Below are 72,089 nucleotides of genomic sequence, written 5' to 3'. Positions count from 1 at the left end.
ACTAAAGGCTCCATACCTTGTCACACTGGTGGGGAAGCTATGTGTAGGCAAGTGCCACCTGCTGGACAGCATAGGAAAAGTACAGAATCTATAGGCCTCACAGGAGGGCCTCATTCTCAAAGAAACTCCATACCTTCCTCCTGAGACCTGGGCATCTCTGGACTAGGAAAACCTGATAAGGGTTAAACATATCTGAGGAGACCCTCATACAAAAGGCAACATAGAGGCAGGGCAAGAAACAGAAAAACAAGAGGTGAAAACTGATCAACTATATGGAACCTAACTTAGAGGCCTAAAATAAGCTGAACTAAATACCAAAGGTTAGAGAACAAAGCCATCCAACAAGAAAACCCTTGGTAAAAGAGTGAAAATGAGCTCTAGAATAAACTACTCATGAAAGTCAGATGTCTAGACAGCTCAAGATAATGAGACATACTAGGAAACATGAAAATATTGTCCAGCCAAAGGCAAACTAATAGTTTGACCAAGATCCAGGAGTTGTGGCAACTAATGTTAAATCAATTCAATGAACTGATGGAAAAACTAATTAATGATGCTCAAACAAATCTCCTAAATCAATTAAAAAATCAAGTCAATGAACTGAGGGAAGATACAGCAAAAGAGATGAAGGATGAAAAGGAAGACACTAGATGACTATAAAGTAAAAGATATAAACATGAAAAAACAAATGGCAGAACTTATGGGAATGAAGGGCAAAATGGAGGAGATGAAAAAGAGACTGGAGGGATACAACAGTAGATTTGAATAGGCAGAAGAAGAGATCAGTGAATTGGAAGATATTTGAATTCATACAGACAAAGAACAGATGGTGAAAAAATGGAAAAATATGAACAGAGTCTTGGCTGAGTGACAACATGAAGTACACAAATATCCATGTTATGGACGTCCCAGAGGGAGAAAAGAAGGAAAAAGGGGCAGAAAGGATAACAGAAGAAATAATCACCAAAAATTTCCCCTTTTGAAAGAGAAAATTACAGATTCAAGAAGTATAGTGCAACCCAAACAGAATAGACCCCAATAGAACTACTCCAAGACACTTATTTATCAGATTAGCCAATGTCAAAGACAGGCAATTCTGAAAGCAGCAAGAGAAAAGCAATCCATCACATACAAGGGAAGATGGATATGACTATGTAAAGATTTCTTCACAGAAACCATGGAGGTGAGAAAACAGTGGTATGATATATTGAAGATACTGAAAGAGAAGAACTGCCAACCAATTCTATATCTGGCAAAACTGTCCTTCAGAAATGATGGAGGGAGAACCTAAGATGGTGGCTAGGTGAGACAGGGCAAAATAAACCTCCATGAAAAATACTAGATAAAAGCCAGAAAGTGACCCAGAACACCAGTTCCAGTGATGCACCAGCCAGACAAGGTCTGCTAAATCCACAGGGACAGTGCATTTGGTGAAACCGGGAGTCTGTGTTCTGAAATGAGTGACTGAGCCAGTGGCAGATTTGGTGACGAGAACTGCGCAGTGAAGTGCGGCACAAACAGGCTGTACCAACACCTCAATATGTGGCATGGAAGATAGCCTTTCCCATACCCACTGCTAATTATCTTGGAGCCAGGAGGGCAGAGGGGAGCCAAAAGGAGAAAGAAACCACCCCTTGCAGCCATCTTCCCAGTGGGCTGGGAATGCTCCTGCCTGGGGCCGGAGCAAAAGCCCAGAGCTGTGCCAAGGGTCTCAGTGTGACAGGAAGTGTTTCCTGCAGCAGCACCATGCACACACCACAATACCAGCCATGGACTGTGGCCTTTAGTGCACCCACAGCTAATTGTCCTGGATGCTGGGAAGGTGGAGCTGTGCAAAAAGGGGGAAATTAACACACCCTGTGCCAGTTTGGATGTATTGTGTCCCCCAAATGCCATTATCTTTGATGTAGTCTTATGGGGCAGACATTTTGTTGCTGATTAGATTTGCTTGGAATGTGCCCCACCCAGCTGTGGGTGATGACTCTGATGAGATATTCCCATGGAGGCATAGCTCCACCCATTCAGGGTGGGCCTTGATCAGTGGAGCCATATAAATGAGCTGACTCAAAGAGAAGGAACTCAGTGGAGCTGAGAGTGACATTTTGAAGAAGAGCAAGCTTGCTAGAGAGGAACATCCTGGGAGAAAGCCATTTTGAAACCAGAAATTTGGAGCAGACCCCAGCCACCTGCCTTGCCAGCTAACAGAGGTTTTCTGGATGCCATTGGCCATCCTCCAGTGAAGGTACCCGATTACTGATGTTTACCTTGGATACTTTATGGCCTTAAGATTATAACTGTGTAGCCAAATAAACCCCCATTTTATAAAAGCCAATCCATCTCTGGTGTTTTGCATTCCACAGCATTAGCAAACTAGAACACACCCCATTCAGCCATCATTACAGCATGCTAAGAATACCCCTGCATGGCCTGGTGGCCCAGGGCTTCCCTGGAGTGCTAGCATGCACTTGTGACTTGGCACAGCCTTCCCTCAGCAGAGGACCTGGAAGAGCATGGTTGAGAAGGGGGACCCACTCAGAAATCCCAGGGACCCTATGCCAATACCAAGGACTTGTGCGTCAATGGCAGAGACAATCTGGCAAGACTGAAATGAAGATTTAGACTCTTGCAACAGCCTTTAATCTCTGGGAGAACCTGGGAGGTTTGATTATTAAAGCTGCCCTGCCTCCCTAACCACTCAGACACACACCCCAAATTCAGGGCAGACATCACCAACAACACACCCAAACTTAGCGCACCAACTGAACCCCACAAAAATCAGACCCCCACACACCACAAAGACAAAGTTGGGGAGGACTGACTTGAGGGGAATAGATGACTCGTGGATGCCACCTGCTGGTTAGAGAGACTGTACACCACCAAGCTGTAGATATGACAAATTGGAGATTGGTGCTATTTCATGTCTGGAAAGAACCCTATCAAGTAAAGCAAATGCCAAGAGGCCAAAAGCAACAGAAAATTTTAAAACATATGATAAAACAAGATGACATGGAGAATGCAAACCCAAACACCAAATCAAAAGGTCAGAAGAGACACAGTACTTGGAGCAATTAATCAAAGAACTAATGACAAACAATGAGGACATGGCACAGGAGATAAAGGACATGAAGAAGACCCTAGAAGAGCATAAAGAAGAAACTGCAAGAGTAAACAAAAAAAAAAAAGATGATCTTATGGGAATAAAAGAAACTGTAGACCAAATTAAAAAGATGCTGGATTCTCATAGTACAAGACTATAGGAAGCTGAACAACTCAGAGTCCACAAGGACCCTAGAATGGAAAATGAAAGAACAAAAGAAAGAATGGGGAAAAAATTGAAAAAATCCAAATGGATCTCAGGGACATGATAGATAAAATAAAACATCCAAATTTAAGACTCACTGGTGTCCCAGAAGGTGAAGAAAAGGGTAAAGGTCTAGAAAGAGTATCCAAAGAAATTGTTGGGGAAAATTTCCCAAACCTTCTACACAATGTATATACACAAAGCATAAATGCCCAGCAAACTCCAAATAGAATAAATCCAAATAAACTAACTCTGAGACATATTCTGATTGGACTGTCAAATATTGAAGAGAAGGAGCAAGTTCTGAAAGCAGCAAAAGAAAAGCAATTCACCACATACAAAGGAAACAATATAAGACTAAGTATGACTACTCAGCAGCCAACATGGAGGCGAGAAGGCAGTGGCATGATGTATTTAAAATTCTGAGAGAGAAAAATTTCCAACCAAGAACACTTTATCCAGCAAAACTCTCCTTCAATTTTGAGGAAGAGCTTAAATTTTTCACAGAAAAACAAATTCTGAGAGATTTTGCTAATAAAAGACCTGCTCTACTTCAGATACTAAAGGGAGCCTTATTGACAGAGAAACAAAGAAAGGAGAGAGAGAGATATAGAAATTTAACAGACACATGTAGAATATTACATCACAAATCACCAGGACACACACTCTTCTCTAGTGATCATGGATCTTTCTCCAGAATGGACCATATGCTGGGACATAAAACAAGCCTCAATAATTAAAAAAAAAAAAAATTGAATATATTCAAAGCACATTCTCTGACCACAATGGAATACAAATAGAAGTCATTAACCACCAGAGACAGAAAATTCACAAACACCTGGAGGTTAAAAATGAGGGAGAGATGAAAACATTCCCAGATAATCAAAAGATGAGAGACTTCCTCACCAGTAGATCAGTCCTATAAGAAATGCTAAAGGGAATTGGGCAGGCTGAAAGGAAGAGACACTAAACAATTGACTGAAACCACATGAATAAATAAAGATTTCCAGTAAAGATCACATGGTAAATATAAATAACAATACTACTGTATTTTTTATTTGTAACTCCACTATTTACTTCCTACAGGATCTAAAATACATAAAGTGTAATGATAAATAAGAGGCTTTGGACTCAATGTAAAATATGTCATTTTTGACAAGAACTACATAAAGATGGGGGAATGGAGGAGTATAGGAACATAGTTTAGGTGTCCTATTGAAGTTAAGTTGGTATCAAAGAAAAACAAGATTGTTATAGATTTAAGATGTTAAATTTAAGCCCCATGGTAAACACAAAGAAAGTATCAGAGAATATGACCATAGAGACGAAGAGTGAGTTATGAGAAGTGGGGGAAGGGGCAATTGGAAGTTAAGAAATGAGTGTAGGGTTTCTGTTTGGGGTGAAGGGAAATTTCTAGTAGTGGATGATGGGAAGGCAATGGTATTGCAACATTCTAAATGTGATTAATCCCACTAATAGAATGCTAGGGAGGGGCTGGAATGGGAAAATTTACGCTGTATACATGTTTCCACAGTTGGAAAAAAAAAGACAGTCTCAATAATGACAATTAAATGCCAAGGATGATCATGGATGGGATCTGAGGATGGAGGAGAGGAGGCTCAAAGGGACATAGTTGGGACATAAGGAAAAAAAAAAGAAAATAGAATGTAAGCCTCATATCACTGTTGAATGTCTTGAACTTCTTAGTTGTGCTTAATGGGATTGCATAAAAGAATGTTCTTGTTCATGGGAAATGTGTATGTGAATTATATTGTTTGTTCAAGGATGTGTGCAGCTTGCTCTCATATGCTCAGAAGATAGCAATAGATGATGGATGATAGGGAGGGAGGGAGGGAAAGAAAGAAATGGTGGTGTGACAGGATGTTAAAGCTGGTGGATTGGGGTATTGGGGGAGGGAGAGGGGTATGCTGGAGTTCTGTGTATGGGGTTTGTATTGTTTCTGCAAGTGTTCCCATAAGTTTGAATTCATTTCAAAGTAAAATTTAAGAAAAAAAAAATGATGGAGACATTAAAATATTTTCAGACCAACAGACAGTGAGATAGTTTGTGAAAAAGAGAGTGGCACTACAAGAAATACTAAAGCGAGTGCTACAGGCTGATAGGAAAAGACAGGAGAGAGAGGTTTGTAGAAATGTGTAGAACTGAAGATTATCAGGAATGGTAAAAGAGAGAGAGGAAAAAATAAGGCATGACATATGAAATCCCAAAGACAATATGGTAGAAGAAAGTACTGCCCTTACAGTAATAACACTAAATGTTAATGGATTAATCTCCCGAGTAAAAAGACACAGACTGGCAGAATGGATTAAAAAACAGGACCTATCTATATGCTGTCTACAAGAAACTCACTTTAGACACATGGACAAAGATAGGCTGAAAATGAAAGATTGGAAAAAGATATTTCATGCAAACAGCAACTAGAAAAAAATGGGAGTAGCTATATTAGTATCAGACAAATTAGACTTCAAATGTAAATTAATTAAAAGAGACAAAGGACACTATATATTAATAAAAGCATCAATTCATCAAGAAAACCTAACAATCATGTATATTGATGCATCAAGCCAGAGTACCCCAAAATTCATGAGGCAAACACTGAGATCACTGAAAGGGGAAGTATATATCTATACAATAATAGTTGGAGACTTCAATATACCACTCTCATCAATGGATAGAACATCTAGACAAAGGATTAATAAGGAAATATAGATGTTGAATTATATGATAAATGAACTAGACTTGACAGATATTTATAGAACACTAAAGCCCACAGCAGCAGGGTACACATCTTTCTCAAGTGTTAATGAAACATTTTCTAGGATGGACCACATGTTGGGTCACAAAGCAAGTCTCAGCAAATTTAAAAATATTGACATTATAAAAAATCATTTCTCAGATCATAGTGAAATGAAGCTGGGGGTAAGTACCAGGGAGGGGATTGTAAAATTCACAAATATTTGCAGACTAAACAGCACACTCTTAGAAAACCAGTGGGTAAAGGAAGAAATTGCAAGAGAAATTAGTAAATACATTGAGGCAAATGACAGAAAACACAACATATCAAATCTTATGGGATGCAGCAATGGCAGTGTTGAGAGGGAAATTTATTGCCATAAATGCCAATATTAAAAGAGAAAAGAGAGCAAAAATTGGAGAATTACCTGTCCACCAGGAGGAACTAGAGAAAGAACAGCAAGCAAACCCCAAAGCAAACAGAAGGAAATGAATACCAAAGATTAGAAAAGAAATAAATGAAATGGAGAACAGGAAAACAATAGAGAGAATCAACAAAGCCAGAAGTTGCTTCCTTGAGAAAATCAACAAAATTGATGGACCTCTTGCTAGGCTATCAAAAAAAAAAAAAAAAAAAAAAAAAAAAGATGCAAATAAATGCAATCAGAAATGGGAAAGGAAACATTACTGACCCTACAGAAATAATAGAGATAAGGCTAAGATACTATGAACAACTACATGCTAATAAACTAGACAATTTACATGAAATGGACAACTTCCTAGAAAAGCATAATACTGATCTGAGAAGAAATAGACAGCTTCAACAAACCAATCCTAAGTAAAGAGATTGAGTCAGTTATCCGAACCTCCAAAAACAGACAACCCCAGGACCAGATGACTTCATATGTGAATTCTACCAAACATTCAAGAAAGAATTAATGCCAATCCTACTCATACTCCTCAGAAAAAATTGAAGAGGAGGGAAAGCTACCCAACTCATTCTATGAAGCCATCATCACCCTAATACCAAAATCAGACAAAGATACTACAAAAAAAAAATTATTGACCAATCTCTTTAATGAATATAGACGCAAAAATCCTCAACAAAATACTCACAAATCAAATCTCAGCAGCAGATTAAAAGAACTATACACCACAACCAAGTGGGGTTTATTCCAGGTATGCAAGGTTGGTTCAACACAAGAAAATCAATGAATGCAATACACAACATCAATAAATCAAAGCTGAAGACCATATGTTAATCTTGATTGATGCAGAAAAGGGCAGTTGACAAAATTCTGCATACTTTCTTGATGAGAACACTTCAAAGGATAGGAATAGAAGGAAATTTTCTCAATATGATAAAGGCAATATATGAAAAACCCACAGCTAACATCATAATCAATGGGGAGAGACTGAAAAATTTTCCTCTAAGATCAGGAACAAGACAGGGATGCCCACTGTTATTCAGCATTGTGCTGGAAGTTCTAGCTAGAGTAATTAGGCAAGAAAATGGAATAAAAGGCATCCAAATAGGAGAAGAAGTAAAACTTTCCCTCTTTGCAGATGACATGATTCCATATGTAGAAAATCCAGAAAAAAATCTACAGCAAAGATATTAGAACTAATCAATGAATACAGCAAAGTGGCAGACTACAAGATCAACACAAAAAATCTATAGTGTTCTTATACACAAGTAATATGCAACAAGAGGAAGAAATAAAAAGAAAATTCATTTACAATAGCAACCAAAAGAATCAAGTATTTAGGAATAAACTTAACGAATGCCACAAGAGACCTATAGAAAGAAAACTATGAGAAACCGCTAAAAGAAATCAAACAGAACCTTAAAAAATGGAAGAATATACCATGTTTATGGTTTGAAAGATTAAATATAATTAAGGTATCAGCTCTACCTAAATTTATACATTCAATGCAATACCAATTAAAATCACAACTTACTTTGCAGAAATAGGAAAACCAATAACCAAATTTATTTGGAAAGGCAAGGTGCCCTTAATAGCCAAAAATATCTTGAGAAAGAGAAACCAAGGAGAGTCTCACACTACTTGACTTTGAAGCATATTTCACAGCTACAGTGTTCAAAACATTGTGGTACTGGCATAAGTATAAATATACTGACCAGTGGAATTGAATTGAGTGTTCAGAAATAGACTCTCACATCTATGGGACAATTGAACTTTGATAAGGCAGTCAAGTCAAAGCAACTGGGACAGAGCAGCCTCTTCAATAAATGGTGTTTGGAGAACTGGAAATCTGTTTCCAGAAGAATGAAAGAGGACCCCTATCTCACACCTTATACAAAAATTAACTCCAAATGGATCAAAGACCTAAACATTACTGCTAAGACCATAAGACTCTTAGAAGAAAGTGTAGGGCAATTTCTTAAAGATCTTGTGATAGGAGGTGGTTTCTGAGACCTTATACCCAAAGGGCAAGCAACCAAAGTACAAACACAAATGGGATCTCCTCAAAATCAAACGCTTTTGTATATTAAAGGACATTGTTAGAAAAATAAAAAAGACAGCCTACACAATGGGAGAAAATATTTGGAAACCACATATCAGATGAGGTTTCAACATCCCAAATATATAAAGCAATCCTACAACTCAACAACAGAAAGACAACCAATCCAGTTAAAACATGAGCAAAGGATATGAACAGAAATACAAATGGCTCAGAAACAAATGAAAAATGCTCAATTTCACTAGCTATCAGGGAAATGCAAATCAAAACCACAATGAGATATCATCTCACACCTTCTAGAATGGCCATTATTCAAAAAAAATTAAATTTCAAGTGCTGGAGAGGATGTGGAGAAAGAGTCACACTTATTCATGGTTGGTGGGAATGCAATAGTGCAACCACTCTGGAATACAGTGTGGCAATTCCTCAAGATGCTAAGTATAGATTTGCCATATGACCCAGCTATTCCATTACTGACATACACTCAGCGAAAATGAAATTTAAGACATGAATGGACATTTATAAACTGATGTTTTTCAAAGCATTATTCACAATAGGCAAAAATGGAAACAGCCCAAGTGTCCATCAATGGAATGGTGGATAAACTGTGGTACATACACATGATGCAATATTATGCAGCTGTAAGACAGAACAAAGACATGGAACATACTGAAATGTGGATGATCCTTGTGGACCTTATGTTGAGAGAAGCTAACCAGAAACAAAAGGACAAATACTGTATCGTCTCACTAATATACACTAACATTAATGAGCAAGCTTTGAGAGTTAAAAGTGATAACACAGGCTACCAGGAGATAGAAAGATGGTAGAGATCAGACATTTGTTACTGAATGACTACAGGATGTTCAACAGGCTTCAGAAATTGATAGCATAATACTGTGTGATGGTAGCAGAATATTCTATCTACACTGAACAAAGTTGTCCTTGTGAATGGCTGAAAGAGGTGGGTTAGAAGCATTTATGACACCTGAGGTGAGGATAGAAGATAAAGACTGGGAATGTTTAACTTAGGAAAAACTGGAGGGGTCAATGATTGTGATTAAATGTACAAATATAAAACTGTTCTTGCACATAAAACAATGAATGTCAACCAGAGTGTTGCAAAGGGGATGGTAGTGGGGAATAAATATAATCAAATCAAACTGGAGTCTATGGTCAACAGTAACATTGTAATATGCTTCCATTAAATGTAACAAAGCAATACACCAAAGCTAAATAAGTATGAGAGAGGGACACAAGGGAGAGATATGAGATCCTTGGCAGTGGTGTTGTTGTCTAACCTATTATATTGTACTGTATGATATTTTATTTTTCTTTGTACTTCTCTTATCATAAAAAAAGCTTTTTTCAGTAGTAATCAATATATTCAAGTGCCGACTGTGGTGATAAATGCACAACTGTATGATGATACCATGAAAAACTGATTGTATACTGTAGATAATTATATGGTATGTGATTATATCTCTAAAATATTGTATGGAAAAATATAAACAGTGATAAAAGCTCTGGAGAAAATATGGAGGGAGGAAAGTATGTATTTACTGATAGGAGGCAGAATGGTATAGCCTTTCTGGAGGACAGTGTGGTGGTTCTGCAAGAAGCTAAGAATGTGGGTGCCATAATGTCCTGCAAACTCATTAGGGGGCATTTACTTAGGGTATCTGAGAACAGGGACTTGAATGGACATTTGCACACTGGTGTTTGTGGAGAGAGTTTACATGACTTGCAATGGGTCTAAGTGTACATGGACTGAGGAACAGAATGGTAAATTTTGGTGTGTGCATACAATGCAATATTGAGCTACTGTGAGAAGGAGTGAAGCCATGAGACACATAATGAGGTGATTGGAACCTGTAGACAGTGTTTTGAGTGAACTACACCAGAAACAAAGGCAAACACTATAATGCCTCACCAATATGGACTACCCACAATGTGTGAACTAAGAACTGAACCTTAGAGCACAGCTTATCAAGGGAATGCTTATTCTAATGGTCCATAGATTATAAGCTGTTAGAGCAGTCACATCTATTCCTGAATTGTAATGGCTATCTCCAGATTCTGAGATGCTGCTCCCTTTGTGTAGATCCTGATCGATTCCTGGAACATTGGGTATCTGCGTGACACCTGAGGCTTGGAGCTGAAGCTCAGCAGGTATGAGTGTCACTTTTGGCACATAAAGCAACTGTTGAAAAAGTAGAAAAAGAATCCAGACTTAAACTAGAGATATGAATGAAGCAGATGTGATTAGGACTAGGGCAAATTGGGCAAAAGGGTAAAGGACAATACTGACTGCATTTTAAAACTTCAAATTCCATGTGAGACCAAGGCAGGAGATGCTTCATTGGTGCAAGATCTATATTTCCTAAATAGAGTAACTTGCACAGTTTGTTCAAATACCATAATTACCTAGAACTTTTAATAGGAATTAAGACCTGGTATGTTTGCATAGGTTAGTGTGAAATAGCAACACATCCCAGAGCAGTTTGGACAGAGAATAGAAATATATATGCAAGGCCTCCCTGAGAAGCTGGGGGAAAATGCAGAGGTACTGTGCTTCCTTCCCTGGATTGTTGCTGATGTTCTCACAAGCATTGAGGACTGACAGTTTGATGTGCCATGCCCTCTATCATGGGACCTGCCCTTATGAAGATTGTCACTGCAAAGGGGAGGCTAAACCTTCTTATAATTGTGCCTAAGAGTCTCCCTTGAGTATCTCTTTGTTGCTGAGATGTGGTCCTCTCTCCCTAGATAGGCCATCTTGGCAGGTGAACTCACTGCCCTCCCCACTACATGTGATCTGACTCCCAGGTGTGTAAATCTCCCTGGCAATATGAGGTATGACTCCAGGGGATGAATCTGGGCCTGACATTGGGGGATTAAGAACATCTTCTTGACCAAAAGGGGGATACAAAATGAAACAAAATACGTTTTATTGACTGAGAGATTCCAAATGGAGTCATAAAGATGACTTTGGTGGGCATTCTGATGCACTATATAGATAACTCTTTTTAGGTTTTAATGCATTGGAATATCTAGAAGTAAATACCTGAAACTTCAAACTGCAACCTAGTAGCCTTGACTCTCGAAGACAATTGTATAGCAATGTAGCTTACAAGAGGTTACAGTGTGATTGTGAAAGCCCTATGGATCACCCTCCCTTTATCCAGAGTATGGACAGATGAGTAGAAAAATGGGGACAAAAAAAACAAAATGAAAAATAGGGTGGGAAGGGGAGTGTTTGGGGTGTTCTTCTTTTAATTTATTTTTTATTCTTATTTCACTTTTACTGGTACGAGGAAAATGTTGAAAAAATAGATTGAGGTGATGAATGCACAGCTATATGATGGTACTGTGAACAATTGATTGTATACTTTGGATGATTATATGGTATGTGAATATATCTCAAAAAAATGAATAAAAAATACATTCCTAGAAGGTAAATTTCTTAATTAAATATTTTAAATATTTTTAAAGCTCTTGATAAATTATTCGACAGAAAATTTATAGAAATTGATAGCTATGAATAATAAATTTTTGAGAGTAGCCACATTACTGTAATTTTATCAATATTGGAAATATTATATAAAGTTATTTGTTACTTTGTTGTCTCTACTGAAAATTCTTAGGGAAGGATTGTGTCAATTTGAGCAAAAGAAGACTGAAACATATATTTAACCAATAAAAGATATACCTTAGTTTGATAACTATTGGTCATGTTGCTTTTGATGATTATATGGGAAATATTTATTTTCTTATTGGGAAAAAGTCTAAGCATTTTTTTTTTAATTTCATCACCCTGATATTAGATAAGCATCCTTCTGTATTTTTTATTAATTTTTCATGGTCATATTTCAGAGATATGTCTGTCTTTATTCTGGATATAATTTTGAAGTATAATGTTTTATATAACTTTTTATCTTCCATTTTAAGCCAATTTTCTCATACTAGATTTTAAGCAATTTTTTTCCAACTGATTTGTGAAGTCACCTTTATTGGGTCCTGGGATAGTCCATTTCTGACCCACATATCCTATTCATTCCTTTAACCAATCTGTACATACATTTTAAAACAAATTAATATAATTAATGCACATAAGGTATGTTTTCATTTCTAGTAGAAAAATTCCATCCTCAGTATTCTACTTTTTCAATTTATCTTAGAATGCAACTCAGATGTTTCTAGTTTCCCAATATTTTGTAACACATAAACTATAAATATAATGGTTTAATATAGAAAGAATATGCACATATGTGTGTTTATATATAAGGTTATACATGCAATACACACACATTGCAAATTATTAGAAACATATGCAAAACAAGTAAAATACTTCTGGCATGATTAGTATTGTAGTAGCTATGTCCCTATAGATCTCATGGGGAGATTAGGGAATTGAAGGCATTATATAGAAGACCATTTAAGAAAAACACTGATGTGTTAATGCTGTGGATTTACTTGACACTTTTGTACAAGCATTTATTTTTACCCCATACAGTGCTCATAATGCAATTTTTTTTTGGACAAAAATCTCTACATACAGAACCTTATACCTAACTAGGCTGTCTTTTGTTAACAACCGTTAACCCCAGAAAACTGATGCCTATCTACACCACTCAGTGGGGCTAGGCATATTAAACACTGAAAAAAAGTTTCTGTGTCTAATGAGAACTAAAGTATATATCATCCAATTCAGTAATCAGAAGAAAATTTCTCTGAGGTTATTAGTAGAAGAAATCACAATGAAAAATTTACTCAAATTTGACCAAACAAGGATTTAAAATTAATAGCCACCCCAGGAGAACCTAAAATGGTGGCTAGGTGAGACAGGGCAAAAAAACACCTCCATGAAAAATACTAGATAAAATCCATAAAGTGACCCAGAACACCAGTTCCAGCGATGCACCAGCTGGACAACATCTGCTAAATCCACAGGGACCATGCACTTGGTGAAACCGGGAGTCTGTGTTCTGAAATGAGTGAGTGAGCTTGCTGAATGTCCAGCAGCCATGCCATGGTGTGCAGAAACCATGGGTTAGCATTTGGAGGTGGACTAGTTCTTTTTAAAAAAAAAACAAAAGCAGCTACAGATACGGCAGCGAGAACCACACAGTGAAGAGCGGCAGGAATGGGCTGTGCAAACGCCTCAACATCTGGCATGGAAGATAGCCTTTTGTGCACCCACTGCTAGTAGTCTCAGAGTGAGGAGGGCATAGGTTAGCCAAAAGGGGAAAAAAACCATGCCCCTTGGAACCATCTTGACAGCAGACTGGGAAAGCTCCTGCTGGTGCAGGCGCCATAGCCCAGGGCCATGCCAGAAAACCCAGTGTGACAGAAAATGTTTCCAGCAACACAAGCACATGCCACAATATCAGGCAAGGGCAATAGCCTTTCATGCACCCACAGCTAATTGTCCCAGAGCTGGAAAGGCAGAGCTGTGTAAAAAGGGAGAAATCAACACACTCCATTCAGCCATCCTTACAGCAGGCTGGGAATACCCCTGCACAGCCCAGTGGCCCAGGGCTTCCCTTGAGGAATGGTGTGCACTTGTGACATAGCACAGCCTTCCCTCAGCAGAGGCCCTAGAAGGGCACAGCTGGGAAGAGGGACCCACTTGGAAATCCCAGGGACCATACGCCAATACGAAGGACTGTTGGTCAGCAGCAGGGACAATCTTTGGTGAGACTGAACTGAAAGTTTAGACTCTTGGAACAGCATTAAATCTCCAGGGACACCTGGAAGGTTTGATTATTAAAGCTGCCCTGCCTCCCTAACCACTCAGACACATGCCCCACATTCAGGGTGGACAGAACCAACAACACACCCAAACTTAGTGCACCAACTGAACCCCACAATAATCAGACACCCACACACCACAAAGAAATTTGGGGAGAACTGACTTGAGGGAAGTAGGTGACTCATGGACACCATCTGCTGGTTAGAGAAAATGTATGCCACCAAGCTGTAAATCTGACAAATTAGAGACTGGTGTCTGAATAATCCTTCATATCCTAAAAGAACCCTATCAAGTAAAGCAAATGCCAAAGCCCAAAAACAACAGAAAATTTCAAAGCATGTGATAACCCAAACCCAAAAACCCAAATCAAAAGATTAGAGGAGACAAAGTACTTGGAGCAATTAATCAAAGAACTAAAGACAAACAACAAGAGCATGGCACAGGATATAAAGGACATGAAGAAGAGCATGGCACAGGATATAAATGACATGAGGAAGACCCTAGAAGAGTATAAAGAATAAATTGTAAGAGCAAACAAAAAAGTAGATGATCTTATGGAAATAAAAGAAACTGTTGATCAAATTAAAAAGATTCTGGATGCTCATAGTACAAGACTAGAGGAAGCTGACCAATGACTCAGTGACATCAAGAACCACAGAATGGAAAATGAAAGAACAAAAGAAATAATGGGGAAAAAAAAATTTTTTTAAATCTAGATCTCAGGGATATGATAGATAAAACATCCAAATATAAGACTCATTGGTGTCCAGAAGGGGAAGAGAATAGTAAAGGTCTAGAAAGAGTATTCAAAGAAATTGTTGGGGAAAACTTCCCAAGCCTTCTACACAATATAAATACACAAAGCATAAATATCCAGTGAACTCCAAATAGAATAAATCCAAATAAACCCACTCCAAGACATTCTGATCAGACTGTCAAATACTGAAGAGAAGGAGCAAGTTCTGAAAGCAGCAAGAGAAAAGCAATTCACCACATACAAAGGAAACAACATAAGACTAAGTAGTGACTACTTAGTGACCACCATAAGGGTGAGAAGGCAGTGGCATGACATATTTAAAATTCTGAGAGAGAAAAAATTCCAACCAAGAATACTTTATCAAGCAAAACACTCCTTCAAATTTGAGGGAGAGCTTAAATTTTTCACAAACAAATGCTGAGAGATTTTGCTAATAAAAGACCTGCCCTACTTCAGATACTAAAGAGAGCCCTGCTGACAGAGAAACAAAGAAAGGAGAGAGAGATAGAGAGAAATTTAACAGGCATATGTAGAACATTACATCCCAAATCACCAGGATACACATCCTTCTCTAGTGATCACAGAACTTTCTCCAGAATAGACCATAGGCTGGGACATAAAACAAACCTCAATAAACTTTAAAAAAAAATGAAATTATTCAAAGCACATTCTCTGACAATGGAATACAAATAGAAGTCAATAACCACCAGAGACTTGGAAAATTCACAAACACCTGGAGGTTAAAAATGAGGGGGAGATAAAAACATTCCTAGATAATCAAAAGCTGAGGGACTTCCTCACCAGTAGATCAGTCCTATAAGCAATGCTAAAGGGAATTGTGCAGGCTGAAAGGAAGGGTCACTAAACAATTGAAACCACATGAAGAAATAAGGATTTTAAGTAAAGATCACATGGTAAATATGAATAACAATACTACTGTATTTTTGATTTGTAACTCCACTATTTACTTCCTACAGGATCTAAAATATATAAAGTGTAATGATAAATCAGTGGTTTTGGACTCAATGTAAAATATGTAATTTTTGATAAGAACTACATAAAGGTGGGGGAATGGAGGATTATAGGAACATAGTTTATGTGTCCTATTGAAGTTAAGTTGATATCAAAGAAAACAAGATTGTTATAGATTTAAGATGTTAAATTTAAGCCCCACAGTAAACACAAAGAAAGTATCAGAAAATATTGCCATAGAGATGAAAAGTAGAGTATGGATTATGAGAAGTGGGGGAAAGGGCAATGTGAAGTTAATAAGAAATGAATGTAGGGATTCTGTTTGGGGTGAGGGGAAATTTCTAGTAATGGATGGTGGGAAGGTGATGGCATTGCAACACTGTGAATGTGATTAATCCCACTAATGGAATGTTTGGGACGGGTTGGAATGGGAAGATTTATGCTGTATATATGTTTCCACAATTGAAAAAAAGACAGTCTAAATAGATAATGACAATTAAATGCCAAGGATGATCCTGGATGGGTTCTGAGGATGGAGGAGAGGAGGTTCAAGGGGACATAGTTGGGACATAAGAAAAAATGAAGTATAGAATGTAAGCTTTGTATCAATGTTGAATTTCTTGTACTTCTTAGCTGTGCTTAATATGATTGCATAAATGAATGTTCTTATTCATAGGAAATGTACACATGAATTATATTGTTTGTTCAAGGATGTGTGCAGCTTGCTCTCATATGTTCAGAAGACAGAGCAATAGATGGTGGATGATAGGGAGGCAGGGAGAGAGGGACAGAGGGAAAGAAAGAAAGGATGGAGTGACAGGATGTTAAAGTTAGTGAATCTGTGTATCAGTGGAGGGGGGTTGGGGTATGCAGGAGTTCTGTGTATGGGGTTTCTATTGTTTTTGCAACTGTTCCTGTAAGTTTTAATTTACTTCAAAATAAAATTAAAAAAAAAATAGTCACCACAGTATTTGGCAAAGTATTTGCCAGAAATAAAATAAAGTGACAAAATTTTTAAGATATGAAAGGGTCATAGAAAAAATTTAAAGTAGTAAAGTAACAATATATAGAAGGCTATGAATAGAAAGGTGACAAAATTTTTAAAATGCTAAAGTTCATGAGTAAAATTATTAATAATCAAAATATGAAATGAACCCATTTAAATGCATATATTTAAGAGGGTTCACAAAGGCTTGCACTATTGTACATTAAGTGCCAGGAAAAAGATTAATGCAGTTTTTTATTTGAAATCACTTGAACTTAATGTTATTTTGTTTTGCTTTGTTTTTTATTTTTTATTGAAATTGTTCACAAACAATACAATTATCCAAAGACCCAAAGTGCACAAACAATTGCCCATGGTACCACCATACAGCTGTGCATCCATCACCACAATTATTGTTTTTCAAGTTTTAGAATGTTTTCATTATTCCAGAAAAGAAATAAAGACAGAAAAAGGAAACTCATATCTTCCCATACTCCTAACCACCCCCCATTACTGATTCATAGTTTTTGTATAGTACATTTGTTACTGTGGATGAGAGAATGTTAAAATGCCAGTAACTGTACTACATAGTTTGCAATAGGTACATTTTTTCCTATATGCCCCTCTATTATTAACTTCTAGTTATAGTGCCATACATTTGTTCTAGTTCATGAAAGAGATTTCTAATATTTGTACAGTTAATCATGGACATTGTCCATCACAAGATTCACAGTTTTATACACTCCCATCTTTAAACTCCAACTTTCCTTATGGTGAAATATGTGACTCTGAGCTTGCCCTTTCCACCATCTTCACACACCATTCAGCACTGTTAATCATTCTCACAACGTGCTACCATCACCTCTGTTCATTTCCAAACATTTACATTCACCCTAGTTGAACATTCCACTCATAATAAGCAACCACTTCCCATTCTTTAGCTTCACTCTATATCCTGGTAACTTATATTTTATGTCTATGAGTTTACATATTATAATCAGTTCATATCAGTGAGACCTGGCAATATTTGTCTTTATGTGTCTGTCTTACTTCACTCAACATAGTGCCCTCAAGGTTTCTTCACCAACCCATTTCTTTTAAAAAGATTTTGTTCATAAACCATATATTCCATCCTAAATAAACAATCATTGGTTCCCTGTATAGTCACATATTTATGCACTTAGAAACATCACCACTATCTATATAAGGAATCTCCATTTCTTCCACAAAGAAGAAGGAAGAGTCAAATAAAGTAGATAAACAAAAGAAAAAGAAAAAAGAGAGAAAGAGAGAGAAGAAACATGACAGCTAGAAAGCAACAAAAGGAAAGATAGCATTAACCTAAAGTAGAACAAGGAGTCAGAGAACATCACCAATGCCAGGAGTCCCATACCATTCCCCATGCCCCCCTCCATATGCATTTAGCTTTGGTATATTGCCTTTGTTATATTAAAGGAAGCATAATACAATGTTTCTGGCAATTACAGTTTCTAGTTTGCATTGATTGTATTTTCCCCCCAATCCCACCCTATTTTTAACACCTTGTAATGTTGATATTCATTTGTTCTACCTCATGTGAAAACACATTTGTACCTTTTATCACAATCATTGAGCACCCTAGTTTTCACTGAGTTACACAGCTCCAGTCTTAATCTTTTCTCTTTTGTTCTGGTGTCCCACATGCTCCTAACCTTCCTCTTTCAACCATGCTCCCAGTCATCTTTGTTCAGTGTACTTACATTGTTGTGCTATCTCCCAAAAGTGTTTTCTAAACATCTCATTCCTGTCTTTTCCTTTCTGTCTTTAGTGCTTCCTTTAGTGTTTACTGTAAAGCTGATAACTTGTTCACAAACTCTGTCATTGTTTGTCATAGAATATTTTAAGCTCTCCCTCATATTTGAAGGACAGTTTTGCCAGATATAGGATTCCTGGTTGGTGGTTTTTCTCTTTCAGTATCTTAAATATATCACCCCACTTCCTTCTTGCCTCCATGGTTTCTATAGAGAAATCCACACATAGTCTTAACAAGCTTCTTTGTATGTGATGTATCACTTTTTTCTTGCTTTCAGGATTCTCTCTTTATCTTTGATGTTTGATAATCTGATTATTAAGTGTCCTGGCATAGGTCTATTCAGATCTATTCTGTTTGGGGTGTGCTGTGCTTCTTGGATCTGTAATTTTATGTCTTTCATAAGAGATAGGAAATTTTCCTTGATTATTTCTGCTATTATTGCTTCTGCCCCTTTTCCCTTCTCTTCTCCTTCTAGGACACCCATGACACATACATTCCTGCATTTGTTTTGTCCTTAAGTTCCTGGAGATATTGCTCATATTTTTCCATTCTTTTCTCTACCTGTTCTTTTTTTCTGTAGGCTTTCAGGTGCCTTGTTCTCCAGTTCCTGAGTGTTTTCTTCTGTCTCTTGAGATCTGCATCCTATCTTTCCATTGTGTCTTTCATCTCTTGTGTTGTGCCTTTCATTTCCATAGATTCCGCCAGTTGTTTTTTTTTGATCTTTAGATTTCTACCTCATGTACACCCAGTGTTTTCATTGTATGCTTCATCTCTTTTGCCATATCTTCCCTAAACATTTTGAATTGAGTTAGTATTAGTTGTTTAAAGTCCTGTATCTCAGTTGAAGTGTAAGTTTATTCCTTTGGGCCATAACTTCATTTTTCTTGGTGTAGTTTCTTGTTTTCTGCTTTCTGGACATCTGGTATCCTTGGTTACCCCAATCAGGTTTTCCCAGACCAGAACTGACTCAGGTCTTGGAAGGAGGGAATAGAATCCTGGTTCCCTGAGGGTGTCTTAGAAAATTGGTATACCCTGTGATGCCTCAATTCACTGTGCTTTTCTGCCCAGCAGATGGCACCTGTCAGCCTGTAGCTCCAGACTGGTGTAAGGAGGTGTGGACCATGGCTATTTTCCCCCAGGCTCTGGTGTTAGGTTCTGAATGGAAGGCAGGTAGTAGAGCTGGGTTCCACATCTTTCCTCTTTCCTCTTAGGGAAGATAACCTCCCTAGGGAGAGGTTGTTAGTATTTGAATAGACTCCCTGCCTCTGCTATCTGCACCCTTGTCTGGGTCAGAGTGCTGGGAAATGAAAATGGCTGAGGCTTTCTCCACTGAGCCAAAACAGGGACAGAAAACCCAGCCCACAGCCACCCTCCATCTCTCCAGTGTCAGTTGTCACCAAAAGCCTCTGTCTGCTTGTTGGGGATTTGTAGCTTATATTGAGCAGTCCATTCTTGTTAATTAAAACCCCAGTTGGAGCTCAGCTGAGCAATATTCCTTTACTGGAAGAGAGCTGGTCTCTAGCACTTGGAGTCTTTGTAGTTTGGGCCATGGGGGGAGGGGGCTCCTTGCTTGGATCTGCACTTTTTACTTACAGATTTGATGCTGCTATCTTGGGCATTCCTCCCAATTAAGGTTGGTGTATGATGAATGGACAGTCACATTTGTCCCCCTGCAGTTTCTCCAGATTATTTACTAGTTATTCCTGGTTGTTTATTAGTTGTTCCAGGGGGACAAACTAGCTTTCACTCCTCTCTATTCCTCCATCTTCTTCCAACATAATCTTTTAAGGAGACTTGAAATGTTTGTACACTTTAATCAATTATTCTTATTTTAAAAAACTGCTGAAGACCTAATGAGAAGCTTGGTTCAAGATTATCAAGTAGTGTTATTTTATAATTGAAAGAAAAGAAGCAACTTATATAAAAAATACAGTAAGTCCTCACTTTGCATGGTACTCTGTTAACCAAAAGCTCTGCATACAAGAAATGGGTTACTCTTTGCACAGTTCTTGGTACAAAGACAAGGCAACCTGCACATAATAACTGGAAGGCAAAAGCTTGTACTGAATACATAGAAGTTACCTTTAAATGACTAATAACCTCATAAAGATGTGATAGTTGTATGTTGTGATCATAAAGGACTATCTGAATATAGGGTGGTGCACTTTTGGATTAAAATGTCATTTATTAAATTCTGTTACTGAAGTTTCAAGCCAAAGAAATAAAAACTAATTTTGCATAGGTTTTTATGAAGATAACACGTTACAAATATAAATACATATTATGGTCAACTTTGTAAGATAGTAATATTAAAGATAAATACAACTTCTTTTTTATATCCATGTAAACATTTTCCATAATGAACAATTACTGCTTTTATAAGCAACAAAAATAAATGAACAAAAATTGCATAAAAGTCCAGATCCTAGGAAATACAATAAATGGATCTTATATGTAAATATTGGTTCCTTAATATGAGAGTAAGAAAAACTGGGGAGTTAAAAACTGGTTCCATATTAGGTATTGAACTGGATGGTTACTTGGGTTTCTTCTGACTTAACTCCAATTATTTTCTCTTGATTTTTTTTTACTCCTTAATAGTTTGAAATTCTTCAGGAGGAAACATAGTATTATTTGTCTATTTGTGTGTGGGGGGGAAATCATTGTCAATAATGCTATCTACAACCTTCTGGGTGGGACACCAAACCTTACTCTCATACAGAAGTATACTTCCCAGAAGAAAGTTTCAGAAAAATTTTTTTCCTGAGCTTAAATGTCAACATCATAGTAGTGTATCATGTTATTAGGAAGAAGAGAAAGCTGTGAAACTTGAGTTCAAATACATTTTATCTGATGATGAATGGCTTCTGCATTGGTTATATCTATTTATTTGATGCATACAAAAGGAAAATGAAAACCAATGCTTTTGAGGATATAGTGAAACTTGGGTACGTATTTGCTGGTTACATAAAAAGCAATATAAATATGTAAGTAGAAAGCTGAGGAAATCTGTTTTAGTACAATACCTGATACAGAATCAATAGCTTGTATTTACAAAGATTTCCCTACAGAGAAAAAGTAAACAAAATTAAGTGTTAATGATGAATAAAATGTGGCATATAAACACTGAGTTATATTATTACCTTAAGAAAACATTAATTTCAAATTATGCTTATATTAAATATATTTATATTATATATAAATATGAAACACTAAAACAAAATTTTCTTGCATACTAGAGAAATCATTGGGTTAAAATTGCATGTGGGTAGAGAAGAATTGAGACATCATATGTAAGATAAAACTTTAAAAATTACAAGCAGTTGTTAAAGATATTGTGGGAACAAAATATTATAAACCCCCACAAAGAGAAAGAAAACTTAGAACTTAGAAATGGAATCTCCAAGTGAGAAATCTCTTTTGATTAAAGAAAAATATTGAAACAAACCATTATGTCATAAATGCATATAAATGATTAGGTTTATTGTTGAAATAATAACATAAATACAGTTTTAAATTCATGATAAGTTGACATCAGAAATACATCAAAGGTGTAGTGAGGAAAAAATCAGCAATTATAAATATGAATTTCTTTTAAGAAGAAAATCTGCTTTCATCAAAGGAAACTGATGTCATTAATTTTCTCATTCAGCAAAAATTTGCAAATCACTTCACTTTGCTGATAAAAGTATATCATAGATGCTTAATGATGACAGCCAAGGGAATAAAAATTAGTACCTATTTGTTAAAAAATGAATTGTTGAGAAAGTCTGAAAATATGGCTCTGCTTTATTGTAAATAGATTTTTGCTATTGTGTTTCCTACCAATACTCATTTCACATTATTTCCATTTGCATTTCACTCAGTCCCAAGCTCTGCATATATGAAATATATTATCACTATTCCAGAGAACAGCTTTAGGTAGATCCAAGAGGACAGATGCTTTTTGATTGTGTTTGAGACTTCTTTTTATTGGGAAACTATAGAAATTGGACTTTTCTCCATTTTACCAAGGTTTCTCATGAACCCTGTGTTCAAAACCTGTTTCACATCCTTATGCCTCAAATTGTAGATAAATGGATGTTCAGCATGGGAGTCACAAAAATGTGAAACACTGCCACACATTTCCCTTTTCCACTGCTCTTTCGCTAGTCTCAGACAGATGCACATTAGAGACCCATAAAAATCAGTGACAGCTGTCAGGAGAAAGGCACAGGAGGAGATGGCTTTGCACTGCCCCTCACTGGAACAGATCCTCATAATGATGATGGAATTAAAATGTGGGTGATGATGATGAGCAGGGAACCAGCAAGGTTAATCCCTGCTGATACCAACAAGGCAAATTGCTTTATGTAATTGTCAGAGGATATCAAGGTTAATGACACTGAAGAAATGTGGGGTTCTCTGCCTGATGCATGTAACAGCCAATCCATGACACTGGGGTTTCAAAGACAGGATGAGTTTATTGCTATGTGCAAAGCAGGAGATTAGTTGGCCTAGCAGTCCCAAACTGCCTCCCTGATTCTAAGGAGTTAAGGGATTTTATGGATTCAAACAAGGGGAGATGAAATATAACCATCACAATATCAAATATAAACAGGGCTGAGACTAGACTAGAATACCCATTAGAGTAATACGTATGTACAAGGCTGAGATTAGGCTAGAATGACCAATACAACAGTGAGTATACACAGGATTGAGATCAGTTGACTTTCAGTAATTTCAGGTATTAGCTTCTGCCTATTCAATAATATAGAAAGAAAAATTATCTATATAATTATTCAGTAATCATAATCATTTGATAATTAATGTCTCAGTTACATTAAGAGGGGTGTGATGGAAGGGAAGAAATGGCTAATGTTATTGGGTCCACAAAAGGACAGACTGGAGGTAAATATTACCTGCATTGTACTCACCATAAAACCCCACAGGTAGGGGAAGGTGACCGGGCAGATGCAAACTGGCCTGGACATTAGATTACTATACTGCAGCAGATTGCAGATGGCCATATAGTGGTCATAGAACATAGCACCTAGTGTGTAATAGTAAGGGGCAGGGTCACAAATAACAAAACACTATGCCAGACACCCAGCATAGGAAATGGTTTTCTTCCCAGAGAATAAATTAACAAGCATCTGAGGAGAGACATTAGTGGAGTAAAACATATCCACACATGCTAAATGAGTGAGGAAAAATGATGTGGGGGTATGCAGCCTGGGAGTGAATCTGATTAACAAAATCATCCCAAAGTTTCTTGTCAGGGTGTGAAATAAATCAGAAGAAACACCATAAAAAAGGATGGACTGCAGTTCTGGCCAGCTGGTCAACCCCAGGTCAGTAAACTTGGTGCCATTGTCTTTGGGAATTCCCTTCCTCTTCAGATTCTCTAATAAGAAAAGAATTTGCCAGCTATTAAAAAAAAATTATATGCAGCCCAAGAATAGGCAAAATAAATGAGCATTAAAACACACTGATTTTGAAAGGAGAGAATAAAAAGAATTCCTTCTGACTTAGAAGAATCACAATAGATAACAATAAGGTTTGAGGTGCAGATCAAGGTGGGCAATGCATTTGAAAGAGATTCTGAGGTCCATGAAACATACTTTGCAGTTTGTGTTGCAACTCCCAGCTTAACTCTGTTAGCTCATACAAGATTTGACTTAGTCCATTTGTGTCCTTGATAAGCCATAGAATCTGGGCCCCTGATTCACAAGCCAGTCAGATCATGACAGAAATGCTTGATGAACGGGGAAATTGGATGATTCTGAATCAACTTGGCATCATTGCTATCGAAGGCAAACCTCTTTTAAGTTGGAGAAACACATACTTATTGAGAGTCATACATCTCAGAAGAGTCATATGTCTCAGTTTTTTGTTATATATACATTTGTGCTAATTCAGTCTCTTTCCCATTTCTCACCTTCTCTCCATCAGCAATGAATTCTCCTGTCCCTATATGTCCTCTCCATCCCAGCACCTTCATACCAGATTAACAACTGAAAATCTGGGTTGCTTCTTCACTTAATTTCTATCTTTTATCTCACATCTCTTATCTCACAATAGCCCCATTCATCACAGTAACTTTCCTATAGACCTTACATCAAAACCATTAGAAGGACTTGTCAGCTCTGCCTTCAAAATATTTGATAACAAATATGAAAACCACTCATCAACACTTCCTCTGCTAAAAATGAGGTCTAAGATAAAATCATCTCTAGCCTAAGCTACTACAATGTTCTCTCTTCTTCCACCCTTGAAATTCTTTATTTGGCCAACATCAGGGAAAGTTCTCTTATCAACATAAAACATTGTGTCACTTACTAACTAAAATAGTCCATGGATTTCCATCACTTGGGCTTGAACTAAAATCCAAGCTCATTACTTTAGCAGGTATCAGCGCCTGTATGATATCTTCCCATCTACCTTTCCAAACTATTTTCCTACCATTTTCTCCTTCAGTCCTTCTGTTCCTGTCACATTGATCTTCTAGCTTTTTCTTGAACATGCTCAGTACATTCCCCTTCAAGGCCACTGCACTTGATATTCCTGCTACCTAGAATGCCCTTTCTCCAGAGCATTGAGTGACTCCCTTCATCACTTCATTTATTTCTCTCTTCTAAGAACACCTCCTGTGAATCAGGTTTGGACCTTAAAATAATGATGCCTGTGTCCCAGCCCATCCCAGGTGGAACACACATTTGTGTGGACACATTTCCACAAATTTAAGTCATAGGCATGCATTGAATTGGCCTTGTTTAGACCAAATAAGTGTTGCTTTCACATAGTTTTCCCCTCTGATAGCATATGGTTTTCCCCCTAAAGTGGATTCTGAGATGTTTTCACAAAGTTCCCCTTACCCCAATTACAGAACTTTCTATCATCAATGTTCACAAAACTTGTCTCCATCAGTTATAAAGAAGAAAATGCCCCAACTTCTGACTTTAGCCCTCAAAGTTTTCTTGTTGTTTTAAGAATGGTTGAAAAGAGGGTCTTTTCATGAGAGCTTCCATGAACCTATCTCAAGGCTTCTTCACTCAAGAAACAGAAGGAAAAAAGAAGAAACTCTCTAATCTATGGTCACACCATCCTATTCTCACCCACAGCTGAAGGGTTTGATTCTGGAACACACATAAAGAAACAATATTTTTGAAATTAGAATTTTTGTATAGTTACCTTTGAAGTAATGTGCTGGAGTGGAGAAGTAAGGTATTATCTTCGTTTACCAGGCTGCTATGACAAATATCACACAATGGTTAGCTTAAGCAATCGGGATTTATTGGCTCATGGGTTTGAAACTAGGAGAAGTCCAAAATCGAGAAGTCCAAAAGCATCATCTAGGTGATGCTTTCTCCCCAGTGTGAGTAACATTCTGGTGCTGGCTGCCTGAGATCTTTGGGGCTCCTTGGCTTGTAACCTCACCTTCTGTCACATGGCAGTGTCCTCTCCTTCCTCTTCCAAGTCCCCTTGCCTTCTGACTTTGGTTCCTCCCTTTGGCTTGCTCTTTTTAAAGCCTCCAGCAATCTGGATCAAGACCCACCCTCATTCAGGTGGGCCACACTGTAACTGAAAATAGCGTCTTCAGAAGATCCTATTTACTGTGTTCACACCCACAGGAACTCAGACCAAGATTAAGAACATGCATTTTCTAGGATATAAATCCTATATACCATAGGCAGGAAGGCTCATGTGTTCTCATCCCCACTAAAGGGCTCTGGGTTTTTAAATGCCTGCCCAATTTTATTGTGCTAAGAACTTTTCAATTAGGGTTACACACTATTATACCCAATGATGTACATCTCCACAGATAGACAAAATCCACATTTTTGAGTCCTTCTCCTTCATTCAGTGCTGCTCTCTCCTTCCACGAGGTAGACCAGTGAGAAAATGGAAGGAGTAAGGACTTTTAATAGATGGTGATTAATAGTTAAATGTTTAAATAATGAATTTTTATATTCATTTATATTAAATATACAAATATATTCAGTTTAAATAACAGAATGTTTGAAAGGAACCCTAATGTGAAGAATAGGGGAGGATTAAAGCTCTATATACAAGGCAGGAAATAAATGAAAAGAAAACCTCAGCAGTAGAGAATCTATTTTTGTGAACTTCAGACCAAAGATCAATAAAATCCCTAGCAATGTTTGAAAAGGACATCAACACAGTGGAAAAAAAAGAGTATTCCCCTTGAACAAAATAACACAATTCATTTCTGACGGTTCTGGAAAATGTTCATTTAAGTTATAAAGGAAGCATCATTTATGAACTTTCTGAATTCCATGGAATGCTCAACATGTAAGTCTACTCTAAACCTTAGCTTATTTCTAACTATGAATCTGTAAATGGGGAGAGAAATAGTGGCAGATCCTGCCTGGCTTCTATATATTGTCCAAGGTCTGTCTGCCTGTGGATTTGATGCAATGTGGACATTCTTATGGTTACTACTATCTTCATTCTTTGATAAGAAGAAATAGGAATACATAAAAAAATGTGATAAGCCTTGTCTTTGGAGTTATTGATAGTTAGACTCACCAATGAATGTATAGGGATTTCTTAGTTTCCCAAAGTTCTCAAAATTGGGAAAGCTACAAAGTTGAATGGCTAACCTTAAGACTATCATCCCTGAAGCATTAATCAAGAAATGACCCATGAGACATCATTATGCCTCCTTCCAGATGTGTTCACAAAAGTCACATTTTTAATGCATAGACTCCTAATTTATGAGATAATCATCAGATGCACACAGAAGCTTTTGGTAAATGTAAAAACATACTATTCCAGTAATAATTTGGGGATAATTTTGGGGCAGTTATAAAGGTATTCCTGTCTTCATAACCATAAAGCATTTTCCATAAAAGTGACTTTCATGATCTAAGCTGGAGTAGTTTTCCCTCACATGGCAATTTTCTTTGCTTCCTTTATGGCCTTTGACTCCTTCTCTAGGTTTTCATTTTCTTTTACTGGACTTCACATGACCTGAAGACAGAAGTAATTTCAGTTTCATCTTGACATCTTCTGTAGACATCTGCACAAAATTTTAGGTGCTGAATTAATATTTAATGAAGACAAAGTGATAATTAAATAATGATAGCGGGTAGAGGGTTGTAAGCCTAATGGCTTTTCACATAAACAGTACTTTAACTAACAGTGACCTAACTTCATTTCTTATTACCTATAAATACAAGATGCAGGTAATTCATTTTTAGACTCAGGGATCTACATTCAAGATTAGTTTAAATTAAATTATTTCAAGTGGATGGTTCAGCATGGGGATACTAGGAAGGCTGGAAAGGTTTGAGGGAAAAGTTTAAATGACATTAGAGGGAAAGATATTTGAAAACATTTTGGATGCCATTCCCTACAACCCTCTGCCCCTCATCTGATAGGGTGAATACAGATTGGTGACATCATGGAAAGGGTCATAGCAGCTGCCATGCTTGAACCAAAATGTCCTCTTCTCAGGTGACTGAGGCTGTTCACGCTTCTGGAAAGGGAAGGAGGGTGCAAGAGTTTATCTAGCTGCTCTGCTATGTCTGAGTGATTTCAAGTCCAAGGAAAGGAGCAAAAAAACATATGTCTAGGCCACATTCTCAAATTCAAGTTCATCTGCAATACTCTTTGTAATTTTAGTATCTGATTCTTATATGTAATCATCAATTAATTCAGGACCCCAGAGGAGTTGTCAATTAATGGCCCCTTTAAACTACAGCAATGGTGACCCAGAAATATCACAAACCTTCAATAAAAACAATAATTTTCATCATGATAGTTATTATTACTGCTGTAACTGCTGTCATTTTTATTGAATAACTACTATGTGCTACTTTGGCCTGGGTCAGGAAACAGCCTGAAACAAAATTCCACTGAGATGGCTTAGCAGAAAAGCATTTAATGAGAAGTAGAGAATGGGGCAAAATTAAGGAAATCAACCAAAGAAGTTGAAGCACCTGAAGGTTAAATGCAGAGGGCAATTTCCACCCATGGGACTGGAGGGACAAAGGTAGGGGATACCTCACTACAGCCCCATGGGAGCTGGAATGAGGAAGAAGGTCCCTTACCAGCTTCATCCCCAACATACATCTGAGCATGATTCTTCTTGGAGGGATGCAGTCATTCTAGCAACTTCATAATGAATCTGGAAGAGAATGAGAAAGACATTGAATTCCACTTCTTCCCTTCCCACCTTTGAAATTCTGTTGGTGCCTCCCATTGGCAAACTCATTTGGAAACTAGTCACCAAATAGCCCTTTTGTTGTGGCTCATAGGGGTTAAACTGCAGGTGCACAAAGCATGAGAGAGAAGAATAGACATTAGATCTGGGCAAGAATTAGGAAGTGCAAGGGGAGAATCACCAACACACTTACATATAAATACACCTATGGATAATTATTTCTATTAAAAGGATATGGTACAAGGCTTGGAATCAGTAAATGGTTAGTCCAAGTTTACCAAACATTGACTGATTTTCCAATGACCTTTCAGAATCCAAAACTTTCTCCTTATACTGTATACTATTCTTAAATGTTATAAACTGAAGTACTTAATTTTTCACAAGTCAAAAAATATCAAGATGTTTAAGTGTAAATTAAAATAATTAATGAATCCTATTGCCTCACCATTCTTAGGAGATTTAATTCCCTGATGACAATGGAGAGTGGGTAAAAATCATATCCTCAATGCATTTGGGATTCTCAGAAGAATAAAAGTTATTGGGTGCTCAGAGTGAGAATGACTTTCTGCTAGAAATAATTGAACCTTAGGGATTTGGTCCTTATAAACACTTCAAGTTCTCCATATCCATGATGTCTCTGGGAAACCTCTCATTCCTCAGGTAGGATTAGATATCTTTTTGATTTTAGAATCTAGAAATAAATCTTTAATGAGTAAATGTGAAATGAAAGCCTGAAATTCATATGCTGATTATTAATAAATGCCTCTATCAAAATGAGTAGTCAATTATGCTCTATTCTTAGAGCACCATTATTAATAAAGGTTCAGTGGAATGACATTTACATAATATAAGGGGAACTAGACCCAAAAGAACATTCATGCCATCCACAATGATTTACCATCTACAATTGGGAAAGCACTGTTCTAGGTGCTGCTGAGGCTGCAGCTATAGATCAAACAAAATCCTTGACCATAAGGACCTCACACTTGGATGCTGAATCTTGTTCTGGACTAGACCTGATTCTGTCACCAAATGATAGTAGCTTTAACTTGTTAAGTGCTTACCACACAGCATGCATATTTACCAAGTGTTACCTGAATTAACCCCCTTGCATGGAGTGAGCTGCTATTATTAACCACATTTACGAATGAGGAAACTAAGGCAAAGAGGTTAATAATTTGTCCAAAACCACACAACTGTCAACTAGAGGAGCTGGAATTTCCACCCAGAAATTCTGGATCCAGAATATTTCCCAGTAACTGTTAAACTCTGTTGACTCTCAATAATCTGTTGATTCATGAAGAAGAATAAGGAATGGAATGTAATAATATTCTGATTTCTTCTGAGTTAACAGGGCTAATCTTTTCAATAATATGCATAATATTGTGAAATATGCTGTAACCACTTCATGATGAATTGGCCAATTTTTTTTTATTAAATTCAGTTTTATTGAAATACATTCACACACCATACAATCATCCATGATATACAATCCACTGTCCACAGTATGATAACATAGGTATGCGTTCATCACCACAATCTATCTCTGAACATTTTCCTTACATCAGAAAGAACCAGAACAAGAATAAAAAATAAAAGTGAAAAAAGAACACCCAAATCATCCCCCCATCCCACCCCATTTGTCCTTTAGTTTTTATCCCCATTCCTCCACTCATCCATACACTAGATAAATGGGGTGTGATCCACAAGGTCTTCACAATCACACTGCCACCCCTTGTAATCTACATTATTATATAATTGTCTTCAGGAGTCCAGACTGCTGGGTTGGAGTTTGGTAGTTTCAGGTATTTACTTCTAGCTATTCCAATACATTAAAGCCTAAGAGGTGTTATCTATATAGTGCATAAGAATGTCCACCAGAGTGACCTCTTGACTCCATTTGCAATCTCTCAGCCACTGAAACTATTTTGTCTCATTTTGCATCCCCCTTTTGGTCAAGAAGATACTCTCAGTCCCACGATGCTGGGTCCACATTCATCCCCGGGAGTCATACTCTGCGTTGCCAGGGAGATTTACACCCCTGGGAGTCAGGTCCCACGTAGTGGGGAGGGCAGCGAGTTCACCTGTCGAGATGGCTCAGTTAGAGAAAGAGAGGGCCACATCTGAGCAACAAAGAGGTACTCAGGGGGAGACTCTTAGGCACCATTACATACAAGTTTAGACTCTCCTTTGTGGTAATGAGCTTCATAAGGGCAAGTCCCATGCTCGAGGGCTCAGCACATCAAACCGCCAGTCCCAATGTTTGTGACAACATCGACCCCAGTCCAGGTGAGGATGTCCAACACATCCACACCTTCCCCCAGATCCTTGGGGCTGGGGAGGGGGAGGCTGTAAATATATTTTTTATTATCTGCCCAAATTACTCTAGGATGTGTCACTATTTCACTCCAGCCTATACTAACCTACCGTATCTCACTTCCTATTCAAAGTTCCATGCAATTGCGGTGTTTGAACAAATCGACTGTAGAGTTGTACCGTTTAGAAAATTTAGATCCTGTACCAAATAGATATTTATTCCCTTGGTCTCATATGAAAGTTGAAGTTTTAAAACACAATCAGTTTCAACCTTTACCCTTTGGCCTGGCTTGCCCTGGTCTTAACCAGACCTGCTTCATTCATATCACTAATTGAAGTCTGGGCTCTTTTTCAGCTTTTTTTTTTTTTTTTTTTTGACAGTGGCTGTATGCACTAATACTGACATTCATATCTGCCGAGCTCTAGCTCTGAGTTTCAGGTGTCTCAGAGATACGCATTGTTCCAGAGACCAATCAGGTTATACGCTAGGGGATCAGCATCTCAAAGTTTAGAGATAGGCCTTACAATTCAGGGATAGAGTTAACTGCTGTGAGAGCTTACAATCTAGGGACTATTACAATTATTGTGTCCACGTTAGGCTATGTTCTAAGATTCATGAATTGGCCACTTTTGAGTTAATTATCCATCTATCCATCTATCTATCTAAATTTCTTTTTTCTATCAACTTGAACATGCCTACATGTAAAGCAGACACCACCTTGTTAAAGCTGAAGACCAATCTTCTAGACTCTTTGGGGGATGAGCAGTGGCAACAAACACTTACATGAGAGAGCTTCAGGGTGAAGGTGAATTTTAGAAGTACAATATCTGGAGCACCCCACAGTCACTTATGTCTACCTACAAATGCTTCTCTCTGAGATGTCCTGATCACACCATATAGGATGTTGTGCTCTGCTCCTTAAATGAAGGTTATTACCATGAAGTACTCAGTTAAATTATCTGGAAAGTTCATTTGCTTGCCTTACCTCACTTTCTCACAATCAAGGATGTATAACTGGGGATAGTAATTATTTTAACTCTTGATTAATATTTTGATAGAGCCATTACAAATAGCAAGGAAATCTGCCTGTCTTTGTGTTCTGCTAGACTAAGCGGTGTGAGCAAGCTGGCATTTTATATAAATCATGAGACATACACAGTAGACAATAAAAGGAATCATGAACTGAAGTCCAATAAATCTTCTATGAGTTTGTTCTGGCACTAAATGAGTAGTTGTCTACTTGACAATTATTACAAAAAATTCAGTATGAACATATGATTTTAAAAAAGTAAAATTCAGAATAATTATGAATCCAGTGATTATTTAGCTTGTCTTGCATCTTAGTCAGTGGGTCCAAAGACCTTATTTACAGAATGTAGTAATTACTCAGTGGAATAACATTTAAGTGATGGGTTTAAAATGTACCTCACAAAGTGACCTGTTTCCAAACTTGCCAAAGAATCTTTAAAAAGTGAGCACAGCATTTCAATACCTGGTTATGTGCCACTGAAGGAGGATGTGGATTTTTCCATGATGATTTCTCTGCTTACTTTCATCCTGGATAAATGTCCAGAGATGCACTTCATGTTATCTTAAGTACTATCTTGATTGTCTGATTAATAGCATTATTATTTGACTATGACCTTTGTAAATGTTTTAAATAACTTAAGTTGATTTCATATTATAGTGTTTTTATTAATTTGCAAGGAGGTAGGCTGAGGTACAGTTACAGCAAGTCATTATTACCTGGGGCAGTATTTCCCAAACTTTTTTGTTTTCAATCTACCCCAAAAGAGAGCATTTTTTAAACATTATTTTTCCCTATTCATCCTTCCTCCCCTATGAAATGATATCTATCTATAAATATATAAATATTTGTCTCTCTCCATATATAGTAGACAAAGATACACATATACATATATGTATTTGTTCACAGACTGTGTATATATTGCTGCATTATACAGAAAAGCAGTAAGATTTATTTTCATCCCTAAGGACCAGTTTTTGTCCTATATGGCACACACACACAGAAAATAATATAACACTAAGGAGATCATGAGCTTGTCTTAAAAGTTAAGTAAGATTGGGTGATAAGAGGGTCAACTGACGTAGTCAGGAGTGGGGAACATGGACAAACATTGCAGGGTGAGGGAACAGTTAAGATGTTCATAGGGGTGGGAAAGGAGATTCAGTTCTACAAAGATATGCACCATATATAAGTTCCATTTGTGCCCAAGTCTATTCAGTTGTGTACAAAAATCATAAAGGTTTCATTTATGCTCAAGCCCATTCAGCTGGGCATGGCATAGGTAAGATTCAGACTAATACTTAAGATACTATAGAAAAAAGGATTACAATTTCAAAGAAAAGCAATGATTTCATCCATATGTCCAAGGAATTGTAAACAGACAAATATCATAAAGAGTTCCAGAAATGGTGCCAGTTAAAAAAAGCACATAAGACTGACTTTATATGCAAGCAACTTGATATCAATTTAGTTGTTTAAATTATAAATCACTGCTTAATAGGCTATTTCTTTATGTCACATATAATTACATGTTTGATAGAAGAGGAAGAAGTATTAGATGACATGATGGGGGTTATGGATAAATTCTACATAGCAATGAATTTTATTTACTTTTCTTTAGACCTCATTAGAAGCCAAGCAAATACAATGTTAAAGAAAAACTACACACCTGTGACTGAGCTTATTCTCTTGGGATTGACAAATCGAGCTGAGTTGCAACCTGTCCTTTTTGTGGTATTCCTAGTAATCTATCTTATCACAGTAACAGGAAATATGACCATGATTTTGTTAATCAGAAGTGACTCAAACTTGACACTCCAATGTATTTCTTCCTCAGTCACCTCTCCTTGGTAGATGTCTGTTATTCCACCACTGTCACTCCTCAGATGCTAGTAAATTTCTTATCCAAGGGAAAAAACATCCCTTCATTGGCTGTTTGATGCAATTCCACTTTTTCATTGCCCTGGGGATCACTGACTATTACATGCTTACAGTAATGGCTTATGACCGCTACATGGCCATCTGTAAACCCTTGTTATATGGGAGTAGAATGCCCAGATGTACCTGCTTTTCTCTGGTTGCTGCTCCCTATATTTATGGCTTTGCCAATGGTCTGGCCCAGACCAACCTGATGTGTCATCTGTCCTTCTGTAGACCCAATGAGATCAACCACTTTTACTGTGCAGACTCACCACCTCTCATAGTCCTCGCCTGCTCAGATACCTATGCCAAAGAAACTGCCATGTTTGTGGAAGCTGGTTTCAACCTCACTTGTTCTCTCACCATCATCCTCATCTCTTATATATTCATCTTCACAGCTATCCTGGGCATTCGCTCAGCTGAGGGGATGCACAAAGCCTTCTCCACCGGTGGGTCCCATCTGATGTCCATGACCGTCTTTTATGGAACTCTGTTCTGCATGCATCTGAGGCCCTCTTCTGAGACATCTGTGGAAGGGAAAATTGTAGCTGTTTTTTATATCTTTGTGAGTCCCATGTTAAATCCTTTCATCTGTAGCCTTAGGAACAAAGATGTTAAAAGAGCAATAAGGGAACTTATTAAAAAAAAATTGTTTGTGAAATAAGGCAGGCATTTTTTGGATGTAGGCAGGCAATATATCTTCATTTGCTGACCTGTTAGTGAGCACTTTAAATTACCAAATTACTTTCTGTTATTGAGTAGTTTCATCTTTCCTAATTCATTTACAGAAGTTGGAACAATGTGTCAAATAGTTTGCAAGAGTTTACAATGTCATCGCAATGAATTAAAGCACACACCCACACATAGGAAATCAAAGATAAAACAGAATACACTGTTATTCCTGTATAAAACCAAAAAAGAACAGGGGATTCTGTTTTTAGTAGTCATACTAGTGCAAAGTTATAAAGCCAGAATTACCACATTATATTGCAATGGAATGTATACATTTTATAGAACTGAATAATTTCCTAACTATTTTCTAGATATCTGCCAACCATAGCAGGTGTTTTTCTTCTTTTACACAGTTTATCTACCAAGGAAGATCTTGGGTATATCTCATATTATTTCTCTAAAAACATCTTTGGAATGATCTTCCCAGTACAATGACCTCCTCATAAGCCTTTTAAAACAGTTTAATTAAGATATATGCTCATAACGTACAATCCATCCAAAGTATACAATCAATGGTTCTCAGTATCATCACTTAGTTGTTATTCATCGCTACAATCAATTGCAGAATATTTCCATTACTCAACAAAACAAAGCAAAACAAAACAAAATAAACCAAAACATACATCTTATCCCCCCTATTATTGACCCCTAGCATCTAGCATTGGTGTGTTACATTTGGCTTTTTGTTTTGTTTTGTTTTTGTTTTGTATTTGATGGCAGTTTTTGTGGCAAATTGAATAGAAGAATATAACACACTCAATTCAGAAAAACAAAAAGGTGCAGGCACAAAAATCCTTACAGGGTTACTGCTATTAGGAATGAACAACTCATGGTATCACTGAACTGACAGCCTATTAAAAAAAAAATCACCCCAATTATAATACTTTCTTTCTTGTCCATTATTTCCTTCACAGAAAAAATTATAAAACTGGAGAAGCGAGATATGTTATCTCTGCAGGCTGACTCACTTGCAGAGGAGCCATGAAAGATAATGAGGATTCAAAAGCTCCCAGTTTTACTCCTGAATCAGGTAAAGAGTAAATGACAATATGAGAACAAATTTTGTTTACAATAATATCATATTACAACACTGATTACAGTGCAGAGATTATAATTCACTTAAGCATATTCTTAGCCCAAATACCAGACTAAAATCACCCAACTGCTCACAGATCTGAAGAATTAGTGCAAGCAGTTGTTGTCTTAATAGTAAACCCCAAATTGGTAAGGCTTTTCTGGCAGTGAGTCTTTGACACTGAAAGCTTCCTTACCTGAGAGCCGAACATTCTGCTCAGCGAGGATCCGTGCCACCCTCACTTTGAGGCTTGGTCTTTCTTTTCATCTAAAAGGACAGAACGGATCCCCAGCTTTTGCAGTTTTTCCACCGGGTCCACGTTCTGGTGCATACGCAGAATAATGTCACAGCCAACCACAACCTCGCCATTGCGCTACACCCGCGGGATGGTGGGCCAGTTGAACAGTCTTTAATGCCTTGCCGCAGCTCGGGGTCGTCCAGCGCGTTGTACGCCGCGTATTCGCTGACGCCTGCGGCCGCAGGATCTGCACCGTGGCGTGGCTGAAGCCGCACTGGGGGCTGCTCCGGTGTTCCCTTGAGGAAGATCACCGCCTGGTCCTTCCTCACCAGCGAGCGCAGTTGCTCCACCGAGCAGCTGCCGCCGCCAACTCCCGAGCCCGCCGCCGCCGCGTCCCCAGGGAGCCGCTCATCTGTTGGTCCCGGACCTGCGCTCTCTACCCGGGGCTCTTCCCCGCCGGCGGTGGCCCCGCCCGCCTCCCGGACGCCCTCATTGGGCCCGCCGGAGCTGCTCTCCACGACTGGAGGACATTGGCCCGCAACGACGCGATTCTGCCAATCATGTCACTCGTCCTGCCCCGGCCCATTTGTTATTATTGATGAAAAAATATTAAGTTACTGTTAACTGTAGTCCATAGTTTGCAACAGGTGCATATTTTTCCATATACCACTATTATTAACTCCTTGTAATTCTGACATAGATTTGTTCTAGTTCACAAAAGAATATTTTTTATATTTCTACTAGCAGATCGTCCACCACAGGGTTCACGGTGTCATACAGCCCTAGGTTTACCTCTAGATTTCCTTCTTGTGACACACATGACTCTAAACTTCCCCTTTCAAAACTAATCACACACATAATTCAATGTGGTTAAATTACACACACCAAATTGTGTTACCAACACCGCTCTCCATTTCCAAACATTTAAATTAAACCTAGTCAAAAATCCTGTACACATTAAACATCCACTCCCTATTCTCTACCCTCATTCTGTCTCCTAGTAAGCTATAGTCTATACTTTAACACTATGAATTTAATATAATTAGTTCACATTAGTGAGATCATACAGTATTTGTCATTTTGTGTCTGAAATACTTCACTGAGCATAATATCCTCAGGGTTCATCCATGCTGTCACATACTTCAGGACTTCAATCCTTCTTATTGCTGAATCATATTCAATCATATGTATGTACCACATTTTGCTTATCCATTCGTATGTTGATGAACACTTGGGTTGTTTCCATCTTTTGGCAATTGTGAGTAATGCTGCTAAGAACATCAGTGTGCAAGTGTCTGTTCATGTCCCTGATTTCAGTTCTTTTGTGTTTTTTAACCTAGTAGTGGAATTGACATATCATATGGTAGTTCTGTACTTAGCTTCCTGAGGAAACGCCAAACTGTCTTCCACAACAGGTGACCCATTCTAAATTCCAACCAGCTATGAATAGTTGTTCCTATATCTTCACACTCACTCCAACATTTGTAGATTTCTGTTGTTTATAGTGACCAAACTAGTAAGTGTAAAATGACAACTCGTGGTTTTTGACTTGCATTTCCATAATAGCTAGTTAAGTTGGGCATCTTCTCATGTGCTTTTTCACCATGTGTATTTCCTCTTTTGAAATGTCTGTACATGTCTTTTAACCATTTTTAAATTGGATTGTCTTTTTATTGTTCAGTTGTAGGATGTCTATATATTTTGGAGATCAAACATTTATCTGATATGTGGTTTCCAAATATATTCTCCGACTGAGTAGACTGGTTTTTCACCTTTTCAACAAATTCCTTTGAAGTACACAAGTATTCAATATAAGGAGATCTCATTTACCTGTTTTTTCCTTCATTGCCTGTGCTTTGGGAGAAAGTTCTAACAAAGCACTGCCTGACAATAAATCTTGTAATTATTTCCGTACATTTTCTTCTAGAAGTTTTATGGCGCTGTCTCACATTTAGCTTTTAATCCATTTTGAGTTAATTTTTGTATAGTTTGTGAGATAGGGTCTCTCTTTCATTCTTTTAGCACCATTTATTGAAGACTGTTCTCTCCCTGTTGAGCGGATTTGGGAAACTTGTAAAAATAAGGTGACCATAGATCTGAGCATCAATCTCCAAACACTCAATTCAATTCCATTGATCAACATGTCTACCTTCAGGTCAGTAGCAAGTTGTTTTGACAACTGTACCTTTTTAATATGTTTTAAAGACAGGAGGTATGAGTCCTCAAACGTTAATTTTTTTTTTTTCAAGACACTTTTGTCTGTTCGAAACCTGCTAATCTTCCAGTTAAATTTGATAGTTGGCTTTCCTATTTCTGCAATTGAGCTGTTGGGATTTTGATTGGTATTGCTTTGAATCTGTAGATCAACCTGGGTGGAACTGACATCATAATGACATCTAGCCTTCCAATCCATGAACACAGAATGTCCTTCAATTTACTTAGCTCTTCTTTGACTTTTTTTAGCAATGTTTTATAGTTCTCTCAGTAAAGATCTTTTACATCCTTGTTTAAGTTTATTCCTAGGTATTTGATTCTTTTAGATGCTATTGTAAATGGAATTTTTTCTTGATTAATTTGTCAAATAGATAACTACTAGGGTATAGAAACACTACTGTTTATCTTGTATCCCATCATATTGCTGAACTTTTTTTATTAGCTTTTGTAGCTTTGTTGTACATTTTTCAGGAATTTCTAAATATAAGATCATGTCGTCTGTAAATAGTGAAAGTTTTACTTACTTCTCCCATTCCAATTTGGATGCCTTTTATTTCCTTTTCTTGCCTAATTGTTCTAGTTGCAACATCAAGCCCAATGTTGAATAATAGCCATGGAAGTTGGCATTCTTATCTTATTCCCAATCTTAGAAGGAAAGCTTTAAGTTTGTCACCATTTACTATGATGTTAGTTGTGTCTTTTCTATATGTGCCCTTTCTTCATCTTAAGGAAGTTACCTGTGATTTGCTACCTTTCAAAATGCTTTTATTTCTAAGTGTGGTATATCACATTAATTGATTTTATTGTCTTGAGCCACTGTTGCATAAATGGAATAAAACCCACCTGGTCATGGTGTATAATTCCCTTAATGTGCAGTTGGATTGATTTGCAAGTATTTTGTTTAGGATGATGGCATATATGTTCATTGGAAAGTTGGTGTGCAATTTTCTTTTCTTACAGTATCTTTATCAGGCTTTGGTATTAGGATGATGTAGGCTTCATATAATGAGTTAGGAGGTAATTCCTTTTCAATTTTTTGGATGAGTTTGAGCAGGATTGGTATTAATTCTTCTTGGAATAATTGGTAGAATTCACCTGTGAAGCTGTCTGGTTCTGTTTGTATTGTTGGGAGGTTTTTTGGTGACAGATTCAATCCCTTTACTAGTGATTGTTTTGTTGGGGTATTATATTTCTTATTGAGTCAGTGTAGGTGGTTGCTGTGTTTCTAGGCAGTTGTCCATTTAATCTGCATTCTCTACTCATAAGGCTTTTGAAGGAGATCCCAAAGACTTCTATGATTTCCTTTTTAACCTACATGTTTCCCTACCAGTATATGATGGCTCTTCTTGGCCCTTTCATTATCAGTGTTTTTCCATTAAAAATTGATTCCATTTTGATATTTTATCTATATCTATTCATTCATATATGTGTGTATGTATATTTGCTTATAACTGTTCCAAATTGTATTGCTAATTTGAATTTATGACATGAATTTCCTGAATAGGTCCTTTGCCTTGCCTATTTTCAATTTGTGGTGCTTATCTTGTCTTTTTTCTTTTTCATTTAAGACCTCTTCTTGAACATAGAACATATATGTGCTTATAAAATTAAATTTTATGATTTAATTTTTCATTGTAGATTTTAAATGCCACTATTTATTATTTTTAAATACTATTAAGTTATATTTCACTTTATTGTTTCTTTCTTTGGTCTGACAATTTTTTCCCTCTTATGATATATTTGGTATTTATCTATATTATCAAATTGTTTTACGGTTTCACTGGTCAATTTTTTATTGTGAACTATTTTACAACATGCAACCCAAAGTAGAAAATAACACAAAGACACCTGTGTAAAAGAACTAATTATTACTACGTCTTCACTCAATGCCGCATTCTTACAGATTTTTTTTGAAAGTTAAAAGATATGAAAATAGAGTCCACTTTGGCTGATTCTATTTCTTTACCCATTTCCTGCAGTAAAGTCAATTAAAATTTAGTGTTCTTAAGCCTGTGTAAAATTATATCATTTGTTAAGTGTTTATCTATACATATATTTATACAGTATTATTTGCATGATATAAATGAAATATATTTAAGTATCCGTTATAACTTGTTTATCCTCCATTAAACATTTTAGTTTTATCCATGCTGATTCATGTAGCAGTAATTTTCTCTGCAATAGTCTATGCCAACATATAAGGATGCTACAATATATTTATCCATTCTACTATTTATGAAAAATTATATTATTTCTAGTTCTTTGATAATATGAAAATACAACAATAAAAATCTTCATATAGTTCTGTATTGATAATTGATACCTCTGCAAGATTGCCTCTCAGGTAAATACTTTACTGTAATTTCTGAGTCTAATGATGTGAGCACCTTAAATGTACTATATATTGACAAATTGCTGTATCAGTTTACAGTAGTGTGGGGGAGCTCCCTTTACTCCATATTCTTGCCTATATAATATAGTGCCATTTTCAAAATATTTGTTAATCTGATGGATGTAAAATGTATTTTCATTTCTGTTTACATTTTTGGATCCTTCATTGCAAATGAAGTCAAATATTTTAAATGTCTATGTTAATTCAAGATTTCTCTTCTTTCAGTTGGATAACTATATTCATTGACCACATTTAATCTGATTGCTTTATATTTTATTTTTATCCATTTCCAATAGATCCTTATATACTCTGTAGTAGGTAGCAATCTTTTGATGTTACATGAAACGCAAATCTGTATTTCATTTAGGGGTATAAAATATTTAGTGGTGCAGATGACTTTCATTTAAAGGTAGATCAAATTTATCAATCTTCTCTCTATGGTTTCTCTTTGTTTATCTTTATAGAAAATATTTCCTATTAAAATATTCTCTTTCTTGTTCCCAATATTTTAAAATTTTGTTTTCTCCTCTTTAAGTCTTTATTGTTTCTCGACTTGTAAGTGGTTCAAAACAAAGCTTAATTTTCTTTTTTAATGAAAATGTATTTCCATTTATTGAATAATCCATAGTATTCTCAGGACACTTTTAATGGTAACACTGTCATATATCAAATGTTCATCAGTTTGTTTCTGGTTTCTTTATTCTAAGGCCAATTTATCAATCCCTGCATCAATACAATCTGTTTTAATATAATAGCTTCATTATAAAACTACCACTCATGATCTGGATGTCTGAAATAATATAGTATTTTTTTGAAGGATCTCTGAGAGAAGTTGACTTTAAAATGATTAACAATACTCCCTATTTTCCCCTTTTATTGACCCATGATCATGACAAGGTACGTTTATCACTGTTGATGAAAAAATTTTAAAATATTACTGTCAACTCTACTCCATTGTTTGCAATAGGTAGAATTTTCCCCATAGACCATTCTATTATTAATTCCTTGTAATAGCATCATATATTTGATCTAGTCATGAAATAACTTTTTGATATTTAAACAGTTAATCACAGTCATCTTCCACCACAATATTCACAGTGTTATCCATTCCCATATTTTAACATCCAATTTTCTTTCTAGTGACATAGATGACTCTAAATTTCATGACTGTAACTCCTTTACAAACTTTTTGATTCCATGTAATGCTCAACATATACATCTACTCCAAACCTTAGCCTATTTCTAAGTATGGATGTGTAAATTGGGTGAGGGATGTTTGCATGTTCTGCCTTTGTCAGAAAATGTACAGGGTCTGTCAGTCTGTGGTTTTGATGTAGTGTGGCAATTCTTATAGTCGTACTAACTTCTGTCTATGTTTATTAAGAGGAAATAGGAAGAAATCAAAAAATATAATGTTCCTTGTTATAGGGGTATTTGATTTTCAAATTTGTCAGATTGACTGGTGAAGATGTAGTTATTTCTTAGCCCCTCCAAAGGACACAGAAGTGGGAAAATTTATGCCTGAATTACTACTAACCTTCAGAACATCATCCCTGAAGAATCCATCAAAAAATCACACAATTGCCTTTCACATAAACAAGTTATCTCATGATGACTAAGATCATTTCTTCTTATCTATTAAATGTAAGACACAGAGAATCCCTTGTTAGACTCTGGAATCTACTTCAAGTTTAGTTTAAATTAAATTAGTTCAAGTGTATTTATCAACATAGCAATGCAAGGCAGGTTACAAAGGCTGGAGGGTAAGTTTTAAATGCTATTAGACAGAAAAGTTTTGGAGGACACTTCAGATACAACTCCCTACATCTCCCATGCCCCTCCCTGGGTAGGGTGGAAACAGTTTGGTGACATCATTGAAATGGTCATAGCAGCTGCCTTGCTTGAATCTAAAATGTTCTCTTCTTCTCTATGATGAAGATGGGACATTCTCTGAAAAGGGAAGGAGGTAGCAATAGTTCATCTAGCTGTTCTGCTTGTTGGAGAGATTTCAAGTCAAAGAAAGGAGTATAAAAGCATATGCATAAGCCACATTCTCAACTTCAAGTTTAGCTGTAATACTGATAGTAATTTTGTAATAACTGACTCCTATGTGTGTTCTTCAATTAATTCAGGGTTCCAGAGGAGTTGTCATTTAATGGCTTCTTTACATTCCAACAATGGTGAGCTCATAAATATTCCAAATCTTTAACAAAAACAATAATTGCCATCACAATAATTATTACTACTGCTGTTAATGCTGCTATTGTTAGTGAGTAACTACTATATGCTGCTTTGGCCTGGGTGAGGAACAAGGCATTAAACAGCATTCTACTCAGATGGGTTACCTGAAAAGGATTTAATGAAAATATAGAGAATGGAAGAAATTTAAGGAAGTAAACCAAAAGATTTGAAGCACCTGCAGGTTAAATGGAGAAAGCAATTTCCACCCCTGGGACTGAAGGAACATAGAAAGGGGGTTCTTCACTAGAGCCCCATGAGAGCTGGAAAAAGGAGGAAGGACCTTTGCCACTTTCTTCTCTAACATTTACCTGGTTGCAAGTTCACCTTGCAGGGCTGCAGTCATTTTAACATCTTCATAATGAAACTGGAAAACAATGAGAAAGATTGATCTCCTCCTCCTTCATTCCCACCTCTGAAATTCTGTTGGTGCCTCCTGTTGGCAAATTCAGGTGGAAACTAGTCACCGAAGAGCCCTTTTGTTGTGACTCATAGGGGTTCAAATCCAAGTGCACAAAGCAAGAGAGAAAGAATAGGTATCAGATTTGGGCTGGAATTAGAAGAGGTAAGCGGAGAATCACTAAAACTCCTGAATTATGTATAAATACACCAATGGGTAATATTTAAATTAAAGGATCTGTTACAAGATTCAGAATCAGTAAATGGCTAGTCAAGTTAACCAAAAAATTAATTTATTGTCCAACAGAATTTCAGAATCCAATATTTTCTCCATATGCCATACAATATTTCTTACATGTTATAAACCAAAGCACATGATATTTCCCAAGTCAAAAATTAAAAAACTAATGTGTAAGTTTAAATTAAAATAAATAATGAATCCTATTGCCTCACCATTCTTAAGAGATTTAATTCCCTGATGATATTGGAGAATTAGTAAAAATCATGTCCTCAATGCATTTTGGATTCTCAGAAGAATAAAAGGTAAAAAGTGCTCTTCAGTGTAAGAATGCCTTTCTGCTAGAAATAATTGAACCATGGGAATTTGTCCCTATATGAAAAATTGGTTATAAATGCTAAAGGTTCTTCTAGTCTATGTCGGCTCTGGGAAATCACTCTCTCAGGTACGATAAGACATATTTTAGATTTTATTATCTAGATTAAATCTTTTAACTAGTAAACATGAAACAAAAGCTTGAAATTCATATTCTGATGAATTAGTAAATGCCTCTATTAAATTGAGTAGCTAATTATGCCCCATTTTCAGAGTACAGTTATTTATAAGTGCACAATAGAGTGACATTACATAATGGAAAGGGAACTAGACCTGAGAGAACATTCATTCCATCCACAATAATTTACCGCTTACAATTGGGAAAGCATTGTTCTAGGTGCTGCTGAGGCTGAAGCTACAGAGTAGACAAAATCCTTGTCTCTAATGAGCTCATATTTTAATGCTAAATCTTGTTCTGGACTTGAGCTGACTCTGTCATTATGTAATAATAGTAGCTACAACTTATTAAAGAATACCACATGGCATGCATATTTACAAAGTTTTATCTGAATTAATCCCTAGCATGAAGCAAGTTTCTATTTTTAACTACATGTTATAGATGAGGAAACTGAATCAAAGGGATTAATAATGTATTCAAAGCTCACAGCTAGAAACTAGAGGAGTTGGGATTTCCAACCAGGGATTCTGGCTTCAGAATATTTCCCAATAACTGTTACACTCTGCTAACTCTCAATAACTAAGCATTCTTATTCTACGTTGATTCATGAACACAAATAATGGGGATGGTATTCAATAACTTCTCTGATATCTTCTGAGTCAACAAGGCTATGCTTTTAAATTATGAGCATACTATTGTGTAATGTGCTTTAACCACTTCAGGATGCATTGGCCACTTTTGGGTTATTCAGTGTGTCTATCTTTCTTTCTTTCTATCTATCCATCGATTTATTTATTTGACTAAAGTTAATTAAAATTTATCCCAGGAATATATCTTCTCTAAATTTCTTTTTTCCCTTCAACGTAACCCATGACTACATTTAAAGGAGACACTGCCCTTGTTAAAGCTGAAGACGAATCCTCGAGATTCTTTGGGACACCAAACATTTGCAACAAGCACTCACATGAGAGAGCCCCACGGTGAAGGTGAATGTTTGGAGCACAAAGTCTCAGATACCACAGAGCAATATATGTCAACCTACAAATGCTTCTCTCTAAATTTTCCTTGATCAGACCATACAGCATGTTTGTTCTGCTCCTTTAAATGAAAGTTATTACCATAAGCTACTCATCTAAATTATCTGGAAAGTTCATTTGTTTGTCTAACCTCAGTTTCTCACAATCAAGAATTAATAAATAAGGATAGTAATTATTTTAACTTTTGATTAATATTTCAATAAATAGAGGTGTTAAAAATACCAAGGACATCTGTCTGTCTTTGTGTCTTATTAGACTAAGTGACATGAGTAAGGTGGCATTTTATATAAATCATGAGACATAAAGAGCAGACAAGAAGAAATTTTCTATGACTTCATTCTGTCAAAAAACGGGTATTTGTCTATTTGACAACTATGATGATAAAATTCAGTTTGAACTTCTGAGTTTTCAAAAAGTAAAATGCAAAATAATTGTGAATCTATTGACTTATTTAGTGTGTCTTGCATATCATTTTAGTCAAAAGGTCCAAAGACCTCATGTACAGAATAGGGTAATTAAATGGACAATAAAGTTTGAGTGATGAATTTACAGCATTCCTTACAAAGTGACCTGTTTCCAAACTTGCCACTGAATCTGTTTTTAAAAATGCACATAACTTCATGTGCCACTGAAGCAGGATGTAGATGTTTCCATGATGATCTCTCTGCTTTCATCTTGGCTAATTGTAGGGAGATGTACTTCAGGATATCTTAAGTACCATCTAGATTGTTCAGTTAATATCACTATTATTTTCCTATGACCATTGTCCATGTTTTAAATAATTTAAGTTGAATTCACATTATAGTGTTTTTAATAATTTGCAAACAGGTTTGTTGAGGTAGTTACAAGAGGTCATTTTGACCTGGGGCAATGTTTCCCAATCTTTTTATTCCATTGTACCCCAAAAGAGAGCCTTTTATACCTTATTTTGTCCCTCATCACACCTTCATCCCCCATGAAAATTATACCTGCCTCTAAATAAATAGAAATCTCTCTATAGATATGTAGAGATATAGATACACATATACATATAAATATTTGTTTATAGACTGTGTTTATAAACAAATTTGTGCTTTACATATAAGAATGGTAAGATCTATTTTGGTTCCAAAGTACCAATATTTGCCTTTTCAGGTACACACAGAAAATAATACAAAGCTGAGGACATCCCGACCTGTGTCGTAAAAATTAAGTAAAAGTTGGTGATTAGAGGGCCAACTAAGGTAGAGTAGATTGGGGAAATGGACAACATTGCAGGGTGAGGGAAGAGCTCAAAGATGTTCAGAGGAGGAGGAAAGGAGAACCCAGCTCTACAAGGATGTGCACCATATATCAGATTCACTTATGCCCAGGTCTTTTCAGCTGCTCATAGCATAGGTAAGTTTCAAGACTACTATTTTAGATACTCCATCAAAAGCTATGTCATAAAACAAAGGATTGAAATTTCAGTGAAAAAAGAAAAGCAAGATTTTCATACACCTGTCCAAGGAAATTGTAAATGGACAAACATAAAGTGTCCCAGAAATGGTGCCATTAAAAACAAAAGACTGTCTTTACACATAAGGAGCTCTATATCAATTTAGATGTTTAAATTATAAATCATATGCTTAATAGGCTATTTCTTACATCACATATAATTACAAGTTTGACAGAAGAGGAAGAAGTATCCGATGACATGGGTAATAGATAAATGACAACATACCAATGAATTTTATTTCCTTTTCTTTAGACCTCATTAGAAGCCAAGCAAATACAATGTTAAAGAAAAACCACACACCTGTGACTGAGTTTATTCTCCTGGGATTGACAGATCGAGCTGAGTTGCAACCTGTCCTTTTTGTGGTATTCGTAGTGATCTATCTTATCACAGTAATAGGCAATATCACCATGATTTTGTTAATCAGAAGTGACTCAAAACTTGACACTCCAATGTACTTCTTCCACAGTCACCTCTCCTTGGTAGATGTCTGTTACTCCACTACTGTCACACCACAGATGCTAGTTAATTTCTTAAGCAAGAGAAAAACCATTTCCTTCATTGGTTGTTTTATACAATTCCACTTTTTCATTGCCCTGGGGATCACTATTATATGCTTACAGTAATGGCTTATGACCGCTACATGGCCATCTGTAAACCCTTGTTATATGGGAGTAAAATGTCCAGACGTACCTGCTTCTCTCTGGTTGCTGCTCCCTATATTTATGGCTTTGCCAATGATCTGGCCAAGACCATCCTGATGCTTCGTCTGTCCTTCTGTGGACCCAATGAGATCAACCACTTTTACTGTGCAGACCCACCTCTCCTAGTCCTCGCCTGCTCAGATACCTATATCAATGAAACTTCCATGTTTGTGGGGGCTGGTTTCAGCCTCACCTGTTCTCTCACCATCATCTTTATCTCTTATATTTTCATCTTCACAGCTATCCTGGGCATCCACTCAGCTGACGGTGGGGGCAAAGCTTTCTCCACCTGTGGGTCCCATCTGATGTCTGTCTCCAATTTTCATGGAACTCTGTTCTGCATGTATTTGAGGCCCCCTTCTGAGACATCTGTAGAGGAAGAAAAAATTGTAGCTGTTTTTTATATCTTTGTGAGTCCTATGTCAAATCCTTTTATCCATAGCCTGAGAAACAAAGATGTTAAAAGAGCAATAAGGGAATATATTCAAAAGAAATTGTTTGCTAAATAATACACTTTTTTTTCCATGAGGAAGGTACATAATATATCATTGTTATCTGATGTATTACTTGGCACCCTAAATTAACAATTCACTTTGTATATTTGAGTAGTTTTTGTCTTTATTAATTCTCTAATGGAAGTTGGAAGAATGTGTCACATTATTTGGTTGAATGCAATGTCATCACAATGAATTAAATCATACTCACACATATTGAAAATGAGAAACAAACCATAATGTACTGTTATTGGTCTACAACACCAAAAAAAAAAGAGTAAGTGATTCATCTTTGGTACTCAAACTTGTGCAAAGTTATGAAAAAGAGAATTATGACATGCTATGGTAAAGGCAACATATTATATTTCATGGTACTTTATAATTTCCAAACTTTTCCACAAATCTGCAGACCACAGCAGGCATGTATTTTTTATTCTTTTATATAATTTATATATATTTTTATGATATATGGATATATCTCATATTATTTCTCCAAAAACATCTTTGGAATGATATTTCCAGTACAATGACCTCCTCATAAACTTTTTTTAGCAGTTTTATTTGGGTATATTCTCATAACATACAATCCATTCCAAGTTTATAATCAATGGTTCACAGTATCATCACATATTTGTGCATTATCATAATCGATTTTAGAACATTTTCCTTACTCAAAAAAAAAAAAATACTTCTCTTTACCCCTATTACTGACCTCTAGCATTGGTGTGATACATTTGTTCCTATTGATGAAAGAATACTAAAATATTGCTATTAACTATAGTCCATATTTTAAAATAGGTACATTTTCCCCGTATATCACTATTATTAACTACTTTTAATAGTGGCAGACATTTGTTCTGGCTCATGAAAGAACACTTTTGTGTTTGTACTATTCATTGCAGTCATCTTCTGCCACAGGTTTCACTGTGTTTTATAGAACCAAGTTTTATCCTCCATATTTCCTCCTAGTGACACACATACCTCTAATCTTCCCTATTCAAGCACAATCACATGCATAATTCAGTGCTGTTATATGTTCTCGCCAATTTTCCTACCACTGCCTGTATTGATTTCCAAACGTTTAAATTCCACCGAGTTAAATATTCTGCATAGATTAAGCATCTGCTCTGCATTCTCTACCCTCTTTCTATCTCCCAAAAACCTATATTCCCGATTTTAATTCTGTGAGTTTACTTATTACAATTAGCTCATATTAGTGCAATCATACAATATTTGTCCTTTTGTATCTGACTTATTTCACTAAACACACTGCCCTCAAGGTTCATCCATGTTGTCACACGTTTCAGGGCTTCATTCTGAATGTTGAATAATATTCCATTGTATGTCTATACCACATTTGTTTATACATTGGTTGATTGATGGACACTTGGTTTGTTTCCATCTTTTGGCAATTGAGAATAATGTCACTATGAACATTGGTGTGTAAATGTCTGTCTGCATCCCTACTTTCTCTTCTTATGCATATGTACCTAGTAGTGGGATGATGGATCATTTGGCAGTTCTATAGATGCCTTTCTGAAAACTACCAAACTATCTTCCACGGTGGCTGCAACATTCTGCTTTCCTAGGAACAGTGAATAAGTTTTCCTATTTGGCCATGTCCTCTCCAACACTTGTAGACTCCTGTTTGTTGAATATTAGCCATTCTAGTAGGTGTGAAACAATATCTCCTGGTTTTGATTTGCATTTCCCTAGTAGCTAGCGAAGTTGAGCATCTTCTAATTTGCTTCTTAGCCATTTGTATTTCCTGTTTGGAAAATACCTATTCATGCCTTTTGCCCATTTTAAAATTGGGTTGTTTGTCTTTTATTGTTGAGTTGTAAGATTTCTTTATATATTCTGAATATCAAACTATCCTCAGGTATGTGGTATATTTGTACCATTTAGGAAGCTGCCTTTTTACCTTTTTAACTGTCCTTTGAAGCATAAAAGTATTCATTTTTGAGGAGATCTCATTTACCTATATTTTCTTTCATTGCTTGTGCTTTGGGAATAAGTCTGAGAAACCACTGCCTACATTTTCTTTTAGGAGTTTTATGGCACTGGTTCTTGTATTTAAGTTTTTAATCCATTTTGAGTTAATTTTTGCATAGATCATGAGATAGGGTCCCTCTATCATTCTTTTGGATATGGATATCAAGTTCTCCTAACTCCTTTTATTAAAGAGACTGCTCTGTCCCAGTTGAGTGGTCCTGGGATACTTGTCAAATATCAATTGGTCATAGATCTCAGGGTCTATATCTGAACTCTTAATTCAATTTCATTGATCAATATGTCTATCTTTCTGTCAGTACCACACTCTTTAGACCACTGTAGCACTGTAATATGCTTTAAAGTCAGCAAGCATGAGTCCTCCAACTTCATTCTTCTTTTTCAAGATGTTTTCGGCTATTTGAGGCCCCCTACCCATCCATATAGATTTGATAACTTTTCCATTTCTGCAAAGTAGGCTGTTTGGATTTTCACTGGAATTTCATTGAGTCTGTAGATGAATTTGAGTAGAACTGAGATCTTAAGAATATTTAGCTTTCCGGTCCATGAACACAGAAAATCCTTTCTTTTATTAGCTCTTCTTTGATTTATTTTAGTAATGTTTTGTAGCTTTCTGAATGTCCATACCTTATGCCCTTGGTTAAGTTTATTTGTAGCTATTTAATTCCTTTAGTGGTTTTGTAAATGGAATTGTTTTCCTGATTTTCTCCTCAGATAGCTCATTATTACTGTATAGAAACACCATGATTTTTGTGTTGATTTGTATTGCATCATACATTGCTGAACTTATTTATTAGGTTTATTAGCTCTAGTTGCTTTGCACTAAATTTTTCAGGACATTTTAAGTATGGAATCATGATATCTGCATATAGTGAAATTTTTACTTCTTTTCTAATTTGGAAGACTTTTATTTATTTTCCTTTCTCTCTTTTTTTTTCTAATTATTGCTTTAGCTACAACTTCTAGCACAATTTTGAATAACACACAGCAGTGGTGACAGTGGGCATCCCTGTGTTCTTCCTGCTTTTAGAGGGAAAGCTTTCAGCCTCTCAACCTGGATTATGATCTCTGCTTTGAACTTTTCATGTATACCCTATATCATGTCATGCAAATTACCTTTGATTGCTACCTTTCAAAATGTTTTTATCAAGAAAGGACACTGGACTTTTTCAAATGCCTCTTCTGCTTCAGTTGAGGTGGTCATGTGGCTTTTCTCTTTCAGATTGTAAGTGTGGTATATTACATTAATTGATTTTATTTTGATGAACCACTTCTGCGTACCTGGAAAAAAACACATGTGCTCATGGTGTACAATTCTTTTAATGTACAGTTGAATTTGATTTTCAAGTATTTTGTTCAGATTGTTTGAGTCTATATTCATTAGGGAGATTGTTCTGTAATTTTCTTTTCTTGTAGTATGCTTCTCAGGCTTTGAATTAGGGTGATGTATTTGGTTTGTATAATGAGTTCGGTAGTGTTCCCTTCCTTCCAATTTTTTGGAAGTGTTTGAGTGGGATTGGTATTAATTCTTGGAATGGTTGGTAGAATTCATCTATGAAACAACCATATGTCCTGGTCTTTTTTGTTGTTGTTGTTAGGAGGTTTTTGATGATTGATTCAATCTCTTTATTTGTCATTGGATTGCTAAAGTCTTCTATTTATTCTCAAGTCAGTGTTGGTTGTTCATGTCTTTCTAGGAAATTATCCATTTTATCTATATTGTCTATAAGGCTTCTGAAGGAGATGCCAAAGTTTTCAAACTATTTCCTTTTTAACCTCCATTATCCCCCCAATATGTGATTCCTCTTCTCCACTCTTTCACAATCACTGCTTTTTTGTTAAAAAATAGATTATGTTCTGATGTTTTATCTATGTCTATACATCCATGTATGTATACATATATGTGTGTACATATATTTAATTATTTAACATTTTCATATTTTACTGCTAATTTGAATTTATGTTGTGAATTTCCTTCTTAGTTTCTTTGCCTCACATATTTTCAAATCGTGGTGCTAATATTGTTTTCTTTCTTATTCATTTTAAGACCACTTTCTGGAAGTAACAAACTCAGTTCTGCTTATATGTAGTACTTTCTTTCATTTACATTTTAATTTTTCATTTGTGTTTTGAAATGATAAAATTTTATCATTTAAAATATTGACAAGAGATATTTCACTTTATTTTTTCTTTTTTTGCTCTGAAGAATTTAAGTTCTTCCCCCCATAGTCTAGTTGATATGTACCTATAGTATTAAATTATTGTAATGCTTCCATTGCTTAATTTTTTATCGTGAACCATTTGCAACGTAAAACCAGAGAGATAACATAAAGACCACTTGTGTATCCACAACTAATTATTAGTAAATCTGCACACAATGGCCCATTTGTTGCAGATATTTTTTCGAAAGTTATAAGATATTACAGTTGAGTCCTCCCTTGCTGATTCTATCCCTTCACCCACATCCTTATGTAAACTCTTTTATGAATTTCATGTTCTTAAGCTTATGTAGAATCATATCATTTGTTAGGTGTTTATCTATACAATTATCCAGTATTGTTTTGCATGATTCAAAATGTGGTATAAATGAAATAACTTTAAGTATCCATTTGCAACTTGTTTATCCTCCATTAAAAATTGTGGGGTTTATCCATGCTGATTTATTTAACAATAATTTTCTCTGCATCATTCTATGCCAATATGTAAGTATGCTACAATGTATTTATCCATTCTACTATTGATGAAAAATTACATTCTTTCTAGTTCCTTGATAATATGAAAATCCAGCAATAGACATCTTTATGTAGTTGCATTGATACCTCTGAAAGATTTCCTCTCAAGTATATACCTATTGTATTTTCTGAGCCAGAGGTTATGCATGTCCTTAAATTTATTATATATTGCCAAATTGCTCTATTAATTTACATTCCCACCAAGAGTGTATGAGAGTTCCCTTTACTCCACATTCTTCTTAAACCAATCTATGTCACAATTCAAAATGTCAATCAGATAAACATAAAATATATTTTCATTTTGTGCTTAAGGTTTTGGGTCCTTCATTATGAATGAAATCAAATATTTTTAAATGGGTTCATGTTAATTCAAAATTATCCTCCTTTCAGTTAGATGACCATATCCATTTTTTCACTTTTAAACTGATTGTTTTATATTTTATTTTATCCATTTTTGGTAGCTCCTTATGTATTCTGTACTAGGTACTAAGCTTTCAATATTATAGGCAATATAAATATCTTCAAACTGTTTATATTACTTTTTGTGTATAATATGTTTGGTGGTGAAGAAGACATATTTTATTGTAGTTCATATTTATCAACGTCTCTATGGTTTTTCTTTGCTTATCTTTTCTATAATATCTATAATATATTTCCTGTTATTTAAGTATTCTCTTTTATTTTTTCCAATATTTTAAAAATTTGTTTTTATTGTTACTGGAATTATAAATGATGTAAAGCAAAGTCTAATTCTCTTTTCATAATGAAAACAATTTTCCATTTATTGAATAATCCATACTATTCTCATGAACATTTTTAAATTGAACTCTGTTGTGTATCAAGCTTTTATTGGTTTGTTTCTTGGTTCTTTATTTTAAGGCTGATTTTCAGTTTCCGCATCCATATAGCCTGTTTTAATATGGTAGTTTCAAAATACATCTACCAATCATGATCTGGAAGTTCAAAATGATAGAGTATTTTTTTTTAATGTATCTCTGAGAGAAGTTGAGTTTTAAATGAATATCAATGTCTATATTCTCTCCAGAGTCTATGTCCATCATTTTTTTAGAAGGCCCAGGAAACCAGCTCTGTTAATCCAGTAGTGGTGGCCTAGAAAATGGAAAGGAAAATAAAAATTCATTTACAATCTACATATAGTCCCAAAGGAACCCTCTATTTTTGATCACCATTACAAATATTCAATAAACATGGCTTATCATGCTTGGTGAGTTGCCGTCATTTGTATATACTTTCATCATCCTTTTTCTTAACAAAACTGGATCAGTACCCAACCTGAAGTGTCCATACTCTGATACAGGAGATCACAGTGAAAACACAACTGATGTGATGCATCTAAGATGCTACTCTTTAGGTTTTCCAGGTATTACATTTTCTGCTGGACAATTTTCAGAGCCACCCACTTCATGGCCACCTCCCACTCCAGTTTGGCATTTCCTCCTGAGACATACAAATTGTGGAAGCCAGTGGTGCTGAATAGCATTTTCTGAAATGATGGGACCTGAGCCAAGCAGAGTTTTGTTAGGGAAATCTAATTGATTTTGCTTTTTTCAGATCTTGTTTTGATTATTTATTATATAAAAACAAAGATAAATATGTAAATATACCCCTTGATGGTTTGGATTTGTCCCTTGTCATTTTCTTTATCTTTCAATATTAAGGATTATATTTTAATAAGATTGTAATATTTTACAAACTTTCTGTCTAGGTTGATATTTCTTATCTTAATCCTCTTCTATTTTCAGTGTCTCATGGGCCAATCTCTGAATAAATCATATCCTCTTATTCTATGATGTCCCACTCTCAGGTATTTTTAATTTGCATGATTTTTCAGTATTATTATTCTAATATTCTAATATTGTCTGATTGTTTCATGGCTGTATCAACTCAATAAACATTTGCTGCCTAATAAGCTATGGCTGAATGCCTCTATAGTCAGAGAACGTTAAAAATGTGTGAATTTGTCACATTTCTTTGCTAGAATATCAACACTCTAAATCAAAGACTATTTCTTGGCTCGTTTGAATCCCCATCTACAACTTACTAGTTGTATACATGAGCACAAGTTATTTAACTTCTCTTTATTTCAGATTATAAATGGTAAAATGGAGACAATGGTACTAAGCCCCTCGTGTACTTGTGTGAGGATTCAGAGAGCTGAGTCTTGTAGAGTACTAAGAGAAAGGTATGTAGCATATTAAATATTGAATGTCTGTTACCTATAATTAATTGTCACCATTCTGTTCATTTTCTTGTGGATTCTTGAACACACTAGTCACTCATTCCATATCATACCCTTGCAGAATTACATTTTTGGATGGTAAGGGACTGTGCTTAATATAACACAATATTTGAAGGGAAAAAACAATATTTGTTATATATTTGCTGCCTTAATGAATATTAGACATTCCTTCATTTGTTCTCAAATGTTTGTTGATCAATTAATATTTAACAGGATATTTGCTAAATGCAGAGATCATACTTCTTGTCCATAAGGAGTTTTGAGTCCAGTGGAGAAAACAGACACATACACTTATAACTACCACACAGTGTGCTACCTCCTTTGACAGGGATAAGGACAGAGTAAGAAAGAAGCCCGATGTTCAGATTTGCCAATGCTGCCAGATTGCAAAACACCAGAAACAGATTGGCTTTTATAAAGATGGCTTATTTGGTTACACAGTTACAGTCTTAAGGCCATAAAGTGTCCAAGGTAACACATCAACAATCTGGTACCTTCACTGGAGGATGGCCAATGGCATCCAGAAAACCTCTGTTAGCTGGAAAGGCATGTGGCTGGCATCTACTCCAAGTTCTGGTTTCAAAATGGCTTTCACCAAGGACATTCCTCTATTGGCTGCAGCTCCTCTTCAAAATGTCATTCTCAGTTGCTCTTGGGGCATTTGTCCTCTCTTAGCTTCTCTGGAGCAAAAGTCTGCTTTCAATGGCCATCTTCAAACTGTCTCTCATCTGCAGTTCTATTTCAGCTCCTGGGCATTCTTGAAAGTGTCCCTCTTTGCTTTAGCAATCTCATTCCTTCTGTCTGAGTTTATACAGTGCTCTAGTGAACTAATCAAAGCCCAGGCTCAATGGGCAGGGCAATGCCTCCATGGAAATTATCTAACTCAGAGTTATCCCCTACAGTTGGGTGCGTCGCATCTCTGTGGAAACATTCAAACAAAGAATTACAATCTAATCAACACTAATATGTCTGCCTACACAAGATTGCATCAAAGAATATGGCTTTTTCTGGGGGGCATAATATATACAAACTGGCACACCTGGAAATATAGGTGGAGGTCAAATTCAGTTACATGGAGGCAGTGGGGCTTCGATTTAGAAGACTTCAGTCTGAAACTCTGCTTCACAATTGAACTGGCTTTGCACTGGACACTTCATTTCACTCACTGGAAGCTCTCATTCTAAAATCATTTTTTCCTCCCTCATAGATTCTAGGTGCTGTTTAAATGAGGCAGTGTAGGAGAAGGTGCTTCACCAATAATAAAACATCCTGCTTGCTATTTAATTATTGTGGGCAGACAAATCAAGGTTGCTTGAAATATCCTTAGTGACTTCTAGCATATTACTTACCTTTTTGGAATCTCAGTTTCTTACCTATTCAATAGGATTAATAATGACCACTTTAATAACTTTATGTAAAAATTAGTTAGAATATGTATAAATTGGTTAGAATATATATAAAATGCTGAATTCAGTGACAGCATGTGCTAGGTGCTTAGTGCCCTTGGCCATTGTGTTAGAATAGATGTTTGGAGACAGTAGACAAATGTGTTCTCATATCTCTCAGCTAAAAGAGGTGTCATGCTTTTGCCATAGAGATATCATGGCAGCCTTAACCTGTAGGAAAGGTGTGATATTATTTCTACACTTCCATTAAATGATAAAATAGTTAGAGATGAGACTATAAAATTCAACATCAGGTACTAACAAAAGAAAACATTCAGAATTGCCTGTTCAGTATCATCTAGTAAAAATTTAGCCCATCTGACTCTTGAAGAAATGGTAGAAGTAAATAAGCAAACTCCTTAGTTAACAATGAACTCAACTATTTAACAGAAGACCAATTAAAGTATTGTCTTATAGAAATAAAAACAGATCCACTATATTTCAGATTTCTATGTATCACCTGTTTTGCATGGTTATATGAAAAGAATACTAGGGTAAGAGTCTGGAGGTTTAGGCTGCTGTCCTGCTTCTGCCACTAACACATTGTGTACCATTGGTGAGTTGCTGAACTGGATCCAGCTTCCTGAACTGTGCAATAGATGGAGTAGAAAATACAGACTCCCTAAGTCTATGGAACCTTCAAATTCTAGCATTCTCTGAATCCAAACCTATTTATATGATTCCTAAAAGCCAAACTCATGGCTATGTTTCCTTCTGAAATTTTAAAAGGCATGGACCTAGCAACTAGCAGAACTCATGTTCAAGGAGCACTGAGTGCTGTGACATACCACCTCCCAAATGCCACATCTCTTTCTTTCTCTTTCCCAAATACTGACTTGGGACCTGACTTGTTTTCTACCTGTTGGTTAGAAGTTGAATGTCTCCCCTTCTCTTGATTGGTTATACTGTACAAACATACTAATAAGAATCCAAAAATGGTGAAATGCTCTGGTAGTTGTCACTGAGCTACCTGCTCATTGTATGTTTGCTCCTGCATGTGGAAGGTATTTAAGTCTCACAGTGCCTTCTATCCCCAGAAGAAATATGATAAAAAGCTTCTGCACTCATGGGAGACCTGAAGATTTAATCATCTGTCATCCCCTAAAGAATTGCACTCTTTTCCTTTGCTCTTAATGATAAAAGGAGGAAACACAAGGAAAACATTTTCAGACACTCTAGCTAAGATGACTGAGACAGTCATAATCATGGCATTGATGCTTCTGCCCAGCCCAAAGCTTCCTACAGGATGTGAATCTGGGATCGCTGAGAAAGATTTTTTGCTGAAGCCTGAAAGCCCTTACAAACCAAATGATACTTTGCAAAGTCTCATGGAAGGGAGGCAGTGCAAAATGGCTGCATAGGGAGGTATGGAATTTTGCTAATCCTCTGGAACAACTAACACATAGCCAGGAACAACTAGTAAATAGTCTGGAACAACTGTTGGGGGACATTTGTGGCAGGACAAACATCCTACACCAATCTGGAATGGGTGGAACAGCTGAATTTGCAGCATAGAACTGTAAGGAAAACTTCCCAAACTGTGGAGCTGGCACCCCTCCCCCAGAGCCATGGCAGGCTGAGTTGGAAGGCTTCCCTGTGGGAAAAAGAAACAGTCTATAAGAGGAAGGGAAGGTAGCTCAACCAAGCTCCATTTGTGGTTTTAATTAATGAATTTGGTCTACTAAATATAAACTAGGAGCACAAATAAACCTGGAGCAAATTAGCAAATGGTCCTGGAGCTTCCTCCCAGAAGAGAGGAGTTGGGGTTAATGGGAAAAAATGCATAAATAAATAAAAACAGAGGTTTTGGAATTGGCTAAGCTCAGAATACTGGAAAAGGGCTGTTTCCCAAACAAAGGGGTACATAGAATTGTGCACCAACTCTGGTTCTTGAATGGTAACTTATGGGCTGGGTACTTGCTCTGAAAAGGGGATTTCTTTCTTTTACCCTTTATTTCCTCTTAGTCTAAGTAGCTCATGAGAGAAAGTCTCAAGCAGTTTCAGTTGTCAGTGCTGACCAAGGCAAGTGTAGGAGATAAATCCCTAAAGGGCTTATCTTCCCTAAGAAAAGGGCCCAGTTCAAGTGGCAGCCTTCCCTCAGAGAACTCAAACCATAGGGTCTGTGGAAAAGCAAAACAAAATGAAAACAAACAAACAAACAAAAAACAGAAATGAGCTAAAGCTAAGCTTCTGGCACTCTCAGCCCCTGGCAGGGATAGGTTCTACTGAAAATTAAAGGCAAGTGGGGAGATGCAGGCTATCAATCACCACCTCCTGGGCAGGATAGGAAAAAGTACAGCATCTAGTGGCTTCACAGGAAAGTCTGACAATTTTCTGGGTTTCATGCTCAGGGAAACCTGGTACTGATCATACCCTCTTTCTAAGACCTGGTTCCATCTTTTCTGAGAAGATCTGATTTGGGCAATCAAGGAAACCAGATGCCTAGGCAACAAAAAATTATAAATCACACCAGAAAAAAATGAAGATATGGCCCAGACAAAGGAACAAAGTTGTACCTCAGGTAAGATACAGGAGTAGATGCAACTAATTGAAGATCTTCAAATAAATATGCTAAATCAAAGCAAAAAGCAAATCAATGAGTTGAGGGAAGATCTGTCAAAATTCAAAGGTTTTAAAGAAGATATTGGGATGAATATGAGGACGAACTCGAGAGTTTGCAAAAAGCAATTGGCAGTACTTATGGGAATGAAAGGCACAATAGGAGAGATGAAAAACACAATGGAGACATAAAGGAACAGATTTTAAGAGGCAGAAGAAAGGATCAGTGAGCTGGAGGACAAGACATCTGAAATCCTGCACTCAAAGGAACAGATAGGAAAAGGATGGAAAAATATGAGCAGATTCTTAGGGAACTGAATGACAACATGAAACACATAAATATATGTGTTATAGGTGTCCCAGACAGAGAAGTGAAAGGAAAAGATGCAGAAAGAATAATAGAGTAAATAATCAATGAAAATTATCCAACTCTTATGAAAGACAGAAAATTACAGTCCAAGAAGCACAGCATACCCCAAACAGAATTGATCCAAATAGACCTACTACAAGACACTTACTAATCAGATTTTTAAATGGCAAAGACAAAGAGAGAATTCTGAAAGCAGCAGGAGAAAAGCAATCCATCGCATGCAAGGGAAACTTGATAAGACCAAGTGCAGATCTCTCAGCAGAAACCATTGAAGTGAGAAAACAGTGATATGACATATTCAAGATACTGAAAGACAAAAACTGCCAACCAAAAACCGGCAAAATATCCTTCAAAAATAAGGGAGAGTTTAAGATATTTACAGATAAAGAGACACTTAGAGAGTTCATGAACAGGGGACCTCCTCTACAGGAAATACTAAAGTGTGTGCTACAAACAGATAGGAAAAGACAGGAGAGAGAGGTTTGGAGAAGAATGTAGAAATGAAGACAGCAGGAGATAGATAAAGGCTAGAGATTGGGAATTTGATGTTGAAGAAGTATAGAAAGTTCTAGAGGAGGGATTGTGTAGATCTAGAAATGTATAACACAATAATTTGTGATGGCAGCACAATATTGTAAGTACACTGAAAAAAGATGACTGTGCATATGGTTGAAAGAGGAAGGTTAAAGGTATATATAAGCCAGTAGGAAAGATAGAAGATAAAGACTGGGACCATATAACTTAGTGAAACCTAGAATTGTCAATGAGTGTGATTAAATGTATAAATAAAAGAATGTTTTGCATGAGGGAGCAGCAAGAAGGAATGAAGTTGTGAGGTATGCAATGAAGTGAATGGACCATGAGGACAGTAGGTTGAGTGAAATAAGCCAGAAATGAAAAGACAAACATCATAAAGCCTCTCTAATGTGGACTAACAATAATGTACAATCTCTGAGAACTGAATCTGGGAGCATAGGTTATAACTGGAAGGCTCATGTAAATATTCCTCAATTGTAAGCTCTTACAGCAGTCACATCTATTCATGAGTAGTAACAGTTATTTCTAAATTTTGAGACTCTGAGCTGTTTGTGTGTGCTGTGTTCAGTCCCTGGAGCTTTGGGTGTCTGTGAGGTGCTCAACTTGGGGCCAGATTTCAGCAGCTGGTAGTGTTGGCATTGCCCCATGAATTAACTTTTAAAGAAGCTGTAAAGGAGATCAGACTTTGATTGGAAATATGAATGATACAAACTTGTTTGAGATTGGGGTAGATAAAGCTAAAGGGTAGAGTACGATATTAACTGTGTTTTAAAACTTTGGCTTCTGTGTGGGACCAAAAGAAGAGATGTTTATATGATACAAAATATATATTTTCTGTTGCACACTGTATAATTTGACTTGTATGGTCAGTTCACTCAAATATCATAGTTACATGGAATCCTGACTAGGGAGTGAGACCTTGTTGGTTTGCAGAGGTTAGTATGAAGCCCCTATACAACCCAGAGTAATTTGGGCAGAGATTACAAAGTATTTGCAAATCCCCCTTGCAGGACCAGGGAATTCCTAATATTTTCACAATCATTGGAGTCTACCAGCTTAGTAGGCCAAGACTTCAATCTTGGGGCTTGCCTTTATGAAGCTTGTTACTGAAAAGGAGCGGCTAACCCTACTCATAATTGTACCTAAGTGTCACCACAAGAGAGCCTCTTTTGTTGTTCAGATGTGGCCTCTCTCTCTATTCCAACTCACAGATAAACCCACTGCTATTCTCCCTATGTGGAACATGACTCCCAGGATTATAAATCTCCCTGGCAATGTGGGATATGACTCCTGGGGATGAGCCTGGACCCTGCATCGAGTGATTGAGAAAGCCTTCTGGACCAAAATGGGGAAGAGAAAGGAAACAAAATAAAGTTTCAGTGGCTGAGAGATTTCAAATTGAGTTGAGAAGTCATTCTGAAGGTAACTCTGATGCATTACATATATATATATATATATATATCTCCATTTTTAGTTTTTAGTTTATTAGAATATTAGATGGAAATAACTGAAACCATTGAACTGTAAACCGGTATTGTTGATTCCTGAAGGTGATAGTATAGCCATATAGTTTATATGGTATGACTTTGTAACTGTGAAAACCTTATAGTTCACACTCACTTTACCCAGTGTATGGACAAATGAATAGAAAAATGGGGAAAGATGTAAATTAATAATATGGGGGAGGAGCAGTATGGAATTGTGCCAGTCTGAATGTATTATGTCCCCCAAAATGCCATTATCTTTGATGTCATCTTGTGTGGGCAGATATATAAGTGTTGTTTAGATTGTATTTCTTTGAGTGTTTCCATGGAGACGCAACCCACCCAACTGTGGGCGATATCTTCCATTGGATAATTTCCAAGGAAGTGTGCCCCCCCCCCATTCAGCATGGGCCTTGATTAGTTTACTGGAACATTATTTAAGCTCAGACAGAAGAAGTGAGCTTGCTAAAGTCAAGATGGACACTTTGAAGAAGGCACAGGGGCAGAGAGAGGAGCTTCAGCTTACAGAGACATTTTGGAGACAGCCTTTGAAAGCAGACTTTTGCTCCAGAGAAGCTGAGAGAGGACAAATGCCCCAAGAGCAACTAAGAGTGACATTTCTGAGGAACTGCAGCCTAGAGAGGAATAATGTCCTGGGAGAAAGCAATTTTGAAACCAGAACTTTGGAGCAGATGCCAGCCACATGCCTTCCCAGCTAACAGAGGCTTTCCGGACACCATTGGCCATCCTCCAGTGAAGGTACCTGATTGTTGATGATTTACCTTGGACATTTTATGGCCTTAAGACTGTAACTTTGTAACCAAATAAACCCCCTTTATAAAAGCCAATCTATTTCTGGTGTTTTGCATTCCAGCAGCATTAGCAAATTAGGACAGGAATGCTTTGGGTAATATTTTAACGTTTCTTTTTATTCATATTTTAATTTTATGAGTAATGAAAGTGTTCAAAAATTGATGTAGAGATGAATGCACAACTATATGATGACACTGTGAACAACTGTTTTACACATTGGATGATTGTATGGCATGTGAATATATTTCAATTAAAAATTAAAAAAAAAGAAAAAACAGAAACAACTATTTAAAAAAAAGAAGAAAGGAAGTTTTGAGTTATACAACTAGGTGAATGTACCTTGAGGACAGTATGTTGAGTGAAATTATCCAGAATCAAAAAGACAAACATTATTATGCCTAATATGGACCAACTATAATGTGCAAACTCTGAGAATTGAATCTGAGAGCACAGGTTATCAGGGGAAGGAAGGCTTATGGTAAAAGTTCCTGGATTGAAAGTCTGTACAGCAGTCACATCTATTCATGAGTTGTAAGGGTTATTTCTAAATTCTGAGCTGATGCACTGTTTGTGTATAATCTGCTTGGTGCCTGGAACTTTGGGTATCTGTGTGACACCTGAGACTCAGAGCCAGTGTTCAGTAGCTATGAATGTCAACATTACCCCATAGAACAAATGTTAAAGAAGCTGAAAAAGAGATCATACTTTAATTAGAGATATGAATAAAATGGAATTGGTTAGGACTAAGTAAACAATACTAAATGGAAAAGGAAGATATTGACTCTATTTTGAAACTTGGACTTCTGTGTGGGACCAAAGGAAGTGATATTTATTGGTGGAAAATCTATATTTTCTGTAGCATGCTATATAATGTAACTTGAAAGGTCAGCTTACTCAGACAACATAAGTACATGGAACCTTGAATAGGGGTTGAGATCTGGTTGGTTTTTACAGCTTAGCATGAAACCCTGCTACATCCCAGAGTTATTTCGGGAGAGAATAAAAAGTATTTGCAAAGCCCCCTTGAGGGACTGGGGAAAAATTTGGAAATATTAAACTTCCCCACCTGGGGAATTCCTGATATTCCTGCAAGCATCGGGGACTAACATTGCAGTAGATCAATCCCCTGATCTTGGGGCTTTCTCTTATGAAACTTGCTACTGCAAAGGAGAGAGTAAGCCTACTTACAGTTGTGTCCAAGAGTCAACTCCAGAGGACCTCTTTCATTGCTCAGATGTGGCCTCTCATTCTAAACCAACTTGGCAGGTGAACTCACTGTTCTCTCCCTTATATGGGACATGACTCTCAGGGGTTTAAGTCTCCTGGGGACATGGGGCTCCTGGGTAGGAGCCTGGACCCAGCATTGTGTGACTGAGAAAGTCTTCTTGACCAAAAGGTGGAAAAGAAAGGAAACAAAATAAAGTTTCAGTGGCTGAGTTATTTCAAATGGAGTCTGGATGCCATTCTGGAGATCATTCTGGAGGTCATTCTGGAGTTTATTATATAGATAACTCTTTTTAGTTTTTAGTGTATGAGAATAGCTGGAAGGAAATACATGAAACTGTTGAACTACAATCCGGCATCCTTGATTCTTGAAGACAATTGTATGACTATATAGCTTATATGGGATGACTGTGTGATTGTGAAAACCTGGTGATTCAAACTCCCTTTATCCAGTGTATGGGATACACTGGTGGTGGGGAGAGGAGTTTGAGATGTTTTGGGGGTTCTTTTTTACTTTTATTTAATTTTTATTCTTATTTTTATTTCCTGGAGTAATGAAAATGTTCAAAAAATTGATTGTGGTGAGTAATGTATGACATGATGATACTGTGAACAACTGATTGTACACTTTGGATGAGTTTTTGGTATGTAAGTATATCTCAACCAAATTGCCTCAATTATCTCATGAAAGGACACAATTTAAAAAAAATCTTAATCTAGCATTGTGACAAATTTACAAAACAAATTAATTAGATTTGATCTTGTCTGACAGCATACTTTGGTAGTCAGGGTAAGGATATTGGCATCTCTTGAGATCTTTTATGCCCTAGGGATTCTGTGGCGCACTTTCACATATGTGAGCCAATTGAATCTTCTGATCATAATAGTATTGCCTCTGGTTTCAGATGAAATGAGTGAATCTCTGATTTACAGATAAAAGGAGTGAGATAGAATTCATTAGCTTTCCCAGGTCCACACTGGTTAATTTTATATATATTTTGCTAATTTACTAAGTTCTCTCTTTTCATGTGTAGTTTCTATGATTTTTTTAAATGCACGAGGAGTTAGATTGTGGCTACATTTTGCGCTGACCAAATAAATGAATTTATAATAAAATAACATGTATTTTAGTAACTAATTGACAGGTTATGACTGCATGCACAGGTATGCAAAATCTCCATAAACATGACAGTAAAAATGCAAACTGATATAGCTGTGCTACCTAGGCACCTCAACCAATCTTCCAACATTCTTGCTCATGATATCAGTTACAAAATGCTGAACAGCTCTTGGTAAAACTTGGAGCCATTTTTTTCCCCTTGAGTTACTGAAGAGCTGTATTTTTGGCAAGTTTGTTATATGTAACTTCCATGAAATAATACACCATGTTTATATGTAAAATATGTTTACATATAAAATGGAGGTAGATTCAAGGCTGAGGAACCCAGTTTACTTTTCTAAGATGGAAATGCTTAAAAAATTTTAAAAGTACATATGTTAGGAGGGCACTTGGCAATTAATACTCAGTTAATTTTAGTTGCTATTATTATTGATCCCTAGTCTTCTCTACTTAGGACCAGGGAGAGGACTGGATGAATCAATTTGTCTCCATCATTCAAAACACTGCTTCATACTTTACACTGTTTGTAAGATCTTCTAGAGTGGAGGTTGTGCCTTTTTTAGCCAGCATTGTCTCTCTTAGTTGATCAGTAAATGCCTGTTGCTTTTTATTTGGCTTTAGAGACCAATATTACTCCAAGAAGAGTCCATAGCAACCTAATTTTCAATGGTTCATCTCTTATGACATCAAGGTCACAAAGCTGAATCCCATGTGAATTTTCCAAATTCTCCATGGAGATCACAATGCATCCCTACTTCTCATGGTCCCCATCCTAGTGGCAAGATGATGTAGCTTCACATGTCTGGTGCTTCTTTTAAAGACAGCCAACATAGAATTGGACATGGGTTCTTTGCTTATTTTAGAGCTGTCTGCAGTGTCCTGCTTCATAGTCTGGGGCTGACAAGTTCCTAGAACCTATCATGTTCTCAAGCCAATCACACCTTTCTGGTCCAGTGGTCTTAGTCTACCACTTTGCTATTACCCAGATTCCTTATATTCTGTGTCACTTCCAATGATCTCTTAGTGCCATGTGATCTTTTCTCCAACCTCAGTCCACACTCTCATTGTGCAAATCACAATGTGCCTTAATTTATCACATTCTGATCCCATATAACGACTAATTCACACTTAGATGTGGAAGAGTGATTTATTTATTTTTCAAATAAATCTTCATTGTGTGACAATTATGTTTCAGACTTTACATTGATAGTAACCTACTGTACTTTATTCTATTTTACTAAAAAGAAACAAACAAAACCCAAAAGGCATTATTTAACCAAAATAATGCATAATTCAATTTTCTTTATATGTAGAGATGAAACAACATGTATTTTAAGTATTTGTGTCTCCCAGTATCTAGCACAAATTGTATTAATCACGTAGTCCCAAGAGGCAAATTAAATGAGTGTCTTCTCAAAGTCGTACACATAATTTAAATGATCTTCAGGTATTTATGCATCCCAATTTCAGACTCTGTGTCTCTTATTTGGGAGATACATTTGGTCACGGGACACCTGTAAGTCAGAATCTATATGCCTATTTCTTTTTCTGGAGAGTGAAGAAGCAGGTGGTAGTGGATTAAATTCAAGTTTATTAATAATCTAAGTATTCCAGACATAGGGCTCAGTAATACACCTTCATTATTTTATCTCCAGACAACTCTTGAGGTAGTCATCAGAATTGCCATTTAAAATGAAAAGGTAAAGACACAGAAAGATACAGTGAAATACCTGGAGTTATACAATCAATGAGCCACAAAGTCAGAGCTCCAATCAAGTCAGCCCTGGTTATTTCCACCTCCCCATGCCTCCTCCACTGGGACCACTCCCCATAATTCAGGTCACACAACTCCTTACAGTAAACATATCCCATAGAGACGGTTCGACCAGGGGTCAAGGGAGTGAGCTGTTTTGTCGATTCTTTTAATTCCCCGTAGGAGAACTAACCATTAGCTTCTGAGGAGACATGGTGATTGGGAATGTGGGGCTGAAAACTCCTTCTCCACTGGGCCCAGCTGCCCCAAAGGAGAAGGAGAGAAATATGAAAAATAATATTATGTCCTTAGTTCAGAGGGAAGAAAACAGTCAACCACAATGAAGTGACATGAAGGATGCTGTCCCCAGAGACCAGAAAAAAGATATATCTTATTTGTAGTAAGTGAGGATATTTCCTCTAGAGTCTAGTGTAAAGACCCTGCAATTAGGAATAGTTGTGGTCAATATTACACTTGCACTGCAGTGATCTGCTTTAGAGTTTGAAATATATTTTACTCTGATGTATCAACATGGGGTGTTTGCTTTTAAAGAAAAGTAAAAGAAAGAAAGAAGATATCTCCCCTGCAGGCAAGGATGCAGAGATCCTTTCTTCTGAAGGAGAAGGTGTAAAGGGCTTCAGTTTTCCTATATATAAAATGCATGACCACCTCTAAAGTGCATTCTAATGATACCAACAGCCTAACCTGAAGAATTATAGTTAGTGTGTTCTCGTAAAAGAGGATTTATTTTTCCACTTTAGCTTTTTTTTATTCTTGAATTTAGGCACTGGGAAGGAGCAAGCAAAGGCAGAAAAGAGAACTCAAGCAGTTACAAAAGGTAAGTAGAAACTATAAAGGGTTTTGTCCATATAACTTACTGACATGAAGAAAAAATCAAACTCCTACCAATTCTGCTAACCACTCATTGAAACAAAGTTCCAAGAGTACTGGGTGGCTAAGAAAATATGTTAAATAAATGCTTAGTCCATTTTTATTCTTAGAAGATTTTTGAAATATTAGGAGAAATATAAACAGCAGTAAATAACATTATTTTTAAGGCTTTTTGAAACACTTAGATCTTGAGAAATTCCAGTACTACTTTCAGGAACTCACAGAAAATGAAAACTCAGATCAAGAATCTCTGGGTTAGAGAATTGACTGGAAAATCAAAGTAGAAGAGGATATACTGCATAGAGGGGGGATGCAAGTATGTAATTGACAGCACCAGATGTTAAACAAATGGTATTTCATTAATATCACAAATAAATCAATGTGAGTTCTAGAAAAGACAATTTCCAACAACTGCAATTACTTTTTCACTTTAGGGAATACTTGGCTATATTTTCTTCAACTAAATATATTCTATAGTATAAATGGAGACCCGAGAATTATAACATCAAGTGTTCTGTGTATTAATTCTCTCATCTATTAATTGAGGGGTCATTCAAAATATTCTCAAATATTAAGAGAACATGAAGTGCACTTCCTGGGTTTAAATTCAGATTAACTTTGTGATTATGGGCAAGTTAATTTTTTAGCTTTTTATTTTAGTAACTTATACAGAACTGAAAATTTCCCATACAAGTGAAAAATTAAGTAGTATCTGTTATATCCAAAATATTGTGCTACTTTTCATCACCCAAAACAAAAATCTTGCACCCTGTCCCTGAAATCCTGTAATCCACTTTTTGTCTCTATGACTTTACTTATTCTAGGAATTTCCTATGGCAAACTCATCTTTAGTAACTCACCTTTCCCATCTACCAAAATGGGATAATAACATTACCTTTACCACAGGGTTTAAATAAAATAATGCAAACAAAATCATTAACACAGTGCCTATAGGATAAAAGAAATGCTCAACAGATTTTAATATATTTCAGTACTCATTGTTATTCAGCACTACCCTTCTTTTTGTGTTTAGCATGTGTCAGAGGCAGTCTATTCTTTCCACTATTTCTGATACAATAATAATTTCAGGGAAATATTCTGATTGGGAATTATAGAAGTTCTATTACTTCTTTTTCATTCCTTCTGGCAATACGGTTCTTTGAAGTTTGAGCAGCAAACCAAAGAAGAGGAGATAGACTCTATCTGTGTCAGTGGAATACAGAGAGAGTGTTTTACTTTCCTAGGCTGCTACAGCAAATACTGTGAAATGGTTAGCTTAAATAAAGGGAATTTATTCACTTACATTTTGGGGGCTGAAAAATGTCCACATCAAGACATCATCAAAGCAATGCTTTCTCCCTGAAGATCGGTTGCCTGTGATCCTCGGCTCCTCTGCCACTTGGCAAGGCACATGGTGGCATCTCTTGGTCTCTCCCTTCTCTTCCAGGTTCTGTTTACCTTCAGCTCTTATGTGGCTTTCTCTTTCTGTGTCTTACTTTCATTCTCTTATAAAGGACTCCAGTAATAGGATTAAGACAAATGCCTATCAAGGTGGGACACACCTTAACTAAAGTAGCCTCATCAAAAGGTCAGGCTTACAATAGGCCCACACTCACAGTTATGGACTAAACAGAAGAACATGCTTTTTTTCTGGATAATAAAGTTTCAAACCACCATAGAAAAGCACCGTGGTGTTCAAGAACAGCAAATGAGTTGGCACCAGGAGGCCTGTGTTTGGGAAGGTAAAATGGCACAGCCAATGTGGAAAGCCATATGGTGGCTCCTGGTAGAGTTAAATGTAGAATTTCCATATGTCCCAGCAATTCCACTCCTAGGTATATACTCAGTGATGTTGAAAGCAGGGACTCAAACATGTACACCAACGTGTACAGCCATAAGAAGGAATGACCTTCTGATGTGTGCTACAACATGGATGAACATTGGAAACATAATACTGAGTCTAATAACTAGGCACATGAGGACAAACACTGTAAGATTTCACTGATATGAAATATCTAAAAAATGCAAATTCATAGAGACACAAAGTAGATTTGAGAGGCAAGGAAGAAGAAAGGGGGAGTTGGTACTTGTTTGGTATAAGGTGTTTTGTCAATTTAGGAAATTTAAAAATAAAATTTATACTAAAATAGTAATAATAATAATAAGAAGAAGAATGAGACCTATGTCTTATCCCAGGATTTACCACTGATTAGCTGAGAATGTCCATATTTCACTGACCTCATGTGACATAAGAAAGTACCTGCTCATCTCCCTCATTGATTTGTGATGATGCTGAAATAAGACAATGGATGATGGCACTTTAAAAGTTTTATGTTACTGTATGATCATGCTAGCTTTTGTTATGGGTGAGTATATCAAGCCCCCATCTCATGTAAACTACATGGAACAGAGCATGGGTAGACACTCCTATCGATAACAGACTAACTACTGCCCACCTTTCTCCCCAGCTGTGTCCAGTAGATCCTTTATCTCCAATATTAGCAAAGATATCAACTTACTTTGGTCCCATGTTTCAATTTCAGACAGTTTCAGATGACTCCCTGCTGTGAGCAGTAAGGGATTTTTTACCACTTTGTCTTAACTTCTGAGCTATAATTTGAGGGCATGTCTACTATAGTTTTAACTACTGTTCAATAGCCCAAGGTCATGGGATGGTTGAGGGTTTGAAGTAGAAGTGGAGAGGAATACCACCAGAGCTGCTGCCTATACTTTCACTTGAAGATCTAGACTCCTCATCTATCCTGATATTGTATTTTTTTGTTCCTGTATCAGGGTCCATTACATCTTATCAGGGATGAATCTTATTTCCATTTGGAGCACCCAAAGTTAAATTATTCCCCAATTCAGCATGATGGCTGGAAAATTTCAAGTGCTGCTGCTGTGTTTCCTGGTTCTGTTGTAGCTTGTGGAATATGGTGTTAGAGGTTTTCAGTGCCTTGTTGAATTCTATCACTTTCGTCTGGGATGTCTACTCACTCTTACCATCAGGTTCTCTAAATATCAAAATATTGCAAATTCTCAGTGTTTTACTGACATGTTTTTTCTTCTAGACACTGATTCTGGGGAAGTGGAATGAGTTTGGAACCATAATAGCTGCATGGTTCCTTCTTTACTTGGCCATCAATTTTTATAATTTTTTTTTTTACTACCTAGAAGATTCAGCTCTTTGTCTTTTTTGACACTGATGATTAATTTCTCTAACTTTTAATTTTTTATTAATTATGTTAGTACTGCAAAGTAATATTGAGTGGCCTGAATTCATTCCCTCATATTTGGCCAGAACTTGCATCTAAAGGGTATGTTAGCTGATCATAATTTATTTTTTTTATAAGTAATGGAAAGAGTTATATCTTAAGTCCTTGTTATTATTCAATAAATGGTTAATGCTGGAGGGAATGACAGATTGTGGTTAATGGGTACTAAGTCACTTGCTCAAGGAGGCTAGTTAGTATTCAGGTATAGGGTTTGTGACTTGACATTAAGTTCATCACATTTTTTACTTTACGCTCTTCTGTTAGAATATGTATAAGCATATATTAGTAAAAATTTGTTGATAGCACTATCATGTATTCATCTAACCATACGCCATCTTCTATCTTTTCTGTTACCGCAGCTCAGATGATCAGATATATGAAAAACACTCAGGGTAGGAATCAGACAGAAGTGACAGAATTTATCCTCTTAGGACTCTCAGAAAACCCAGATCTAAAAATTATCCTCTTTGGATTGTTTCTATTAATCTACATGGCAACCATGTTGGGTAATTTGGGAATGATCGTGTTGATTAAGATTGATTCCTGTCTCCACACTCCCATGTACTACTTTCTCAGCAGCCTCTCCTTTGTTGATGCCTTTTACTCCTCTTCTGTCACTCCTAAGATGCTAGTGAACCTTGTGTCTGAGAATAAGGCCATTTCTTTCAAAGGATGTGCTGCCCAATTCTACTTTTTTGGCTCCTTCCTGGGGACTGAGTGCTTCCTGTTGGCCATGATGGCATATGACCGCTACGCAGCCATTTGGAATCCTCTGCTCTACCCAGTTCTCATGTCTTGGAGAATTTGCTTCTTTTTTGTGGCTACCTCATTCCTAGCAGGCTTTGGGAATGCAGCCATCCACACAGGGATGACTTTCAGATTGTCGTTTTGTGGCTCTAACAAGATCAACCATTTCTACTGTGACACTCCACCTCTGCTCAAACTTTCTTGCTCTGACACCCACATCAATGGCATTGTCATCATGGCTTTCTCCAGTTTTAATGTCATCAGCTGTGTTATGATTGTCTTCGTGTCCTACCTATGCATCCTCATCACCATTTTGAGGATGCCTTCATTAGAGGGCAGGCAAAAAGCCTTCTCCACCTGTGCCTCCCACCTCATGGCTGTCACCATATTCTTTGGGACAATTCTCTTCATGTACTTGCGCCCCACCTCCAGCTACTCAATGGAGCAGGACAAGGTTGTCTCTGTCTTTTATACAGTGGTTATCCCTGTGCTAAATCCCCTTATCTACAGTTTGAAAAATAAGGATGTGAAAGAAGCCCTAAAAAAAGTCTTACAGAAACACATACTCTAAAGCCCATCCTCTTAGCATAGAAGAAATTATAATTTTTAATTAATTTTATCTTCTAATTAAGACTTTAATTGTATTACGGCAGGTGATTTAAAATGAATTGTATTGTTTAGTCTCCTGGCATCTTAACTATATATACATGGTGTGGCTGGGTCTAATAAAATATCAAAACATGTGGAATTAGCAGAGTGGAATTTAAGTTACAACTCCAATATTTAGCTCTACTTGCCTCAGTTTTATTATGTATAAATTGATGTCTTTGGTTGGGTTCCATGCAAACAGACTCTGAAACTGATATGGATATGCAGAAAGGTTACTGAGGAGTGTAC

General features: G+C 36.5%; 1 protein-coding gene and 3 pseudogenes across 1 annotated transcript; 3 read left to right on the top strand and 1 right to left on the bottom strand.

Moving 5' to 3' along the window:
• The first annotated feature begins 33,965 nt into the window (after positions 1-33,965).
• LOC119517904 lies at positions 33,966-34,902 on the top strand (annotated as a pseudogene).
• On the bottom strand, positions 34,611-38,129 carry LOC119517304 (annotated as a pseudogene).
• Positions 38,130-47,049: 8,920 nt separating this feature from the next.
• Positions 47,050-47,984, top strand: LOC119517757 (annotated as a pseudogene).
• A 22,825-nt stretch (positions 47,985-70,809) lies between these two features.
• LOC119517756 (olfactory receptor 5AP2) lies at positions 70,810-71,763 on the top strand. The gene has a single exon (XM_037814734.1). It carries the CDS (start codon positions 70,810-70,812, stop codon positions 71,761-71,763), a length of 954 nt encoding a protein of 317 aa, XP_037670662.1.
• The last annotated feature ends 326 nt before the right edge of the window (positions 71,764-72,089 follow it).

Source organism: Choloepus didactylus, chromosome 21 (genome assembly GCF_015220235.1).
Source record: "Choloepus didactylus isolate mChoDid1 chromosome 21, mChoDid1.pri, whole genome shotgun sequence".
Taxonomy (NCBI): domain Eukaryota; kingdom Metazoa; phylum Chordata; class Mammalia; order Pilosa; family Megalonychidae; genus Choloepus; species Choloepus didactylus.
This window is presented reverse-complemented; position numbering and strand designations above follow the sequence as displayed.

Bases quoted from the DNA above. Each gene is read 5' to 3' on its own strand.
- LOC119517756 (XM_037814734.1), top strand. From the start codon at position 70,810: ATGATCAGATATATGAAAAACACTCAGGGTAGGAATCAGACAGAAGTG.